This window comes from Canis lupus, chromosome 5 (assembly GCF_011100685.1).
Source record: "Canis lupus familiaris isolate Mischka breed German Shepherd chromosome 5, alternate assembly UU_Cfam_GSD_1.0, whole genome shotgun sequence".
Taxonomy (NCBI): Eukaryota; Metazoa; Chordata; class Mammalia; order Carnivora; family Canidae; genus Canis; species Canis lupus.
The window spans coordinates 690,193-758,183 of record NC_049226.1 but is presented as its reverse complement, the minus strand read 5'-3'; the positions used below and the strand labels follow the sequence as shown (position 1 = coordinate 758,183).

Sequence of the window (67,991 nt, the reverse complement as noted above, 5' to 3'; positions counted from 1 at the left end):
GCGCAGCGTCCGCCTGCAGCGGGACGTCATCCAGCCAGGAGGCAGGGGTCCTGGGCCCTGCCACGACCCGGGGGAGCCAGGGCCACTGTGCCAAGAGGACAGCCACCGTGCCTCACATCACGTGGGGCGTCCACAGCAGCCAGACTCGGACGCAGGGGCACAAGGGCGGCTGCGTGGGGTGGAGGGGGGCGGGGTGCAGAGCGGCCGCCCTGGAGCAGTTCCCGGTCTGCCCAGTTTGCCAGGTGACGCTGCGGAGCCCGACGGCCGCGCGCAGGAGCGAATCGTGCCCAGAGCCCTGGAAGCCGTGGGGCTGGCAAGCTGTACGCCGCGAGCTGTGCCCCAGGGCGCCCACGGCGCTGGTCGTCCCGGGCTGTGGTCACTCGTGCCAGCGACGCACCCCCGACAGCATCCCCCCACAGCGAGGCGGCGATCTGCGGGGCTAGACGCGGCCCTGCCTTAGTCCCAGCAGGGCTGCCACTGCACCTGCCCGGAGGGTCGGCATGGAGCCAGGGGTGAGCGAGAGGAGCCGTGCGCTGAGGCACGCTCGCACAGGGCAGCCCGCTGTGTCGCCTGGCCATGACCGGGGACCGCCGGATGCGGGGCCCCAGAGAGGCGGCCATGAGGGCCAGAGGACGTTAGGACCAGCAGGTGATGGCTCAGGCTAAGAACACTTCGGCCGAGGTTCAGAAACGGATGGAAAAGGACAACCGCACAAGAGGCTCCAGTGGAGCAAGTTAGGGGTCCACTGACTTAACTGAAGTTTCCTATGTGTTTTCAGTGTGCTGCCCGTGGCCTGGGGCCCTGACACCCCCTGGGGTTGGGCCAGAGACAGTTTAGCTTGGTCCTTTGGGCCCATTGTCAGGGGAGGGGACAGGAGCCTTGTCCCAGCCGTGAGGAGGGGGCCTTGGGCCTTGGCGTCAGCCTCTACCCTGCCTGGCTGAGGCCGCTCCTGCTGCCCTGGGGCGCTCGTCGTCCTTCCCCGGGGACAGGTGGGTGGATGGGAAGGAGGAGAGGGAGTGGCGACGCGTACATCATGGTCTAGGACGAGGCCCGACGGTGCCGAGAGACTCGAGGTAAGCCTGGAACCTCTCTGGGCATTCGGTTTCCTTATCTCTGAAAAGATGGAGCAGCCCGGCGTCACTGAATCCATGCGCCGTGCAGAGCCCTGTGGGCAGGCTCCTCGGTGTTCACCCAACAGGCCATGGCGACACGCGGCGAACCCTTGCTCCCCGACCCAGCTCCCCAACGGGTCACGTGGCTCACGGTCCTACTTAGATGAGGAAGGCAAGGTCCTGCGAGGCCCTGTCACCCTAGTCCCGGGTCTCTGTCCCGTCTACCAAGCCCCCTCCCTCCTGGCTCCTCAGGCCGCTGAGCTCCAGCAGCCGTCTCCTGGCTCCTGCCCTGGGGACCGGGTGGGGGGGGCCCAGGCAAGAGCCCCTCAAGCCTGCTCCATCCATGCCCAACAAGATGCCGGAGGCAGCTGGGACCGTGTTCGCCCCTTTTATTTTAAACTTATGGGGGTGGGGGCTTCGGGATGCTTTTCGGTTGCGATAAAAAGAGAATTTAAGTCATATCCACTTCCAGAAACGTGAGCCCCTCTTTGTCGGGACGTGTCACGGGCCAAGGAGGACACAGTCCTCGCCTCACTGCCCCTCGGCAGCCGAGTGGTGCAGGGGTTATTCTCCGGCCACCGTTCCTCCACAGGTGAGGAGCCAGGCACGGGAGCAAGGGCCCGAGCTGATGACCGCCGGCCCAGCCCCTGCAGCGAGCCACGCACAGCTGCTCAGCGTTCAGGTTACATCGAGGAACAGGAATCGGTAGGCAAAGCACTTGGTCCTCACGATGAACTGTACGGACTCATTCTCCCCTTAAACCTCCCGGTATTAGCCCCATCCTAGAGACGAGAAGCCCGAGGCACAGGTCAAGTCCCGTCCCAAGGCCACACAACCACCGAGAAGCAGAGCCGCGTGTGAGCGTAGCCAGGCAGGCTCCAGGGTCTGCGCTCCGAGCCCAAGGCTCAACCAGCGGCAGCGAGTCCAGAACGGCGCTTTAGAAGGACTTGCTGTGGTTCGGGGACACTGACGCTGTGGCCACTACTGCATGTGCAGACTGAGCTCCTGAAAGGTGGAGAGAGCCCGCCCCACATCTCCTGGGCTCTGGGCGATGGTCAAACGGGCAGCCCAGGGTCTTGCTACAGAGACGCACGGCCTCGGAGGCCAGAGCGCCCAGCTGCCTCGTGGGGAAGGAAGCCGCATGGGGAGAAGTGACGGGGCTCAGCCACATGCACCGGTCACAGAGGGTGGCCCCAAGGCGGGGCCGCGTCCCACCCTCCACCTCAGGTGCCCAGAGCCACACTGCCGTGTCTCTGCTCCCGCCAGCCTTCTTCCCCCACAAAGGGATGGCAACGGCTCATAGTTCCCACAAACGAGGAGACAGAAGCCCAGCCCGTGGCCCTAGTACCTGCTGAACCTACACAGCCTCGTGGCAAGCTTTACGCCAACACGAGCCAGCTCCTGGGGATCCGCAGAGACCCTCCACTTTTGGGCCTGTTGGTGGCGAAACCCTAATCCCTGCCAGGCACTTGGCTGGGAGGCTGCCCGCCCTGCTGTCAGCTGGTGTGCACAGCGAGCGCAGACTCATTTTCATATTGGCTGGAGCTGAACCTCATTAGAAAAGTAAATTTGCTGTAGCTGCAAAAAAAAAAAAAAAAAAAAAAAGCAACCCACATAACCCTTTCCAAAGGCTAAATAAAAACTCCTGATTTGGGATTATTTGATGCCTTATGTTCCCAGCACTGGCCCAGAGCCTGGAACACAGTAGGTGCTCAGTCAATGTCTGTGGAAGTGAAAGGAACTTTGAGTGATGTCCGTGTACCTTGCCGTCTTTCAGCGGGGATGACAAGAGGTCACGGAGCTAGAGCTCGCGCGAGTCGCTTTGGTCGCTTCAGGCCGGCACGGGCTGAGGAGCTGGAACGCCTACACTGACCACTGATTAGACGCGGAAACACCGCTGTTGCTGCTGCTCCAAGGAGGCCTGAGCATGTCCTTGCAGCAGGGGCACGGCCAGCTGGGGTGGCGTGGGGGACAGGGGGGCTGTAAGCACCCCAGTGTGATGGCTTCCAGGGACGACACAGAATGGCTACTCCAAATTCTAGAGCCATCCGGATCCTGGAAGATGATGGGGGAAATAAGGACGTAAATGAGCATTCGCTTAGCACGTCCCCTAGAACAGCCAGGTGAGGGGCGGCCTCTTGAGTTTAGGTCGTTAGGAAACCGGAGCCTAGAGGGCTCGGCTTTTCCCAAAGTCCACTCAGCTGGTCCTGCAGGAAACAGAGCTGGGCCCCCAGGCCTGGCTGAGCGCTGGCGCTGTGCACTGCACCACTCCCGTGGCCCCGAGGCTCTTCGGCAGGGTCTCCAAGGAGAGTTCTCTGTTCCTTCTCCCCAGAGTCCACACCCTTCCCCACCCCATGGCATCCCAGGACCAGCAAGGGCCCTGGGGCAGGGGCCAGGAGATGGGGAGGCCCTCAGGACTGGGGTTGGGCAAGAAGGTCCTCCCAAGACCCCTGGCCCACCAGCCAGCCCTCTTTGGCCTTCAGGCCTCCCTCTGAACCCTCCCCCGTATTGCTCAGAGCCAGGGAAGCAGCCTCCCTGAGGAGCCCCTGCCCTGGTGGGTGACTGCCGACCCCGGGGCGCACGGGAGGGCCCTGTGCTGGCCCCACAGCACTGCTGGGCCAGCCTGAGCTGTGCCGCTGCCCCCGCCCCGTCGTCCTGTGGGCTGTGGGCGAGCTCCTCTGTCTTTGTCTACTGTCTCCGGCTGGCTCCCCTGCCGGCCGCGGGCTCTGCCTCGCTTCTCCTCTAAGGTCAGCAGGCGGCGGCCTCAGGCAGCTCTCCCCTTCCTCCCCCTGGGCCAGGCTCAGCCAGCACCCCAGTCCTCCAGCCCTCAACTCCCACTCGCCAGCTGCCTGCACTTCTCATGCCTGCAGGGCTCCGGCCTGCCTCCCCCTGCACCTCGGAGCCAGCACGGCCGGCCTGGCCCCCAGTGCTCGGGGGCTGCGGTGGGGAGCTCTGGGCCAGAGACCTGGGGGTACCTCTGCCCTCATGGTGCCTTCCTGGGGAGCTGGGTGGCTGCTGCACACCCTGGTCCTGTCCCATCCTGGGATTTGCCTGCCCCAGGCTTCAGGTGCACCTGCCCTGCCTGCCCACGTGCAACCTCCCTGCACACAGTCCGGTCCACGCGAGCTTCCAAGCGCCTGAGAACAGAGCGCTGCCCGGCGCCCAGGGTCAGGTACAGAGTGGGCCCCAAGTTCTGTGCCCCTCGTTGAGCCGTGAGCCCTGGCAGGCCTTCCCGCTCCCACCGAGAGGCGCAGGGCAGATGGCATGGTCCCCAGACCCTCTGGGGGTGCTGGGTGTGCCTGGGCAGACGGGACCCTCTCTTACAGGGTCTGGGGGAGGCTCTTTGCTCTGCACGAGGGAAGCGGGCTGTGTGGTTCGGGCCAGGCAGGCCAACCCTGGTCGCCAGTCAGGCAAGCTCAGGGGAGACAGCCCCTGTTGGCAGAGGTGGGGGACATGCAGACCCTAGAAAACCCCGGAGCATCACCCCGTGGAGCTGCGCTCCCCCGCGGCCCCAGGACCTCAGGAAGCCCGAGCTTCCCCTCGCCCCAGCAGCACCGACCTCCCAGCGCTCCGAGCCTCCGAGCGAGGCTGCTCCCCTGGCGCCCACCTGGCTCCCGCGGCGCCTCCCGGACCGGCCCCGGCCCCGCAGGTGGAGCGCCCGGTGCAGGGCCGGCAGGTGCCCGCGGAGGCTCCTTCGGGCCGGGGCTGGAGGTCCTGGGAGCCTCCGCCGCAGCTTCTGCGGGGACTCGTCCCGGGAGTCCTGGGCGCAGGCCTGGCCGGGTGGAGGCCGTGGGGCCCGTCTGTGGCCGCGGCGGGCAGGGGTGTCGGGGGCGGGCGCCCGGCTCCCCGTCACCTCCCTTCTCCGGCCGGGGTCCCGCAGCTCCCCCGTCCTTTGACCCTGCCCCAGCCCCGCACCCCGCCCCTGGCTTCCCTTTCTCAAGTTGTCGGCTGGGCTCAGAGGCCTGAGGCCTCGGGTGCCGCGGGGCTCGGGCCCGGGCCCTGGTCCTGGTGCTCGGGGTCCCGGGGACCCTGTGCGGCCGCGCGGCGGGCAGCCCGGGGAGTTCAGCCGCCTGCGCCCGGCGGGGCGGGGGGCGGGGGGCGGGGGCGCGGGGGCCGGGGCGTGCAGGGGCGCGGGGCGCGGGGCGGGGGGGGCGCGGGGCGCGGGGCGGGGGGGCGCTGCCCCAGGCTCCCCGCGCGCCCGGAACCACCTGCTGAGGCTCGGGGCGGCCGGCAGGTGCGGGGCCAGCTGTCCCCAGGCGGGCGCAGGGCAGGGCCGCGGGGGGTGTTCCGCAGCCGCCCCCGGCCCCGCGCCCGCCCGGGGGACACCCTGGTCACCGCGCGGGCGTGCGGGGGCTTCGCCGGGGTGGCAGGGCTGCAGGGCGCGCGGCGGGGCGGGGCGGGCACTGACCTGCGGCGGCGAGTCCGGAGCGCCCCCGGCGCGGTCCATGGCGCGGCCCCTACGCGCCGGGCCCCGAGCCCCTCGGCTGCTGCCCCGGGCCGCGCGCTCCTCCCCCCCGGGCGCTCTCGGGCTCCGGGCCCCCGGGGCCCCGTCATAGCCCCCGGCCCGGCTCTCCGGGGGCGCGGGGGGCGCGGGGGCGGCGGGCCGGGGGCGCGGGCGCGGGGGGGGGCGCGGGCGCGGGCCACCACAGCGCGGCCGGTCCCTGGGCGCGCGGCGGCGGCTTCTGCGGCTGTCGGGCGTCGGCGTGCGGCGCTCCGTCGCCGTCGCCCGGCGCCCCCCCGCCCCGCCCCCCCCCCCCCCCGCTCGCCCCGCCCCCCCCGCTCCGCTCCCCTCCCCTCCGCTCCCCTCCGCTCCTCCTCCCCTCCCCTCCCCCGCCCCGAGCGCGAGCAGCCGGCGGGACCCGCACGGCCCCGGGCGCTACCAAGCAGGGCGGCGGGGGGGCCCGCGTTGGTCTCGCCCCGGCCCCGGGCCCCGAGGGTTAAAGCGCGGCCCCCCCCCGCCCCGCCCCGCCCCGCCCCGCCCGGCTGCTCCCGGCCCCGCGGCCGCGCTCAAAGGGTGATTGTCTCCGGGCGGGCGGGCGGGGGCGGGGCTCGGCGGCAGGGCGGCCAGCTGGGGCGGGGGCGGGGGCGGGGGCGGCGCCCCGAGGGCCCCCCTCGGCGCCCCGGACGCTCCGAGGACAAAGCCGGGGGGCGGGGGGCGGGGGGCGGGGACGGAGCGGGCCGCGGCCGCGGGGAGCGGGGAGCGGGGCGGGGGCCGGAGTCCTGCGCAGGCACGTGCGCGTGTGCGGGCGGCGGAGCGTGTGCGGAGGCTCCCGGCGCCCGCAGGCCCCGCACCCCCGGCTGGCCCTCGCCCCGGGCACCTGCCGGCAGGGCCCCTCGGGGCTCGGCACAGCCCAGGGAGGCCAGCTCCTGGAGCAGGGCCGGGGGAGGGGGCCTGGGGGAGGAGGGGGGCCTGGGGACAGCAGAGGGGCCTGGAGGAAGTGGGGGTCCCTGAGGAAGTGGGGATCTCAGGGGAAGCAGGGCCAGAGGATGTCATTGTTCTTTAGAAGCTCAAACTGTCCCACAGGGTGTGCAGCCTTCTTCCCTCTTCCCTTTGCTGAATCAATCAAGTACTAGGAGCAGGCACCGTGGCTCTGCGCGCCCAGGGCAGATGCTGAGAGGCACCGTCGGTCGCCTCCCCTAACCCTTCCCTGCCCTGGTCACCACCCAGCCGCGGCCCTGCTCCCTCCTGAACATATGTGGTGCTGCAGGGGCAGGGCCGGGGCCGCAAAACCAGCCACTCTGGTCAGGATCTTGAGTTGAGGAAGGGGCATCATCATCTGCACCATCTCACACATATTTGAAAATATGCTTAGTTCTGCATCTGGGGACAGGTGTCCCTTCCTCTCGCTCCCTCTTCCTTTCCCGTGGTCACTAGGCATCCTTCCCAGCAAGAAGGTTCTTCCAAATCTTTTTTTAAAAACGATTTTATTTATTTATTCATTCATGAGAGACACAGAGAGAGAGAGAGTTATTTATTCATTCATGAGAGACACAGAGAGAGAGAGAGTTATTTATTCATTCATGAGAGACACAGAGAGAGAGAGAGAGAGGCAAAGACACAGGCAGAGGGAGAAGCAGGCTCCATGCAGGGAGCCCGACATGGGACTTGATTCCAGGACCCTAGGATCACACCCTGGACCAAAGGCAGGCGCCAAACCGCTGAGCCACCCAGGGTTCTCAGTTCTTCCAAATCTAACCCGCGTACCTTCTGCTGCAGCACCGGGTCCTGTCCCTGTTCTCCCAGCGAACCCTGGATTGCAGCCATCCGGACTCCTTTTCCGTCCCCTGTTGGAGTCACCCTTGCTCCTTGGACCCTGTGAAGACAGTCTTTCCGGGGACCCGGTTGTCCTTGTCTCCACCTTCTGCGTCCCCTGCGCACCAACTGGAGCAGGAAGGGGCAGGTCACAGGGCACAGAGGAGGGCCCCGGCCGTGAGTTTGCCTGTGGCGCGGGACTGCCTGTCACCCCCACGAAACCAGCGGCCTTGGAGACACAATCCCCAAGTGGCGGGATAGAAGCGCCCTTGTAGACCAACTACTCTCGGCCCCCATTTTACAAGCAAGGGAACCGAACCCCAGGACGATGTCACTGTCAGCAGTGTGTGGGCCATGAGCGTGTTTCCCCCAGTTCCCCAGGACCAGCCGCCTGCGCCTGCGGTCAGCCCAGGCCCAGGCCGTGAAGAGCCTCAGGCCCCTTGCAAAGACACTGCGGGGGTGACCACAGGCGCTCTCCAGTGCTCTCCCTCCCGCTGATGGGAGGCTAATCGGATGGAACAGGATGGGCGACAGGCTTCACCCTTGCTATTCCTATAAGAACAAGAGCGGTAATAAAACTCCTTTCTAGGGACCTGTCTTGCAATTTAGCCCCAGGCTCTATTTACAGAATTTTTAATATTAATTTTTAGAGCCAACTTAAAACAATAATGTGGGATTAAAATTAGCATGATAAGCCTCAGTGAAGAGGGAACAGCCTGCCATTAGTTTCGGTGGGAAGTTTTGGCAACACCCCAAGTGCGTGAACACGTATAAATACACAAACAGCCATATAGACACCAGATGTGCACACAGCGGCCGATGCACACACAGACACCCACAGCTCTCCTAGGCTTCAAGTGCGTGCACGCGGGCATGCGTGAGTGCATGCCCAAGCCCACCCCCACGCACCGCACCCCACAAGGTGGTTGGGGCCGTAACGGTCGTCCTTTCTCGGTTTTCCTGCTTGGCCTCTGCAGGCCTGTGGAAATCCTTCCCTTCCACATCTGGATTCCGTGCATCCCACGAGTCAGCCCTTGCTTCAAACATCTGGAGCAGCCCCTGCAGCTCCCCTTCCCCCTCTTCCCTGCCAGGGGTCAGTGAGCCCCTCTCCTCAGAGGCCCCCCGAAGCCTACCACCAAAATGTTTAGTATGCACGGCCTGGGTCTGTCCTCTGGGACAAGCTGTTATGTGTTTACTGTGCGGTTGAACAGGATGGGAGCCCTGCCCCTGCTCTGGTCCTGGCCCAGCTCCTGCAGCCCACTCCCAGAACGGTTCCATAAAGCCATCATCTGCAATGCAAAACCCAAGAAACATCTGGGAGGGTCTGTAGGTTTTCTCCAAATCACCTGTGCCCTAATTTAATATGAATGACAATTAGTTTGTTCTTATCAGTTAATTGTTCCCCTTGCGGGTTCCCTCTGCCTGTGCTGGGCCCCTCTTCCAGCAGGCGCTGTGGCCTTCCCATTGGTCATGACACTTCCTTTTCTGGCCGCCTTTCCACCCCCGAGAGGTAACAAAGCTGCCCAGCTGCCCTCTGCCTCTCTGGGGTCCAGGGCGGGGCTTGTGGAAGCCCCATCCCTAGGGAGCCGTTCCCTGCCCCGGGATCCGGGATCCGTAGCGCGGATTGTGCCCAGGTGAATGGACAAGTGGTCCAGGAAGACTCCCCAGCAGTGCCCCTGCTGCAGGTGCTCATCCTCCCTCACCAGCCCCTTCCCCGTGGGTGCTGGGAGTTGAGAGGAAGGGCCTCAGGGTGAACTCCCCAAGGCCCCAAAGCACCCGGCAGGCAGGGACAGGCACTGGGCACGTTCCCGTGGGCTCTCACGGAGCCTGTGCCCGCGCTATCGTGGGTGGCCGAGCTCACGGCCCGGAGAGACAACGGAGAGGAAGCCCCTCAGCCCTTCTCTCTCGTCGGGAGGTCTCTGGTCAGAGCTTTGGATTCTGAACGTTGTCGTTTCCCCATAACAAACTGGAGATGGTGCTTTGGTCTCCAGGACTCCCTCCCTCCCCTTCCCTCTCCAGCAGGGCTGCCTTCTTCCTCAGCTGTGGGCAGAGGCTGGCCCTGCCCTCCTCAGGTCCCCGCATCCTCAAGGAGGGGGCAGATGCACGGCTTGGGGACCCCAGAGTGATCTCAGTTTCTCAAATCCCAGTGCCATTAGCACACGGCCTTCTGTTAGTCTCAGGAGCACAATACGTGATCCAACAATTCCCTTCATTGCGGGGTGCTCTTCGTCCCCTTCCCCTTCACCCATCCCTGTCCCACCTGCCCCCTGGCAACCACTTGTTGGCTCTCCACAGTTGAGAGTCTGTGTCTTGCTTTATCTCTTTATCTTCAGCGCAATTACTGGATGACAGGGTAGCTCTACTGTTAAGGCCTCGGGGGACTTTCATCCTGCTCTGCACAGCGGTGGCTGCGTCACTTGCATTCCCCCCAGCAGTGCACGAGGGTTCCCTTTCCTCCAAAGCCTCCGTAGCCTCCCAAACATAAGGTGAACCCATTTTTGTTTTGCTTTGCTTTCCCCGTGGCTGAGGGAGCCATGAGAGGCTCTGGGAGCAGAGCCCCGTGACTCGGGGGTGCCGCTGTCTGGGGGTGTGGCAACAGTCTCTGTCCTCTTTGGGCAGTGCGGGCACCCCAGGTCACCCCTTGACCTCTCCGACCACTCCCTGGGTACTCCCGGGCCCTGCTATTCAGGCCTGCGTGCTCTCGTTTGTTCGGCACACACCATGTGCCCGTCATAAGCTCCTCGGAGGCCGCGCTCTTCCTGGGCACCAAGGTAGAGCAGCAGTGACAGCAGAGAGAGAAGCTGACTTTCGCCGGGCCCTTGACGTGTACCGGGTGGTGCTCATGCTCTTCGTGTGCATCAACAAGTTTCATGACATTGGTTTATGAGGCACGGTTAACAATAAGGTTCTATTATAAATTCCATTTTATAGGTCAGGAATCCAGGGCATAGTATTTAGGTAATTTAATCAAGGTGACATGTTTAGTGAGCGACAGAGTTGGCATTTGATGCAGGCGGTCTAGTTCTAGAGCTTATATGCGAGGGGCATAACGCACCAGCAGACACACTGCGTGAACACGGGTGTTGGATGAGACATAGCTGGACGCCCTGGGGGCTTAGCAGTTGGGCTCCTGCCTTCGACCCAGGGCGTGACCCCGGGGGCCTGGGACTCCATCCTCAGGACTCCATCCTGAGTCGGGCTCCCTGCATGGAGCCTGCTTCTCCCTCTGCCTGGGTCTCTGCCTCTCTCTCATGAATAGATAAATAAATAAAATCTTAAAAAAAAATGAATGAGATATAAGAAGGAAATCACAGGACAAAGAACTTAGGGGGGATCCTGGGAGGATCAAGGAAAGCCTCTGCCAAGGGGTCACAGTGACGCTGTAACCTGCAGGAGGCAGGGCCAGTGGCACGCAGCGTTGCAGGCCCGAGGCCCCGTCCTAGAGAACGGTAGTAGGCGACGCCAGGAGGCAGGAGAAGGCTCGGTGTGTTTGAGAAAAGGAAAACCACAGGGCAGCGCGGCTGGAGCGTGGAGAGCAAGCACATGGCAATGCAAAGTGAGGAGTGCGCTGTGCTTCAGAGCGTGGGGATTGACGTGCACGACCGACCTCCTGCACACGTGTCTTCTCCAGAGGAGCCGCTCAATAAATATGATGGATGTAGTTGCTTAATTTCCTGCCCAGACTCCCCTCCACGGCCGGGGTGACGGGCAGGCACTTTAGACCTCCGATGTTCACAGAGCTTCTGCGTAAGCGACTCCTTCCTCCTGGGCCACTGTCACCTTCTTTTGGAACTTGGAGGACATAAAGAAGGACTAAGGGGACACCTCGGGGCTCAGCGGTTGGGCGCCTGCCTTCAGCCCAGGGCGTGATCCTAGAGACCCGGGATGGAGTCCCGCTTCGGGCTCCCTGCACGGAGCCTGCTCCTCCCTCTGCCTGTGTCTCTGCCTCTCTCTCTCTTTATGTCTCTCATGAATAAATAAATCAAAATCTTTTTAAAAAAGGACTAAGAATCTTTCCTCTTAGGTGCTTTGATTTCATTCATTCATTCATTCGTTCAACCAATTTCTGGGAGGCTGCTCTGTGCTGGGACTTCCACTAGGTGCAGAAAAATAGAGAAATGAAAGATATGGCTCCTGCTCCTCTCACGCCTGGGGTTTCTGTTTCCGTTGGCCATCCGTTTTTCCCCATGTGCCCCACCACTGGATTTTTCTGAAAGAAAGAAGAGGAATGGGTTGTCTGGGGAGCAAGCTGAGACCCGGGCAAGCCTGCTGCCCAGGACATAATGGGCGGGGGGAGGAGGGGCGATGACCTCCAAATTTTTCCTCATCACCCAAGGTGCTTGGTATCATAACTGCTTTTGAGAGGAGATGAAGAATGGGGCCGTGACAGTTACAGGTAAAATCTAGACTTAATTAGTGATTTCTGATCAAGCATATTCTCAAAGAAAAGTTTGGTGTGGGCAGCCCTGGTGGCGCAGCGGTTTAGCGCCGCCTGCAGTCCAGGGCGTGATCTGGAGACCCTGGATCGAGTCCCACATCAGGCTCCCTGCATGGAGTCTGCTTCTCCCTCTGCCTGTGTCTCTGCCTCTCTCTCTGCATCTCTATGAATAAATAAATAAAACCTTAAAAAAAAGAGAATGTCTTAAAAAAAAAGAAAAGTTTGGTGTTAAAAGGTTTGAGAAATCTTTTTTTTTTTTTTTTACTCAGTGTATCAGAAGCAGACCTCTCACAATTCCTTAGGCCTTGCTCTTCTTTTCCTCCCTCCCTCCCTCCTTTCTTTCTTTCTTTCTTTCTTTCTTTCTTTCTTTCTTTCTTTCTTTCTTTCTTTCTTTCTTTCTTTCTTTCTTTCTTTCTTTCTTCCTTTCCCCTGGACCCATGAGAACAGCAGAGTCGAGGAGGGGAAACTCAGCACCAGTGGGCATTGATGCTCTTTGCCCAGCCAGCATGTGGGCTGATCTATGTGTTACAGCAGAAGGAAAATAAATAACTCACACTAAACTCTCTCCGACAGCCTCATTGATCACGCGAGGCTGAGGGGACTGAAGAACACATCCCCTCTGGTTTTGTAAAACAAGCAAGAGCCTGTCAGGATTTCTGGGCAGCAAGGAGAAGTTTTGGACGTGTGAATGGAAAGGGTGCTGAATGTTGAGGATCAGCTTTTCCTCAGACTTTGGGAAGAAATGATGGAGGCAAGGCCACTTATGGAGGCAGAGCCTGGCCAGTCAGTGAGATCCCCAGGATGACATTCTGGAACCTCCAGCTCGGACAATCAGCCCCCAGGCTACGGTGGCTGCTCACCGGGCAGCCCACCCAAGATGCCCGCACCCAGGCCTGTGACTGGGAAGACGGCCTTTCATTTGATCTCTCCTCCCTGGCTGCCCGCACTCAGGGTCTCTGTAAGGGAGCTGGTGATGTGTCCTCACATGGCCTACGGATGGATCACGGGGTGAAGGAGTTAGGGAGAGCTCTAATAGGGCCCCCTGGGTTAGAGCACGCATCCGATAGCTCTAATTCTCCAGCTCCGTTTTCCACAAATGGATGGTCATTTTGGGCTTTGTGGTCTCTAATCCCTCGTTCAGCAGAGCAAACACCCTAAATCCTCAATAATGTAGGTTTTACTGTGTCACACGTCTGTATCTACGTTTCAGCACCGCGGCCAGCGCCTCTCTGTTGCGGCATATGCTCCCGCATCTGAGCCCGAGCGGAATCCGGGCCCTGGAAGCTCAGCCCGGGCTTGGCAGGGGGCCTCCCGGCACGGCAGCCGGGCTAACATCCACACAAAACCCTGTTTCCAGGCCCTGTAGCTGTGTTTCTTTGAAAAAGACGGAATCGGGATCCCTGGGTGGCGCAGCGGTTGGGCGCCTGCCTTTGGCCCAGGGCGCGATCCTGGGGACCCGGGATCGAATCCCATGTCGGGCTCCCGGTGCATGGAGCCTGCTTCTCCCTCTGCCTGTGTCTCTGCCTCTCTCTCTCTCTCTCTCTCTCTCTTTCTCTGACTATCATAAATAAATAAAAAAAATATGAAAAAGACGGAATCTTTAAAATGATGTCCAGGTAAGGGATAGAGTGGGAACCACACAGTCGCGTACTGATTGGGAAAGGTTAAGAGAGCCCGTGTCCCAGCTGAGGAAGCCGACCTAGATCAGGGACAGCAAATCCATTCTCTCTTGCGCGCCGATTTCAGTGAACTGGTTGTGGAGGCGCGAAGTGTTGAGTGAGGTACTCTGAAGCTGCATCTGTGGCGAGCAGGACAGAGCACCATGACCCATTAGTGATCTCACCTTGACGGGGTGGCAGGATAGGGGTGGCCATTTCTGCTAAGTAGGTGGTGACAGCCAAAACCCTTTTGACTTCTAGGATTAAAGGTCTTTAAAAATCTGTATGCATTCTCTTCTTTCAGTTTTTTTTTAATCCACTTATTTGTTCACCTATTTAGCTAATATTTATTGAGGGCCTGCTAGGTGCTTGTTACCAGGCAGTACATTTTACTTACCTTCAGTGAGCTTGCCGTCTAACAATAGGGAAAAGGGACAAATAAGGTGCTCAGCGTAGTGGGTAGAGACGATATTCTATGGAATGAATGACATGTTTTTGATGTAGTGAGGGTATGATGAAGTCCTGGCACAATGGGTCCCTGGATTCAAATTACACTCCTTTCAACACCTTGGTGACCCAATTGGCAGATTTTGAAAGCGGGCTTCCCATGCATGACGTAACTCTGAGGTTGAGAAAAGAGGCCCCAGACCCTGGGTCATCAGTTTGCTGGTAAACCCTTCTTGTTAAGTGGCCTTAGCCTATCGAGGTAGCTAAGGAGTCAGAGTCCTCTCCTAGGCCTCGCCTAGCTGCGGTCACCCACAGGCCCCCACATAGAACTCCACAGTTGCTATTCAAGAAGGCTCAGCATATCTCCAAGTTTGAAACCACCTTTTAAGTTCCTAAATTTTGGGAGGGAGGAGGGTGCTGGAATGTCTCTACTAAGGATTAAGGGAGGGATGGGAGTATCTTGGCGGCGTGAAAGGAATTGGGAAGACCACCAGAGATGCTAGGACAGGCCGTTTCTGATGAACGTTTTCCTTGTTCTCTGGTAAACTACCGTCGTCTTTGTGAGTTTTAGCAAATTCGTTTGCAATAAATCAGGCTTAAGAAGAGTTAAGCAGTGGGAAAGTGGACATCGTAGCTTTACGGCTGGGCACCCTGAGGCCACCTGGGCCTCCTGCATGCCGAGAGAAGGCTGCAGGACCCAGGGCATTGCAATGGTCAGAGGTCCCTCCTGAGACTGAAAGCTAAAACTCAACCCAGTCATCTCAGTGGTGAATGGTGAATCTCTCTGCCTCTCTTGAAAAATCCCACAATTAAACAGGCAGAGAAATGTATTTCATAAAATATGTATATTGTTTGCTTTGTATAAAAGCATTTTAATCTCTCTTAGCTCAACAGCCAAGATGAGCAGGGGAAGGAACAATCTTTCACTGTACATTACAATCAGACACTGGCTAGCCGTATCTTCTGGGGTGAATGCCTGATCATCGTCATCATCCTCACTATCATCACCACCGTCCCTATTTATTAGGTAAATGTATGGTTTCACATGAGTTCCATGGAAGTTCAGACTGTGACTTATTCATTAAATCAGCTATTTTACCTAGCAGTGTTCGGTACACACTAGATGTCTAATGAATATTAGATGTTATAAATGTTTATTAAAAATGAATGAATGAATAAATGAGGTTTCACATAAATTATGTTGTTTGTTCCAAAGTATAGTCCCATGAGGTGGCTGGGTAGGTCTATTACCCTCCGGTTACGTATAAGGAAACTGAGGCACGGATGCGTACCTTGTCTTTATCTGGCTCTGTCTTGGGATCTAACCTCATAGACGTAATTGTCCTGTTGTGCTCAAGTTTTTTTTTTTTTTTTTTCCTTTCGTAGAATCTGATCACTAACCTCCCTATCTCAGCCTCCCCCTTTCTGGCCCTGGCTGGGAGCCTCGGTTGGGGGAAGAAGGCAGCCCTTAACCCATTTGGCTCCTGCATTCTATTTGACTGACCTCACTCCCATGGGTAATGGCTCCCTGTCAGCCCTGGGGCCTGAGGAGCAAATTCTTCATTATTGGATGGAGCTGACGTACAAGAACAATTGGACTAAATTGATTGTATTTTCCAAATCATCACCCAGCTTCTAATTCTATCTATGAGATGGACTAATTTAAACAAGAATTAGCTTCTAAATTGGGAATCCAAGCCCTTGACCAGGGAGGGAGAAAAGGGCCTTATGTAGTTTAGGCAATAAAAAGGGTTTTAGGCTTGTAATAGGCCCAGCAGCCTCCCAAGAAGGGGTCTCCGGGAAGGAAGGAAATAACATACAATCAGGATGGGCCCCCGTCACTCTCCTCTGCCCCATTCTCCTCTCTTCCACCATCACATCTGTATGTAGTAACAGTGTCTCAACTCCAGCTCGTACTCTGGCTCTACGGCCTCCTGCACAGAACCAACGCAATGGGCGGAGGTTGAATGTAAAAGCCTTATACCTCGGACTTTGGAGAAATCACAGACCATGCGTGTAAACCTGTGTAGGATACTCCATTCCCCTGTACAACACCCCAGAGAGGTGTTTTTCCTGTTTCTGTGCTAACCTAATGCTAGAGGCTCCGTTGCCTTTTAAGACATCCCATTCTGTCTTCAGTCTGCCTCCTAAATTAGAAAGTTCCTCCTATTGATGCTTAAATCTGCCTTTTTAAAGACTCTTTGGTCCGTGTTCTTTAGGGCCTCTCAGACTTTCAAGTACGTAGGAATCTCCTGATTCTGACTGGAATCTGATTAAAATAAAGATTCTGATCCAGATGCTGATACTGAAGCCGTGGGTCCACTAAGCTCACCTTGAGTCGCAAAGGCTTGCTCATGGCTGCAAGACAGTATAAAAGTTTGAAGTCGGTGATAAAGTTCATATTTTGATTTTTGATTTCTTTTCACTGAGATAAAAGTCCCTACATTCCGTTAAATTCATGGTAAACACGTTTTGGCTTGTTTACTAAGTTTTTAAACTCATAGAATGTCAAGTGTAGAAGAGACCTCCTCCGAAAGAGATCTTGTCTAATGTTTTCATTTTACAAAGGAGGAAACTGAAGTCCGAGACTTGCTTAAAATCATAATGCTGGCAGAGCCAAGAATAGCTACAATTAAGTTTGTCTGAGCCAAGATAAGCTGAGCTGACTTCAGATAGTAGAGATAAGAGTAGCAGATAAGAGAAGGTGATAAATGTAATGTGTTCCCTGAGCTATTGTGGGAGGCACAGAGGAGGTGGTCTTCTCAGTGGTGCTCCATGGGGGTAAGAATAGTAGGAATGAGTAGCTCCTGCTAGGGAAGAGAGGATGTGACAGGGGAGATCCATGAGGGGAAGGGGGCAAGAGTCACGAGACAGGGGGAGGACACCGCGGAGAGGAGGGACCCGGAGAATGCAGGGCCCTAGGGACTCCTATTGAAGAGGAAGAAATGTTAAAGGTGAAGGGAAGAAATAAAGGATTGGATCCCTTGACACTTATTGGAGAGTGGGTACCCATTCTTCTCATTCCCACAGCGCAGTCCTTTATCCCTGTACAGAACGTGGCCCTCCGTGCAGTGTTTCCTGTTCGTGTAGACATTCCCCGCAGTGTGCAGCAAGCACCTTGGAGGTAAGGACCGTGATCGGTTCACTGTTACTTTCCAAGCACCTGACCCAGGGCCTAGCACACAGTAAGCACTAAATAATATATTTTTAAAAGATTGTATTGATTTGAGAGAGAGAGAGGGAGGGAGCATGAGCTGGGGGAAGGGGCTGAGGGGGAAGCAGGTTCCCCACTGAGCAGGGAGCCCGACATGGGGCTCGATCCCAGGACTCTGGGATGAAGACCTGAGCTGAAGGCAGACACTTAACTGACTGAGCCACCCGGGTGCCCCTAAATATATGCTTTTAAAATATATGAGAGCTGAGATAAAGAACTAGAAGCAAGAAGCCACAATCTAGGACTGTACATCCTAAAAAAAAAATCTGATTACGGCAGACATCTGAAAAATATCCTGATGGGACGATGTGGTAATCAGACCCAGGATGACCAAGAAGACTTGATGCATGGTGAGGGGACCCCGAGGGATTAAGGTTTGTGGATCAGAGAAGTAGGGGAGTACAGGGCGGGGAATCAGAGTTCTTAGGAGACACCAGTTCTGTTTTGGCCGTAGCTTGAGGTATTAGGTACTTCAGGGAAGATTTTGAGTGGTTGGTTAGATACAGCCAGTCTCCCTGGATCCAGAGACTCTGCCAGAAGTTCTAGGGGAGGTCGGAGTCCGTCCGCACCCCTGGTGCTGCAGGAGGGCTCCCCCAGGGCCCCAAGGTGGAAGGAGACAGCCTTGGTGGACGACAGACAGCTTGGCCCGCTCTGGCGGGGACCCTGGTTGGGGTTTGGCAAAGGCCAAGGTAGCTGCAGGGCTGCAGGGGGGGCTTCCGCACGGGTGAGGACCATGGGAACTCAGAAGGCGCGGCCCTGGCTCTCCTGGAGAAGCGGAGGGAACCTGATGCGCTGACTGCAGACCAGGGTAACGGCCGAGAGTAAGCTCAGCATAATGGAAACTTCCTGCAACTAAGACTCCCGTTTCCCAAGTGGAACAGCTCCGGAGCTAGCTGCAGGTAGAAGGCAGCAGGTCCTGAGCGGTAGATCCGTGGTTCAGAAGATGACGGGGAAGAAACGCCTGACACGGGAGGCAAAGAAATGAGGAGCTGGAAATCATGAGGAGGACAGAAGGAGGAGGACAGATTCTGGAGACTTCACATGTAAATCACAGGGGTTCCAGAAGGAGCGCAACCAAGCAGATGGAGAAGGAATACGTTAAAAAATAATACAGAAAAATTGTCTTGGTTTGTCAAATAACTTGAGTCTGGAGACGGGAAAAGCTCCCGGAGTTCCAGGCGAGACTGACAAAGTCTCCCCCCACCCCTTGTCTCCTGGGGACAGTGCCTGCGAGTGTGTTTTCACGTCCGCACCACGCCTCTCGGTTGTAGGGCATGAGTGTCGCTGGGACTCGGAGAGGAGCCCCGGGAGGGACTCACCTGGCCCATCGCTCCTCATCCCCGCAGGGACGAAGGGACAGGGGGTGGATAGGGCCGAGCTCCCGCCGTGACACTCCCCAGTCCACAGACCTGCAGAAGGATCCAAGTCCCAGATGCAGGATGAAGGACGTGGGCCGGGAACCACGTCTGGGTTCAAGGCCAGGCCTGGAGGCCGAGAAGGCGGCAGCGGGTGGTTGGGGGCTGAGCGGGCACAGCAGTTGGCAGCCCTCCCGTTGGCCCTCCCCTTCCCTCCCTCCCCTCCCTCCCCTCCCTCCCCTCCCCTCCCTCCCCTCCCTCCCCTCCCTCTCCTCCCCTCCCTCCCCTCCCCTCTCTCCCCTCCCTCTCCTCCCCTCCCCCCTCTCCTCCGCCTCCTTTCCTCTCCTCCTCCCCCACTCTTCTCCCCTCCCCCTCCTCCCCTCCCTCTCCTCCCCTCCCTTCCTCTCCCTTCTCCCCCCACTCTCCTCCCCTCCCCCTCCTCCCCTCCCCTCCCCTCCTCCTCCTCTCCTCCCCCTCCTCCCCTCCCCTCCTTCTCCTCCCCTCCCCTCCCCCTCTCCCCCCACTTTCCTCCCCTACTCCCCTCCCCTCCTTCTCCTCCCCTCCCCTCCCCCTCTCCCCCCACTTTCCTCCCCTACTCCCTCCCACTCTCCCCCCTCTACTCCCCGCTCCACTCCCCTTCCTCCCCTTTCTGGGCTCCGGCATGGACACATCAGGCTTGTTCACCAGTGTCTGCCTCCTGTCACATGGCACAGCCCCAGCGCCCCTGCCCCAGCCCATCACCTCCCTCTGTGGTTGTCAGGCCCTGTGGACGCAGGGACTGCCACGCACCCGTCTCACAGGCAGGACAGCCGAGAACGGGGCATCCTTCGTAGATGAAGAAAGCAGGAGCCTGCGAGGTGGGCTGGCCCCATTCCTCTGGTCCCCGAGCCCCCACCCTGGGGGTCGTCCTGTGGTTGGCAGGGTGTCGTCTCCTGAGGATCCCTAACTCAATCCAGACGCTGGAAGGGGGCATGTGGTGGCAACCCATTTTGAGGCCTTAGAGGCCTTGTGGAGCCTCGCCTTGTTTGCTTGGCCTTGACTGTGGCTCCGGCTGAGCGCTGGCCCCCGGAAGCCCACGTGGAGCAGGTAACCCCGGCACCTGTGGCCTGCACAGTGGAGCTGAGCCGCCAGCGGGCCCGCCGACCGGTGAGGATCAATGGCCATGTCAGGGCCCTGGGCCTGGTGGGTCCTTCTTCCCCACGTGGATCCACGACAACGGGAGCTGACTGGTGCCCGCAGGGGCATGTTCCTCCGGGCGCCGTCCCCTCCCGTGCACGTGGACTTGGGGGGTGGGGGGTGCCTGGGAGACTCTGACTTGCTCCTGGGCCCGGGGCCGCCCGGCTCCGTGACAGGCAGCTCGCCCGCAGGAAGGTCAGTGACGGCCGAGCCAGGTGGGGGTGCGGCGGGTGGGTGCTTCCCCGGGGGCCTCCTCCGTGGGCCTCGAGCGCCGCGGTTCCCGGCCCGCAGACTGTTCCAGGCACCGGTTAGCGCCGCGCTCTGCTCCCAGCTGCAGCTGCCTGTGGCCCCCCGCCCCCGCACACACACGCACACGCACACGCACGCTCACACGCACATGCAAGATGGCACTTTTCTTTCTGCGAAGATCAAATTGGCCTCCTTGTCGCAGACTCAAAGCAGCTGTTTATTTGTTGTTTTCATGTTTTCAACTGTTGTGATGAGGTTTGCTTCCTTCTCCTTTAACTGAATTACGTGTCATTTAGCTCTTGAGAGCAAGCTGCAGACGGAGCTGGCTGCCTCCGCATGCGGGGCTCCCGATTCCCTAGCCGCCCTGCACCCCGCTTGGGCCCACTTGGCCGTCGGGCACGTGGCCCTGGGGCCCCTCGCATACGTGTGCACACACACAGAGGAGGCTCACAGCGATCCCGGCCAAGCTCCATGCTCGCCTTGCCCCTGGGGGGGCAGCTCTGGCTCAGGGCCCCGGTGGGCAGCGGGGTCGCCCTGGGGAGGGCTTCTCTCTCCTGCACTCGCTGTGCTGCCCACGTTCCGGTCCATGAGCATCCGGGAACGCAGGGACCCAGGTCTCCTCCTGTGTTCACAGGCCCGGGGGCTTGCGAGAGGGCCCGTGAGCACCCAGAGGTGCCCGGGGGCAACACCGTGGACTAAATGCCTGTCATGACCTTCCCGGTATCGCTGGGACCCGAGGTCTATCAATGCTGACCTCGACGGGGCCCCGGAGCTCACCGTTAGCTCAGCGTTTCTTTTCCACTTTCCTGCTCGCGAGCCTTGGCCTCCGGCCCTGCGTCCCGTCCTGCTCCTGCCTCCATGTCCATCTCCGCGGCGTCCAGACGGTTCTCATGCCCTTTATCAGTGACTTGCTGGGCGACGCGGGCAGTCACGTCCCTCTGTGGAGCTGGGGTCTCTCTAGCCTGAACTGCGGCCGTCGGGCTAGGTGAGCTGGGTCTGAGAGCCCTGGTGATCCCAAGTGCCTCTGGGTGCACGGACGGCTGTGTCTAAACCAGTGACTTGTTAGCAATTCTGCGGCGAATTGGTCTGCAGAGTCAGTTTAGCATCGCGGTGATAGAGGACGTCGGTCCTCACGTGCTAACTGAGGCACCTGATGGGTTGACCATATTCAAAAGGAACCGGGCAGACTCTGGAACGCAGCCGCCTAGACCTGAGGGTTTACGGGGCGCAAGAACATCTGGGGATGCTGGCATCAGGGGAGGGGCAGTGCAGGGCAGCCCACAGAGCAGGTTCCAGCAGCAGGGGAGCCAGCCCGATGGTCACGAAGGTCGCGCAAAGTGGAGGTGGGTGGGCGAAGAGCCCGGCAGGCATGGGATCTTGGCACCGCGGAGCCCAGGAGGTCAGGCTAACAGGCCTGCAGGAGGGGACTGTGCAGGGACCGAGGTGGACCCCAGGGTGCCGGGCCTGGGGGAAAGCAAGTGCTGCGCGGGAACCCACCGGGAGGCCCCCGGAGGCTGGGCTTGACCTGCGTTGGGCACTCGGTGCACCGGGTCCGGCACCCCCGCCCCCGCCGGCTCACTGGGCAGGAGAGGCTTTATCTCAGGGACCCCACACACCCCACGGGAGGCGAGGGCTGAAGGGAAGCTGCTGGGCTCGTAGCCCTCCCTGCCCCCCTCTGCACCTGCCACGTCTCGGGGTCCTGGGGCCCAGCTTTGGGGCCCAGCTCGGAGCGGGAGCTGGAGCGGGAGCCGCAGGGCCCAGGAAGCAGGGTTGGCTGCGTGCGGAGCTCTCTCACTACTCCCCGCCCCTCGGGGCCCTCCAGCTCTCCAGCAGCTCCTCACAGCAGGGGGGACGGATGCTTTTAATAACGGTGCAGGAACATGACCTATCTTTTCTTCCCAATTAAGCTTCTGTAAAGAAACTCACCCAAACCAGAATTCTGAACAAAGGAATGCTACGTCTTAAGAGCGTCTTAGGAGCCGCCAGGGTTGTTGCAAGGTTGTTTCCTGGCCTGGGAAGGCGGCCCCCAGTGCGACCCTGCCTCAGGTCAAGCTGTCAGGGACGCATTTTCCTGTGGATTCACAAAAAGGAGACCAAAGGTCAGAGAAGCCAAAGCACAGGTTAGGGCAGCGGCTGCAGGTGGAGGGGATAGGGCCCAAGGCTCTGTGTCCCAGCGGTCTGGCTCCGTGGGGGAGACTTTAGCTCCCATCTGGTCCCCCCACCAGGATAGCACCTCATGGGGTGGGGGGGACCCCTGGCTGTAGCCGAGTGCTGCTCCGTTCTCCAGGCTCCCCGAGGACACGAGGCCTGGAACCAGAGCCGAAGGGTCCTCGGCCCCTCCCGTGCGGCGGCATGCGGACTAGATCTTCACAAACAGAACCGCATGAAACGATCCAGTAATTAAAGCAGGGAGAAAGGCTGCTGCTTGGGCTTCAGGGAGGGGAAGCCTTGTGACCCGGGGAGTGAGGTGGGGTGTGTGCAGGGCTTGGGGAACCCCCCTATGGCCTCTGAGCACCTCTGGGGAGCTCTAGGAGACGCTGCAAACCACTGACTGACCCAATGCACCCATTCTGCAGATTTGGAAACTGGGGCTTCAGGTGATTTGCCCAAAATCACGGAGTATCTGCAGGCTTTGGATAGCACCGATGTTCCTTGGTCCTTCAGGGGGTCAAACTACGGTGTGGGGCCACCTGAGATGGGGTCTGAGGGAGCGTCTTGTCTCTGAAGGGCCATTTCTTCTCCCTGGGCAGCAGGACGCTGAGTGTTTCGCCCTTTGTGATCTCCTGGGAGCCAGAAGCCGCTGCCAGCACGTTAACCTGCGAGGTACTTGACTAGTGCTTGGTGTTGGTGCCGCATCACACCCTCCAGCGTAATGAGGCCAACTCGCCTCCCCCAAGAGGCTTTCCCACAGCTCTAGGTCCGGGGTTTGTGGGTGCTGACTTGTACTGATCGTAGCACTTCAGGACTCTGTCACCATATGCCATTTAATTTTGATCTGGATTTTCTAGGTTTTGGTTTAGAAAATATGGTCGCTGCAGGTAGAACCTACAATTTAGGGGTCTCCTGGCAAAGTGGGCTCTGTGCCCGCTGCGGAGTGGCGTTACCTGGCAGCCCTGTCCTTCTCGGTGTTGGTGACCTTCCCCCGCCCCCGCCCACCTTTAAGGTGACCGTGGGGCGGCCTTGGGTCCTGGGCGCGTGGACCTCGGGAGAATTGGGGTCTGTCTGTGTGAAGCTGCCTTTTGCCGAATGCCTGTTGCGAGCCAGGCACTGGGGACACAGGCAGAGGTAGGGCTGCAGGTGCCCCGGAGAGGGTAGAGTCCTGGGAGGGAGCAGGGACAGGGGAGGTGGAAGCGGAGGTTCTGGGAGCTCCAGGGGTCGAGGAGCCCAGGGAGCAGTGGGGGAGGGGCGTGGGGAGGGCTGGGGAGCGGTGGGGGAAGGGAAGGGGGCAAGGGGGAGGATGGGGAGGGCGGGGGAGGAGCGTGGGGGAGAAGTGAAGGGAGGGGTGGGGGGAGGGGTGGGGAAGCATGGGGGATGGGTGGGGAGGGGGGATGGGGGATGGGGGAGGGGGGATGGCTTGTTCTTTGGGAAAAGTAAGCAGCTAAGACTCTCACTTGATAATATGTATCAAAGGAGACGTGGGTTAATAGGGGAACATCAAACCATATTGAAACTTGAAGAAAATTTGAGTTCATGCTTGCCTCTAAATGAGAACCGGTACCATAGGCATCTAAGTCATGAGGTTAAGTAACAACGGGTTAGATTACACTTGAAAAACTCGGGCAGCCCGGGGCGGGGGGGGGTGTGTGTGGCTCAGCGGTTTGGCACCTGCCTTCTGCCCAGGGCGTGATCCTGGAGACCCGGGTCGAGTCCTGCATCGCGCTCCCTGCGTGGAGCCTGCTTCTCCCTCTGCCTGTGTCTCTGCCTCTCTGTGTCTCTCATGAATAAATAAATAAAATATTTTTTAAAAAAGAAAAACTCTATGCATCCAAAGTGTTTGGCAATGAAAAGGCAAATGTAATGGGAAAAGTCAAAGCCACCAAAAACACAGAAGAGATGATCTGAAGACCCCCGCCTACGTTGGTAGGAAAATACTGAAGCCCCTGCAGGAAGAGGGGCCCGAATCAGGCATGGGCGGGTCAGAACCCCAAAGCCCAGAGGGGTGCTTCGTGGGGACCGCTTGGTGCGTGAAGGGTCTTGGGTCGGCTGTGCCCTGTGCTCTGCTCGTGCATGTTGCACAGAAGGTGCCGTGCACACAGCAGGTGCTCCACGAATATGGAACGCGTACTGATCATGTATTGATGGATTGAGGACCATCGTGTTAGCACCGGTGCTGCCACCCGGTAGACACCCCGAGAATGAGGCAGGGCCCGCTCCCCTCTGGGGCTGCTCCTGAGTGTGGACGGCGGAGACCCCCGTGGTCTGTGAGTGGGACGGCCGGGCGGGGGTGCAGCCCTTGTCTGCGCATGGAGGAGGCCCCCGACAGCCCACCCAAGCCCTGGTCGGTGCTTCCTCAACACACCTGTGCGGGCCTCGGCAGCAGGAGCAGGTGCCCGGGGACAGGCCGGGTAGAGACCAGTGCCTGAGCGCACCCGGAGCCGCGGTGGGGGCACCCGGAGCCTTCTGTGTGCTCTGACGCTCCGTTGTCACCGGCCTGAGCCCGGGCCGCGGCGACCCCGCCACCTTCCTGACCGGCCCCCCAGCCGCTGCGCCCCACCCAGCCCGCCCAGCCCCCCGGGGAGCCGAGGTGTGCTCGGTGGCGCCAGGAAGTGTCTCAGCAAAGGGAGAAGCCGAGGGACACAGACCCCAAGCTCCGCTCCGCAGGGCTGGGCCGCTGGCATCTCTGGCCCTCGCCTTGGCTGCCTGGGTGGAGCCGCTCCTTCGTCCCTGTGCTCTCGGGAGGCCTGGTGCCCCACCGTCATGTCCCCGAGCTGCAGGGGAGGTGAGGCCCTCAGGGAGAGCGGCCATGCCCGTCCTCGCCGGCCCTGCTGGGTGCCCGCCCTCCTGGGTGCTGCCCTTCTGGGTGCCGCCCTCCTGGGTGCTGCCCTTCTGGGTGCCGCCCTCCTGGGTGCTGTCCTCCTGGGTGCCGCCCTCCTGGGTGCTCTCCCTCCTGTGTGCCCGCCCTCCTGGGTGCTGCCCTCCTGGGTGCTGTCCTCCTGGGTGCCCTCCCTCCTGGGTGCCGCCCTCCTGGGTGCCGCCTTGCTGGGTGCCAGCCCTCCTAGGTGCCGCCCTCCTGGGTGCCCGCCCTCTTGGGTGTCCTCCCTCCTGGGCGGCGGGACATTTCCCTCTGACCCATCCCGGTGGCTCTGGGAGGACAGAACACAGCCGGGCCTTCGGTGATGGGGACCAGCTGGGCCGCGGGCTGTGGGCCTGGGAAGGAGCCGCGTCTCCACGGCCTCACCACAGCGGGGTCGGGGGCTTCCCGGCTGTGCTTGGGCTGGGAGCTGCCGGCTCCACGGTCCTGGGATGACCCCGTGAGAGCAGAGCAGCCTCTGAACCCCCAGGTGAGATCCGCTCCCTAACCTCTGCGTACTCCCCGAGGCCCTTGCTGCTCTTTGCCGAGGCCCGAGGCCCAAAGACCCAAGCCCGAAGCCTGAGGCCCGAAGCCCCGAGGCCCGAAGCCCCGAGGCCTGAAGCTGGAGCCCGAAGCTGCCTCCGGCCCCGCCCGGCTCCTCTTCCCCTTGGGTCGGGGCGGTGGGGGGAGGCCCGGCGTTTGGGCACCTCTCGGGGCCGTGGGCTCAGGGGCGCTGGCGCCGCAGGAGGCATCACGGGGTCGCGGGTGCTGGCCCCCCACTACAGTGTTTGGGGCTGCAGAGGCGCTGGTTGGTCCTCGGGGCCTGAGGCTGGGTCCGGAGCTCTGGGGACGGCCCTGACGCCGCAGCCCCTCGTGCCCCGTGTGCACACGCCCGGAGGAGCCCGGGGTCCCACGTGTCGGGCTGCGAGGCCGTGAAGGTGGGGGAGCTCTCCTCACCCTCCTCCCGGGCTCCCTGCCGCCTCTGCCCCCCACGCCTCCTGGTCTCACCCGCCGTGTCCTGGCCTTCCCCGGGTCCCCGCGTCTCCCTTGCCCGGGGCCCCTTGGCACCCCACAGGCTCCCCTGCCCCTGCCCGTGCGTCCTGCCCTCTACCTGTCGGCTCTTCCCTCTTGCCCCCTGCCAGCCTCTTTTCCACCACCGCAGCCCTGGCCCAGGCCGTGTGGCCACCTCGGCCCAGCCGTCACCTGTGCGCGGCTCCCTGCGGGCGGGGGGCAGATTGATGGTCCCAAGGCTCTGCTTTGATGGTATCACGTTTATAGACACATAAAGAGATGCACTCAGGCAGGCAGGCATGCGGCATCTTCACCATCTTTACAGAGCTTTTTAGTGCCGCCCATCAAGCTGTTGCCGGCCTGAAGGTCCCACACTGAGTGTCCCTGATGGCTCCCGCGGCTGGGGGGTGGCGGGGGGACACCCGCAGGACAGGGCGCGCAGTGGCACCGCACAAGGCCATCGCGGGCTCTGAGTGACATCTGGGCCTGTCCCGTCCTGGGCACCCCCGGAGCACCCGAGGGACCAGAGGCCGCCGGCTCCGGGCACTGTCAGCACTCGGCTGCAAAGGGCGACACGCACCAGCCGTTAACCAGGCGCCGGGGCTTGTGTTCCAGGCTCTGGGGGGGAGGCCTGGGGTCCGGGGGCGGTGCTGGGCAGGCAGGTGGGCTGAGCCCCGGCGGCCGCCTGCTGCTAAGGCTGGGATGGCGACACCTGCAGTCGTGGCGAGGACGCACTTCTGAGGGAGTACGGGACCCGGGAGTGAAAGCACCCGCCGGGCTCGGGGGCCAGACGTGCCGCACACGTACTGGCCGTGTGACTTGCCGGTCACTTACCCTCTCCGGGCCTGGGTCCTTCCTCCCGACGCCCGGTGCCTGCTGTCCGCGGGGACTGCGGATCAGGAAGGCCTGGCCCGAGTGGGGCAGCAAGCAGCAGCTGGCCCTGCCCTGTCCGTACGCAGGACCCTCTGCCCCTGGCCTTCCCGAGGTGTGAACGGAATACAGGGGTGTGCGGGGAGCTCGGGGCACGTGCCCTCCAGGCTGGGACTCTGGGTGCCGGCGGCCGGGGTGCAGCAAGGGAGCCCCGAGGGCCTCGGAGGGCAGCCCTGCGGTGCCTGCGCCACTAAGTGACCAAGTCGGTCTCCGAGAAAGGCCTCGGTTGCTTCCGTTGCAGCTCCGAGCTGTGTCCCCGAGGAGAGAGAAGAGAGGGGGCCCAGAGGGGGTGCCCTCGGGAGGGGCGCGTATCCTTCCCACCAGACCCGGACTCCGGCTTCTTCACGGCTCCTGGTTCGCTGGCGGGACGCGTGGGGACCCAGCTTCTTGCTGGGGGCTGGCCATGGACTGACGGCCCCCGACGGGCTGACTTGGGGCCGCAACGGGAGGGGGGGACACCATGGCAGAGCCGCCCTCTGGGCCTCAGGGGGAGGCGTCGGGGCCGAGGACGTGCACAGTCCCCTGTGGTGCTACCATCCTTCCAGGTGGCCAGCGAGCTCGTCTTCTACCCTTGCCTCTGTCATTGGTTTGGTTTGGTGGCTCCCCGCCAGGTGTCCTCCCCCGAGGGCAGAGACCTTCCTCCATCTGCTTCCTGCTGGAACAGAGCCCAGGGCCTCTCCCGCCACGCGAGCCCGTCCCAAGGCCACACGTGGGCGATGCCCTCCCGAGCTCTGTGGCCCCGTGGCCCTGGCCGTAGGAGCTTGGGGGATGGTTCTGAATGGATAGCAGAATCCCGCAGGTGCTTATGGAGTGTCCAGTGAGTTCTGGGGACAATTAGATGCACCGAGGTTGTGGTTAGACCTTGGAGCTCATCAGTGAGGGGATGTGGGCTGTAAACAAGTGAGAAAGGAAGATACGAAGCCTCCAGGAAGGTGATAGGGCAAGGAAGGAAGAGATGAGGGGTGGCAGGTGCCAGGGCAGCGATGGGGAGGGAGGCCATGGCGACGTGGAGGGAGTGGGGAGGAGGCCCTCGCTGCGAAGGCCACAAAGAGGCAAAGACCCGGAGGACAGGGGGTTGCCCTGTGCGTGTGTGAGAGAAGGGCTCCCGGGGGAGGCTCCGAGGTGACGGAGGCCTGGCTGCTGGAGGCATGGCGAGGGGGCTCTGGCGGCGCGAAGCAGCTGAGCAAAGGCGAGTAGCAGACGTCCACTCCCAGAGGTCACCGAGGACCTGGTTGTACAGGCCTTGTCAGCGCCTTAGCTGTTTTTTTTTTTTCCCTTATAACTGGAGGGCCACGGGCTAGTTTTGAGCCTCCGCAGTGGTGGGCAGCACTGGCCCCAGTGATGCTCACGGTCTCATTCCTGGGCCCTTAGAATGTGTGCAGTTGTGATCAGAGAGCAAGGATACGATGCAGGGAGCGGGGTCAGAGGTCACAGAGAGATTTGAGGATGGAGGATGGGGGCTCTCGGGGCTGGAACAGGGCAGGAGGCAGAGTCCGTGGCACCTGTAGGAGGGAGGCCCCGGGTGAGGACGGAGAAGGAGCTGCAGGTGCCTGCAGGCACCCGGGGCCAAGGGCCGGGAGCAGGCAGGTGAACAGACCAGACCCGCCGGGGGTCGCCGGCCTCCACCCCCAGGAAGGGATGCACCTGTGGCGCGGCAGGCGACCTGCCCTGGGAAGATGCGTCCTAAGGCTGCGCCCGGGCTCATTGTCTGAAGGCTTTGCCCTGGTGACAGTACAGGTGACCCAGGGGGAGGCAGGCGGTAGCTGCGGGGGGCGAGACAGGTGGACAGACATCCCAGGTCACTCTGGGCTGACCCCGGGGGCTGGAGGGCTCCCCCAGCGAGGCTGGGAGGAGGAGGGCGGCTCCTCAGGCTCTCTGGCCTCCTGGGCGTCACCCTTCTTACCAGGGCTCACGGGGCCGAGGGTCAGACCGAGCGAGTGTTGAGCGTGCAGAGCGGGTCCTCCCCACTCACCACGAGGACGGGACCTCGGTTCAGCCGCTTACGGCTTCTCCAATACAGGCCTCGCGCTCTTTTCCACGACCCAGCAGACTCTCATCCTCCAAACAGCGTCTTAAGTCCTCCTTCCTTCCGGAAACCTTCCAAAACTGGGCACGTGAGGATCCAGCTTCCCTGGCTCCCCGGCCTGGGAATTCTGAGGGGCGTGTTCTCACAACTCCACTTTCAGTACATTTTCTCCCAGTGTGGTTTTGACATTGAATGTGCCACGTAGGCTGTGGTGGGCTGACTCCCGATGCCCTACTGGAGCTTTCTTCAAATGGATGAACTTTACAGTGTCTTAAACAGAGACTGTGACATGAAAATATTCCTAGGAAGTGTATCCATCTGTCCATCCTTCTGTCCATCCATCCATCCATGCACCCATCCATTCGTCCATCTGTCCATCCATCCGTCCATCTGTCCATCCATCCATCATCCGTCCATCCATCCATTTGTCCGTCTATCCACCCATCCATACATCTGTCCATCCATCCATCCATCATCCATCAACCATCCATCCATCCATTTGTCCACCTGTCTTCCATCCATCTGTCCATCCATCTACCGTCCATCATCCATCCATCCATGCATCCATCCATGCATCCATCCATCGTCCATCTGTCCACCCATCCATCCATCTGTCCATCTATCCATCCATCCATCCATCTGTCCATGCATTTGTCCATCCATCTGTCCATCCATCCATCCATCTGTCCATCTATCCGTCCATCCATCCATCCATCTACCATCCATCCACCCATGCATCTGTCCATCTGTCCATCCAGTACTTGCTGAGTCCTTACATGTGCCCACATTTGTTCTCAGCACCAGGGAAAGAGCTGCTGTCAAGGGGGTTGCATCCCAGTGATGCTGACCCAGCGGTGTGAATCAACATTTAATTCAATCTTTGATGGGCAGCCCGGGTGGCACAGCGGTTTAGCGCCGCCCTCAGCCCAGGGTATGATCCTGCAGTCCGGGGATAGAGTCCCACATCAGGCTCCCTGCATGGAGCCTGCTTCTCCCTCTGCCTGTGTCTCTGCCTTTCTCTCTCTCTCTCTCTGTCATGAATAAATAAATAAAATCTTTAAAAAAAATAATCCAATCTTTGGGATATCGGTTGCCTCAGAAATGGAAAATGTCAAGGCTGGAAGGGACCTTAAAGATCATCTAGTAAAACCCTTTCCCAAATGAGGAACCTGAGGCCAGAGGGACCCAGGGGGCCAGAGGTCCCTAAGACGGTCGGTGGCCCAAGCAGACCTGAACCTGAGTCCACTGCCTGGTGCAGTGATACCCCACACTGTGATTTTCCAGGCCTGGACGTGGTGCCCCGAGTGGATGACGTCTGAGGCCGGTGTGGCGGGTTGCAGTCACAGAACAGGGGATACTGTGACATTTCAGGTGACTGGAGCCCAGGGCGAGGGGACCACCTAACAACGGAGGGGCTTCGTGTGTGTGACGCATGGTGACGTCTCAGGGAGGGATGCTTCCGGGGCATCCCGAGGCGGCCGCGGCCTGCGGGTGTTTACCTGGGGTGGATTGGAACCCCCAGTAGGTGAGCAGCCCCATTCCCTGCACTTGCCCCACCGGGTGGGCTCAGGCCACCTGCAACCGCACCTCGAACCTCCTGGGTGCTGCGTGCTGGTTCCTCGGTGCGCGCTCCTCACGCGGGAGCTTTGCAGGACCATAGCGTGGTGGCCGGCCTGGCCCACGGCGCCCATGCCAGCTGTTACTCATCCTCTTTGGTTTTGTTCCCCAAGCCTCCTGTGTCGTGGCTTCCATAGGAGGTGACGTCTGAGCGGCGCCGGGCAGCCAGGAGGGCGTCTGGTGGCATCTAGGTGGCACGTGGTGACAGCGCTCATTACCTTCTATGTGAGAGCTGATGAGGAATCGTAACATACAGAGTCCTAGAGAGATATATTAGGTGATGAATTTGTGTAAGAATTCTGGAAATCCATAAAAATTTTAAGATGAGAAAATTGAACGGGTTTCCATGAGCATACCTTTTTTTTCTTTCATATATCAGTGTTGGTGCTTAAAATAGCTCCGATTTCTGCCCCGGACTCGCTGATGATTTGTTGGAAGTCTTGATAGGCACCATTGACTGGAGACTTTGTGCACACAAGTAGGCGATAAAGGTTTTAGAACCATTTTCTTACAACCACTTAGAAATTTACAACATTTGAAATTAGACTTAAAGGCTCCAACGGTTCTTCCTTTTCCTTCACTGACTAAAGTAACGTGGGAATCTCTTGCAATAATCTAAATAGACTTCTTATGGGGCTTGTTCATACCCAGTGTTTCCAGATGACGAGTGTGCAGCCAGGGCTGGAGGGCTGCTCAGCGGGAAACCTTTGCCGACGAGCACCTGCCAGGAGCCCACGCTGGGCCTGCCGTGCCCCTGCCGCAGCGGGCGGCTCCTCGGCTGCAGGTGGGGCCGCGGGCCCTCTGGCCAACCGGGCCTGGGGCTGCTGGAGCAGGTGTGCCTGCGACCCCGCACCTCCGCACACATGCACGGAGTGTCACAGCGAGCGAGCAGCGTGGCCTGCGTGCCGTGAGGGCTGGAGCCGCCCTTCGGAGCCCCTCCCCCCCTGCACTGCTTGCAATGCCAGGACCCATCTGGCCCTCGGTCCTCGCAGGCTCCCGGGGCTGGACCCACCGGGGCGCCGGGGCCCAGCTGAGCGCATGGCTTCCGAGGCAGCTCTGCATCCTCCCTCTAGCGCCTCCTCCATCTGTCTCATTTTGAGATGACAGTTTTCTCTTACTCAACTGAGGAAGTTGAGACGATCCAGTGGAAACTCCCATTTCCCTTCTTTTGTATGTCAAGTTCTCCATTCCTCATCCCTCCTCTTTCTTGCCTCTGATTTCATCGTGCACGTATTTGCTCATTGCCCAGTGTCTGCTGAGTACACCGCTGGGTGATGCAGGTGCATAGTGTGGATGCAGAAGCACAGGTGGGCTGGGGGAGGTGGGCAGGAGCTCGGCGGATGCTCCTGGCAGCCCCTCGCCCATCCTGGCCGCGTCTGACGCGCTCCCGACCTTTTCCCCGCAACATCTGTGCTGTTCAGCCTTGCAGCTGGCCACTGTTCCTTCTCGCTGCTGCCGGGTTTACCCCCTCTGCTCCCTCTGGTCCTCCCACCTCACGCGGTCTTCAGCTTCACGCCCTCTGGGCCTGTGTTCTTAAAGGTCACCAAAGACTGTGGCGCTTCCTCAGCCTCCCGTCCCTCAGCCTCTGTGGCATCAGACAGTGATGAGCACCTTTATTCCACGTGACTCCGCATTCTGCTCCCTCCCACCCCCCACTTACTGGTACTGGGGAAACCTGTCTGGAGGGTGAAAAGCGGTAGGAGAGGGGGATGGAGGCCTGAGCGGGAAAGCCAGGGAACCAAATCTTATATGGACTTAGAGTCAAGGGCTTGTACGTGGTGACCTTTGAGTCTTTGGATTTTCCCCTTTGGTTTTTATCTCTTGGCTTAAGAGGGAGGGAGCATCCTCAGTAGCACAAATGTGCTTTGTGTTTTTTTTTTTTAATAGTAGGGAGCAGGTTAGGGTCCAGACCTTGTTTTCCACGTCAGTTATTTGGATGAAATGCAAATCTCCAGAGGGGCCAGACGGCTTGGGCTGTCCCCCCAGCCCCGTAGACGGAGAAGCCACAGCAACCTGTCAGGCACCCAAAGCCCTGGCACGTCTCATGGAAGGTTTATTCTCTGCATCGTCGGGACCGGCACAATCCCTTCCTCTTCTGCCCTATAAATGAGGATTTCTCCCAAAAGTGTGTGTAGAGCCTGTGTCTTCTCCTTTTTCTCTGACAACTCACTTATTCCAATGACACGAGCCCTCTCTTCTCTGAAGTTGAAGTCTAAATTCAGAACACTGTAGTCATTGCCTTGTCTAGGTTTTCCCTGAAATCAGGGCCTGAGGAAAGGGCTTGGGTGCAGACCAGGCCGTCTGTTGGGATGATGATGCCCAGGGACCAGGGCGAGAGGCGGGAGCAAGCGAGCCGGGCAAGGAGGAGGGCTTGTCCCCGGGCGCGTAGCTGAGCCCGCCATCACTTCCAGGCCGGTGGTTGGACCGGCCTGGTTGTTGTGCTGGATTGTTCTAGATCTCTTGATGGAAAGTGGAGACTGGAGCTCTGTGATTCCGCGGTTCAGGATTTTCCAGCGCATCTGAGCCCTATGATGCGCGATCCCATCAGAATTTAGCTCCTGTGCAACCTTGCGGTGAAACCCTAATCGCCCGGACGGTGGAGGCTCTCTGCTTGCCCTCTGCCTAGCCTTGTCCCAGGCACCTGGGAACCTACTAAACGCTGGTGAAGGAGGCTGACGCTAACCGTTTCCCAGCCCTTGGTCCTTAGGTCGAGGAAAGCCTTATCTCGGCCATCAGATGTGGCTTCCAAAGGAGAACAATGACAGTGATGACGGTCGTCCACAGCTTTCAGTGACCGCGGCGGTGGCGGCGGCGGCGGTGACCGCGTCTGTATCACCACAGGAACCGTGGTGAGGGCAAGTCAAGTCTTTACAACGGTCGCTAATACAGGTGATGTGCTTGGGCGCCTTGCTCGGCGCTTAAGCATGGGTTGATTTCGGCTCAGGTCGTGATTTTAGGTCGTGAGGTCCGGTCATGCTCTGAGCTCCGCACCGAGTCCGGAGCCTGCTTACGATTTTCGCTCTCCCTCTCCTTCTCCCTCTGCCCCTCCCCCCTGTTCCTGCGCTCGCTCTCTCTCGCTCTCTGTCTCTGTTTCTCTCTTCTCCAAACCATCACGGGGATAAGGCCGTGGTCACTCCTAATTATCTTGATTTTGTAGATGTGGGAGTTGAAGCTCTGAGAAACTAGTCACCTGCCCAAGATCCCACTTCCAGGAGTCAAGTCCAGGTCTTGCATCTCTTCTCTGGATCATGCAGGAAAGGGCAGGGGTGGGGGACGCAGAGAGGCAGAGACCCAGGCAGAGGGAGAAGCAGGCTCCCTGCAGGGAGCCCGACGTGGGACTCGATCCCGGGACTCCCAGGGTCACGCCCTGTGCTGAAGGTGGCACTAAAGCGTGGAGCCACCCGGGCTGCCCCATATTGTCTGAATTCTTAATTCGGCGTTCCGAAGCTCCAGCCCCTCGACTGCAGGGTCGTGCAGGCTGGTGTCAGGGGCCTAGAGACCACCCAGGGGACAGTGTCGATGGACCTTTCTGAGCTGCGGGGGCCACGCGCTGTAGGGAGCCGTGGGCCAGGCCTGTGCCAGCAGCCTTCCCGAAGCGGGACTCAAGGCCGGTTGGTCTACATAATTGCAAAACCTGTTTAAGAGCTCCCACATCTCTTTTTAGTTCTCATATAGTTTCCTTTAAAACCGTCGCGGCCGCCAAGCTTGGGACCGCACAGATGGGCATCGTGGGGGAAACCTGAACACCACCAGTTCGGAACCAAAAGTGAATCAGGAGCGTTACGTTCTGAATGGGAAGCTGGGAAGCAGTCCTGAGAGTGTCTCACTCAATTTATCTGCTGTTTTTCTTTCTACATATGTAAAAGAGTAACATGTAGCAGCAGACGCAGCCGAGATAAACCCAACCAGCTCCCCGGACAAATATAAAACAAAAACCACGTCAGGAGATCGCATTGTGTCCAGATTTAATCAGCAGTTGCTCCTTTCCTAAGAAATAATATGTAAAAAAAACGAAAAAAAAGGCGATACAGTTGTTGCTGTGTCACATTTAGTGAAACGGAGTACGTGAGCCACAGACGGCTGGGGTTCCCCTAAATAGTTCTCCCGTGACGTGTCGTGTAGTTGCACGAGCTCGTTTGGTTGGCAATGCCCCTTGGTAGGGAGGTGATTTTTGGTGTCCATGAGGTTAGGCCGTGGTGTCCAGTCGTCTAGGTAAGTGTCAGTCTAGGTGTTGCCCTGGAAGTATTTTGTAGACTCAACATTTACCATCGGTTGACCGTGAGAGAGAGAAATAGATTATTTTCCATAATGTGGGAGCTGGGAGAGGCTGGTCCAATCGGTTGAAGGCTTTTAAGTCTCCAAAACCGAGCTTTCCAGGCAGCCCGGGTGGCGCAGCAGTTTAGGGCCGCCTTCGGCCCAGGGCGTGATCCTGGAGTCCCGGGATCGAGTCCCACGTCGGGCTCCCTGCAGGGAGCCTGCGTCTCCCTCTGCCTGGGTCTCTGCCTCTCTCTCTCTCTCTCTCTCTCTGTTTCTCATGAACAAATAAAAATAAAATCTTAAGAAACAGAAAAACAAAAAACGAGCTTTCCTGAGAAGAAAGTAATTTTGCGCCCAGACTGTAGCGTCACCTCCTACCTGGATTTCCAACGTGCTGGCCTGCCCCATTGGTCTAGAACCTGCCAGCCCCGCAAATCACATGAGCCAAGTCCTTAAGAGAAGGCTCTCTCTCCCCCATTGGTTCTCTTGCTCTGGAGCCCAGACTGTCATCTTTGAGCAGGTGTTGGATAGAGTCGAACAGCACGACTAACGTGGAACCGAGGACGGGCGCCTTCTGGGCTCACACGGGGAGAGAACCTTCCTTAATGCACCTGCTTTTGCACCAGCTTGATGGGGGGCAGGTGGACTGTTGTTGGTGACGCTCAGCGTCGACCCCACGGCTTCTCCCCACCACGCACAGACCCTGCCGTCCACCCCAGCTACTTTCCACCTCGCTGGGTCTGCCCCTTTGCCTCGGGCTCTGGTCCTTTAGAGCTCAGCGGACCGTCCTCTGAGGCGCCCCTCGCGTCTGCTGGGACCGCAGGACCCGAAAGGCCTGGGAGCGGGGACCTCTGCGGGCGCTGATGTGCTCCCCGCGGCGGGTGCAGGGAGGCCGCCCCACTGCAGCGCGAGTCTCCAGGGTGCGTGGCTCTGGGCCCTGAGCGCAGGCTGACGCGGGCCGCGGGAGCTGGATTACCCGTCTCCCTGGCATGATCCATCAGCCCCTCAACAATGCGTTTGTGACAGTTCATTAGAGTCCGCACGGCGGAAGGACGGCCCTCGTGCGCAGAATTACAAGCCACTGCTAAACAGCGCGTCAGACGGCCTGTTGTCTGCTGTCACCCGGATGTCGTAGTGCTGGCTCTCCTGGCCTGTTAACACTCTGCAGCCCATACTCTGCCGAATGGTTTCAGGTGTGGCTTGATCACTGAGGGAGGGAGCTGCACCTGTCCCCGGGCGGGGCCCCGGCATAGAGGAGGAGCCAGGATCCTGTCCCTAGGCCTTGTGACGGGCCTGATGATGGGCCGCCGGAAGCAGCAGGAGCCTGAGCCACAAAACGTGAGTCAGAGGGGCCCCGGGGCCGCGGGGTCAGCCCTTCCTCCCTCGGAGGCTTGCGAGGGACCAGCCCGCTGCGCCTCCGCTGCACCTCCCCCTGCCCCGGGCGCCTGGGGAGTGGCTGCCCGGGAGCAGGCTGCTGTCGGGGGTCTGCGATGGCTGAAGGGCCTCGACCTGGGGGCAGCCCCTGCTGGCCGCACCGACAGTCCCGCAGGCCGCCCCCCAGGGCTCTGGCCCTAATGGGCCACAGCTGCTGCCTGACACTGGGCTCTACCCAGTGAAGCGGGACCTTCCTCCTGTTGTCACCTTACGGGTGGCCTGTCCCGCGCCGAGACCAAGGGCCGTGTGTCCGTGGGGCAGGGACCCTGAGGCCCCACTCTGGGAGCGGCCTCGTCGTTCATGGCTCGTGTCGGTGCCCCCGAGAGAGGCGGTCCGTGTTCTTGTTTGGAGGCACAGCCGCCATGGTGCCCGGGGCTCCCAGGCTGGGCCCCCCTGCCCGGGCTGTGCGCTCGCCGAGGTGCGCGGCCTCCCCTACACACAGAGCGCAGGAAACAGTCCTTGCTTAAACCCTAAAAGAGGAGCAATGATGTAATCAGGTAAAGTGCCCGGTAGGTATGTGGACTGTGTGTGGGGGGGGTTGACTGCTGTGCCCGCCCATTCATTCGCGGTGCCCCCAACCTGGGCAGAAAGCTGCGGCAGGGAGGGCCCTTCCCTTGGGCCTGGGGGCCGGGGGGTGGGGGCATATTTTGGGGTCACCCCCGACTCCACCGGGCGCGCTGCTGCAGAAGGACCTGACCTGGCCACTCAAGAGCCGGGTCCACACGGTGGGGGTGTGTGCCGTGGCCTGCGGCCGGGTCCGAGCTCCTGCCCCATGAACACTGACCTCCTGGTGGGGGCATCGGCTTAGAGTCCGCGGACCGGGGGAGGGGAGAGGGGGAGAAGAGAGGGGGAGGGGGGCTCTCACGGGCGGGCGGGGGGTCAAGGGGCGTTGCAGGGGGCTGGGGTGGGCGGGGGACGGGCCTGGCACCGCTGGGAGCTGTGGATACCCAGTAAGTGGAGTTTAGGCTGCTCAGTGGTTGGTGCCCGTGCTGACCCCCCGCCGTCTCATCCCCGTCCACCCCACCTGCCACCCCGCCTCTGCCCCCCACGCCGTCCCCCCCACTGCCATGGCCCCCCCCATGCCACCCTGCCCTACATGCCATCCCCTGGCCCACCTCAGCTCCCCCATCTGTCCCCCTGTCCCCGCCCCCGTCTGTTGGTGGCGCCGTAGGAGGGGACACCTGCCTCCACGGTTACCGGGCACCTGCTGCAGGCGGGACCCCGCGGCGCCCCAGGGGCTCAGTGACCCGCGCCCGGCCCTCCGGGAGCCCCCTGAATGCTGGCAGTGGCCACCTTGGGCAGCGCCTTCCCCACCTGCACCCTCTCTGGTCCAAGGCCAGGCGGCTGTGGGCGGGCATGAGTGTCCGTGCAATGACAGTGCGCTCAGCCACGAGTCACCAGTGGGCACAGCGAGGACAATGGGAGAACCTTGGAAGCGTCCCCTTGCCCCAGCCCTGAGAGCCGGTCAGGGCCTTCGCCTTCCCTGCGGGCGCTGGGCCTCATGTGGGGGCTTGCTGTTCCTCTTCTGCTTTGCGGTGTTGCTGGCCCTGCCCGAGCTCAGGGCCACCGGCTCCGGCTGCTCCCCCCGCCCCCGCCCCCCTGCTGGGCCGGCTCTGCGCTCCCCTCTGTCCTCCAGCCCCCCTCTGTCCTCCAGCCCGGCCGGACAGGAGCCACCTGCACAGGGCTCTGCGCCTCAGCTCCCGCCCGGACGCCGAGGAGGACACAGTGACTTTCCGGAGACGCTGCGCGCCTGGCAGGAGCATCACTGCGTCCCCAATGCGAATCCCCACAGGACAATGGATAGAGGTTCCTTTGTTGTGACCACAGCAGCGTCCTGATCTGCCTGCGGTGATTAAAGTGTAACCGGGCTGCCGTTTAATTTCATTCCGAGCCCTTTCCTAATTGTGCTGTGTAGACATCTTGGTCCAGGAGCACTCCCTGCCGCTCAGGCCCCGTCGGGGGCTCCGTCCTGGGAGCTGGGCTTCTGCTGGGGAGCGAGCTCCGGGGCGGCCTGTGGGTGCCCGTGCGCACGGCCGCCCTCCTCAGGGACTGCTCTTGTTGTGACTCGGGAGGCCTCTTCCATCCTCCCATCTCCTGATGAAGACGCTCCAACTGCATCTTCGGGAAGACGAGCCCCCCCTGCACCCCCTTCACGAAGGCTGGTGATGCACTTGGCCTGCACTGACGTCGGCGCCGACTGAGGAGCAGCTGCCCTGTGTGCAGAGCTCTCCTAAGCACCCCAGACCTGACCCAAGCCAGAGGGAGGGGCCGAGGCCTCAGGTCAGGGGCGGAGTTTGCAGGCGGAGCTGGGGCAGAGGAGGAAGGCGAGGCTTGGGGGGAGGCCAGCAGGGCAGGGTGGGGAGGGGCACCAGGCATGAGTGCAGCTAGGGGGTGGCGGCCGGCAGGCAGGTGGGGTCCCTAGCGGCCTGAGCCCTCTGCTCTCCGTTGGCCACTCGGCCGGAGGCTCGAAGCCCGTCTGCGGGGGGCCCCTCTGGCCAGGCTGCGCCTGCCCTGGAATTGGGAAGGGCCCGACAACAGGTCGTGAGGCCTACTCGACGCCGTCAGCGGAGAACCCCCGTGACTCCGTTCCATCTTCTTGGCCCCAGGAGGACAAATAAGCATGGATATGGCCTGCAGGTCGGAACAAACGCACTGGCCTCTGGGAGATGAAGGGGTGGGGGCGGAGTAGGGGTGGGCTTGAGACCGGCTTCTGTGGCCCTTACAAATCTGGGATCCCTGGAGATTGCAAAATAGGGACAAAGGAGAAAGGGTGCGGAGTCGACAGGAGGTACATGTGTTGAAGTTGTCAGGGAGGACCTACACGCTTGCTGCGTGAGTGTGAGTGTGAGTGTGAGTGTGCACACGCACCGGGTGTGGGCCGCCAGCTGCCGGGATGAGCCGGGGGGAGCAGGGGCTCCCCATATTGTCTGAATTCTTGATTAAAACAGTAAACATACTTAATTTAAAGAACTGTCGGGATCCCTGGGTGGCGCAGCGGTTTGGCGCCTGCCTTTGGCCCAGGGCGCGATCCTGGAGACCCGGGATCGAATCCCACATCGGGCTCCCGGTGCATGGAGCCTGCTTCTCCCTCTGCCTGTGTCTCTGCCTCTCTCTTTCTGTGTGTGTGTGTGACTATCATAAATAAAATAAAAAAAAAAAAAAAAAAAGAACTGTCAGTGGGATCCTGGCTTCTGGTTGAGACTTCTGGAGGGCGTTGTGTTCCCTTTAGAAAAGATTTTTCAAGTCTCAGGTCAAAATCCATTATTTGTTCTAAACTCGGTGTGTAGGTCACAGACAGCATTTAAAAATGAAACGACAAACATTATATGGTTTCATTCATTTGGGGAATATAAAAAATAGTGAAAGGGAATAAAGGGGAAAGGAGGAAAAATGAGTGGGAAATATCAGAGAGGGTGAGAGATCATGAGAGACTCCTGACTCTGGGAAACGAACTAGGGGTGGGGGAAGGGGAGGTGGGCGGGGGGTGGGGGTGACGGGCACTGAGGGGGGCACTTCACAGGATGAGCACTGGGTGTTATGCTATATGTTGGCAAACTGGACTCCAATAAATAAAAATAATAATAAAAAAATAGAAAAAAAATAATAAAAATACAAAATAAAACCGAAACGCACACAAACACAAAGCTGAGCGTTATTTGGTGAAATAAGACAGATTTAATAAGCACGTTGTGCTTTGTGAGGTGAAGGGCCAGCTCTGGGGTCAAACACGGTGCTTTGGGGTGTGGCTGCAGACCTGCTCCTGCTCAGCCGGTTCCTGGGATTCAGACGCTGAGGGACCCCCTGTCCCCCGCCTCCAACTCTCTGGAGCAAAGAGAATAAAGGCCCCAAAGAATCCTTTTTTTTTTTTCTTTTTTCTTAATTTTTTTTTCCTGGTCCGTTGGACCCAAAGCCGCGTTTCTCCCTCTTTTTTCCCAAATGCGCTACGTGCTATGGGTTTGTTGAAAAGGTGCTTCTTACCAGCAGCCTCGGGTGCTATGGAGGCAGTTTTCTCTGCAGAACCGAGAGCTCCCCGAGGGCAGGGCTGCCTCCCCCGCAGAGCTGCGTGCTTGTCCCTCTGCCTGCAACATGGGAACCGGGGATGGAAAGATGCGGGGCCACCTTGTGAGGTCCGTGCAGGAACAGCGTCAGGTTTCCTGTTGACCCAATGCAGCATCGTCAGCAGTGAGCCCCGAGAGCCCACGGGCACAGGCTGCTACTCACAAAACGCTCCATGCGAACGCGCGTGTGACCCGGCGGCAAGCCATCGCGCGGGTCGTCCTGGTCATGTTTCTTCTCTGTACTTTACAGTCTCTGAGGTCCTGGAGCCTGTGACCCGGAGGGACGACCCTGAGTGACAACCGGTTCCTACAGATGGCGAGCGACTCCCTGCGTGGTGTCCTTGAATTCCAGCCAGCAAACCCGGAGCCCTCAGCCCTCCCCGCCTGCTGTTTATCACAAGGTCCCGCAGTGCGAGGACCCTGCCCCACGTCAGCGCAGCGCCGGGTACGGGACCACGAGAGGCTGCCGCTGCAACCTCGGCCTGTTCAGCTGCACACCCTGCTTGCCCGACGTCTCCCAACAACCACAATAAAGGCTTTGTTCTTGTTTTCCTCCTGCCCCTTCTGGCTCCCGACAGACCCTGGTACTCCCCGGGTGGCCCGCTGGGCTGGGGCACACGCCTCCGGCTCGGGGGCGAGACGTTACCGAATGTCCCCTCGGTGGCAGTGGCTGCTGGAGTGTGGGCCTCGCCGTGCCCGATGACAACACACCCCGGGGTCACCCCCCAGCCAGGGTCGCCATGTGAAGTGAGTAGGCACTCAAACCCCCCAGATTACTCCGGATTCGTAAAAGTAGACTCCAGCCATTTGGAGGTGCAGGTCTCCCCCTTGCTAACAGGCCTAGGCCTGCAGGGGACCTGTTCTACGAGCACAGCGGCCCCTTGGACGGTGCTCGGGCTCGGAGTCCGCAGAGCGAAGGCGGCGGTCGGCGTGATCCTAGGGCCTCCTGGGCGAGTCCGCTCCAGACCCGCAGATGGTGGTGGTTTTCGGGGCTGAGCACGTGCAAGGGCATCAGCAAGGTGGGGAGCGACTCTGCAATGGGTCAAGCAGCGGAACAATGCTTTCAGACCTTTTCCAGAAGATTCCGGGGCACGTGTCGGGTGCCGCCCGCAGCAGCAGCTCGCTCTCTCTCACAGAAACGCCGCTCATCCTCCCTGCAGGGGCCAGTGGGAAGCTCCTCGGGCCCGTCCGCTCCAGCGACGGTCACGTTGGAGGCTTCGTGCGGTGAGAACGACTTGGCGGCAGGGAACTGTCATCTCGTTTCTGAAGCTCCGGGAGCTCGCCCGGTGGCCAGGGCTCCTCCCGCGGGTTTGGACACTGTGGCGATCTGTTGGGAGACAGGAATGTCCCGAGACAGCAAGGGAAGCGCCTAACGTCGCAGCGAGCCCGCTGGCCCCAGCTGCCCGTGGGTCTGCGGTGGACCCCAGCAGCTCCCGCCGGGCGTGTCCTGCGAGGCTGTTTCTGAGCTCGCGGCCCGGATGGCCCGACCGCGGGACGGCAACGACACACCGCATATACCCACGTCTGCGAGTGGGCCGCGCTGGGAGCTGGGCGGGCAAACTGATTCCATGCAGAGCCGCCCCTGCTGCTGCTGCTCCGCGTGGCCGGCATCTGTGGCCGGCCCTGTGATGTCATCATCTTTTTTTCTTTAAGATTTTATTTATTCATGAGAGACACAGAGAGAGGCAGAGACACAGGCAGAGAGACACAGACACAGACTGTCCCGACCTGGGGACATGGCTCAGCGCGCCGGGTGACGGGGACACGGGGGCCTTGTCGGGAAGCCGCGCCTCCGTAGCGGGCTGTGGAGGGCACCGAGCTCGCTTTCCTGATGAAAGGCTTCAGGCGGCAGCAGGCCGGTGGCGGGCTGTGCTTGGCCGCAGGTGGCAGGTGCCCAGGCCCCCTGGGCGTGCTGGCTCCTCGGAGGGTGGGGCTGCGCTGGTGCAGGAGGTCCTTGTTGGGGACCCCAGGCTGCAGCCTTGCTGCGGGGGGCGCCTGGACGCGGGAGGCTTGGGGGCGCCGAGGGCCGCGTGGGGTCGCCTGGGGCCACCGCACTCCAGCTTACCTTCCCTGAGGCTCAGCCTCTTCATCCTTATCTCCAAGGATTGTCCTAAAACTTAAATGAGATTAAGCAGGCGAAGCTTTCAAAGTGCTTCCCTCCATCAGGCTCATCAAGGACGCTGCTTAGGAGCAGGTGCCGCATCCCTCCGCCCCCCCTCCCCTCCCAGCTGGTCCCGGGCAGGTTAGAGCCTGATGAGCAGTGCTGACCCACTACTGAGGCAGGAGCCAGGGCGCAGCTCCTGACCCCACAGGTGGGGCCAAGGCACCGTCACGAGCGGCTCCTAATGGTCCAGGAGGGGACGCGAGCGGCTCGAGGGGCAGGTGAAGGGGAGCAGTTGGATTATCCTCTCTCTCCTCCTCTAGAGAAACGTGAGATTTCTGGCCTGGAGGACAAAGTTCCCCCCTCACAAAAAGGAAGACAGTTAAAGCTTCCTTCTGCTGCAGGGTAACAAGGGGAAGATGCCCCTCCCCTCAGGAGGTGGCCGCTGGCTTTCCCCACCCGAGCAGAGCAAGCTTTCCCTCACTGCCGCTGGCTCACTCATCCCGAGCATTCATTTTCTTTCATGAGCAGAATTAATGACTTTAGCCAATTTCTGGTGCTCGTGAAGTGGTGCCTTTCATCACCAAGGTTAACAGCTCCCTGTGGCAGGTCCCTGCTCCGCTGGGACGGATGACGCCCCCCGGGGGCTCAGGGCAGCCCGCACCCGTCCTGCTCCTGGGACACCAGATGTGTCCTCTTCCTTCAACCCACAATCTCTGCCCCTGTTAGTCCTCCAGCTTCAGGCTCGCCTCTCCCAGGAGTCCTCCCCGATTACAACCACCCTGTGATGTCATCATCTTTTTTTCTTTAAGATTTTATTTATTCATGAGAGACACAGAGAGAGGCAGAGACACAGGCAGAGAGAGAAGCAGGCTCCATGCAGGGAACCCGATGTGGGACTCGATCCCGGGACCCCGGGGTCACGCCCTGGGTCAATGGCAGGTGCTCAACTGCTGAGCCCCCCAGGTGTCCCTGATGTCATCTTCTTAAAACACTTGCACGAGCCCGTGATGGGGAGACAGCCAGCCCTGTGGGGCCACGCTGGGGAGCTGCTGACCAAGGCCCCTCACCCAGGGAAGGAGGTGCGTTGAAGCGTGTCGCGGGTCACGGCTGGAGCCAGGGCCTCCCCCCGTCCGCTCGGGGTCTCTTCCTGCAGCGCAGTGCTTACTCCGGGGCCTGGCCCCTCGCAGCCCGCTGGCCCGATGCAGCCCGCTGCCTGCTCCTGTGAATGCGATTTTACTGGCCCGAGCCCTGAGCATCCCCAGTGCACTGGCCGGGCTGCTGCGTGCGATGCCGGCCACGCGGAGCAGCAGCAGCAGGGGCGGCTCTGCATGGAATCAGTTTGCCCGCCCAGCTCCCAGCGCGTTGGCTATTTGCGGTGAACCGTCCTGACGCTCAATCTCCACCAAAACGTTCCCGCCCTCAGAGCCGGGCGGTTGAGTCTCAGGGTAGCCGGTGTCACCGCGCTGAGAATCAGGCCGTCAGGGCACCGTGTTTGGATCCTGGGTCAACCCGGTGGCCAGTGGCTGCACAGCAATAGAATAGTAAGAGCAGCAACGGTTCTATCGGCTCGGCCGTTATCATGTGACAGCCTTGGGGTTGGGCTTGCAAAATACATGATTTCATTCTCACAGAAATATCTGGAATGTGGGTATTTTTATCCTCATTTTACAGATGCTGAAACTGAGGCTCAGAATAAGTGGTGAGCCTAAGGACCATGTTCACCCTCTAGGAAAAGAAGAGGATATAGAAAACCAGTAGCAGGGGTCCCTGGGTGGCTCAGGGTTGAGCGCCCGCCTTCAGCCCAGGGCGTGACCCCGGGGTCCTGGGATCGAGTCTCGCGTCAGGCTCCCTGCATGGAGCCTGCTTCTCCCTCTGCCTCTCTCTCTCTCTCTCTCTCTCTCTCTCTCTCTGTGTCCCCCATGTAAATAAATAAAATCTAAAAAAAAAAAAAAAGAAACAAAACAAAACAACCCAGTAGCCTAAACGGAGCTGAGTGCTCCCCCCACCGTGTAACCGCAGTGCGGAGCTGGAGACGCGAAACATGGTGGGGGGCCCGGAAGCTCCTACCCGGTGTTTGCAGGTCCCCGCTCAGGCTTCCGTCACCACAGGTCCCCAAGGGGCAGGCAGGTGTTTGGCTGGCGCCCCGCTGCCCCCAGGAGAATCGGGACTCAGTGCTGCTGAGGGGCAGAAGGCCCTGGGAAGGCGGGTGCGAGTGTCTGCTGCTTCCCCGCCCGCGGACACGCCGGGCCTCACGGGGCTCACGCTGCATCCACGTCACTCCCACGCGCTCGTCGGGTCCAGTCGCTGCCTCCAGCCCAGGGGCCAGGCCTCCCCCCCCACCCGCCCCCGTCAGTCCCAGACATGGCTGCTTAGAGCCTGGCGACCCATGCACTGGGTGTGGGGCTGCCCCTTCCTAGGCTGCCCAACGCATCCCTGTGGAGGAGGATGCAACAACCACAACGACAAGAAAACCAGCCTTCCAGCCGGGGGAGGGGGCGATTTCAGAGCTGACTGGTGCACGAGGGGGGGTTAGATTCTGAGGGTGGGGACGGCAGGCCTTGCCCCCCGGATGGTGGACCCAGTAGCTTCCTTGGCTGGATGCGCGGCCCCTGCTCTGCGGCTCGTGGGAGCGGCTCCTTGGGCGGCGTGCCCTCGGGTCTGCTTCACGGGGGTCCTCGCTCTCCATCGCCCTCCTGCCCCTTGGAGTCATGGGCGTCCTCGCTCGCCATCACCCTCCTTCCCCTTGGAGCTGGGCATGAGGTAGCTGGTCCTTCCTAGGGATGCCCAATTTCAACGTCTCAATGAGGGGGTGCGGGCCATGGCGGGGGGAACTGCTCTGCGGCCTTTGCAGCTCAAGTTGCTACAGACTGGGCTTCAGGCTGCTCTGGAAACGTCCCCTTAAAACCCAGATTGGCTCCTGGTCTATTTGTCTCTGAGCATTGCGATGTGCAAACGCCCACAACCACGATGTTTTTGTCTAGAATTTTTGTGTCTTTCATGCCCTGGCCCCTTTAGCTCGGTCCCCCCACCCAGCTCGTGACATAAGGGTGAGCGCGCTCATGACCTCCGGGTGCTTCCGGGGCAGAGACTGCATCTTCTACGGGGAGCTCTGTGTAAAGGGACTCGACGAAGGCCTGGGGCCCTACTTCTATTTTCCCTTGCAATTCCCACCTTGAAGCCTCCTCTAGGGCCACTTCCCTCCGGGGTGCAGCACTCTTCCGAGACTTCTTGGCTTTGTGAGGACCTTCCCCGAGCTGCCCGGCAGTGTGGTTCCCACGCGCTCACATGCCCGCCCGGCCTGGGGGATGCCACCTCTCCCGGGGGTACTTGGGGGGGTGAGGGGGGTAGTTGGACCATGCCTGCACCCGATGCCTTCCCTGCCCCTCTGCCCACCTCAGGAGGCCGCAGCCCAGCTGCCCGCGCTCCAGGGGTGCTTCAGCCCCTCACAGAGCTCCGGCAGGTCCACAGTCCGGGTCCGCGCCGTGTGCACCCCGTCCGATCGCAGATTGCCACCGGGGAGGTGTGTGGGGCTTCTCGCGGAGACCTACCCAGTGGCCTGCACGGCCCCCGCCTGGGGTGGCCCCTCAGAACTGCCAAGCCCCATGCGACGGTCCCGGTTGCTCCGTCTGGAAGAGGCTCAGAAGATCATTCTGCTGCATCCTGGGGCCGTTCCAGGAATGAAATGAGATATGGGATAAAGTGTGATGATATTTGAGGTTATCGTTAACCTGCTTTCCCTCCTGGGAAGCCCATTTGCATTTTAAGCAGAACTTGCATCGTCCAGAGCCAGACGGAAAGGACTCATGTTGACGGGGCACAGTCCAGGCACCGCGCCGGCCGGTATTGGAAATGCGGGAGGACAAACGCGGTAACCTCCAGCCCCTTTGCCATCACCCTTTAGAATCCCCTCCCCGCCCGAACCCATCCTTCAGGATGCTGCCACCAGGCTCGCCCGCTGTGCTGGACGCCCCTCCAGGAAGCACCGTTCCGGGGGGCCCGGGCCTGGGGCTAGTAGGCTTTCCCCGGGCGCCGCCCCCCAGGAGCACCGTGGCCGCCGGAGCCCCTCTGCATGCGGGACGGAGGGCGGGGGGCGGCCCGGGCATGCACGGCCTCCCTGCCCGGTGCTGGCTGGCTCGGCGGGCTGCGGGGAGAACCAAACACCCGGGGGGACACCGTGAGGGTGCCACTGGCAGACGTGGAGGGCTGCGCTCTGCGTGCGGGAAAGGAGGCCGAGCATGCGGCGAAGCGGCAGGAAAGCCCCGTCTCCCTGGGCCTCTCCGACCGAGGTGGGATCCGTCCTCGGGCCCAGGCCTGGGAGCCCCTCTGGGTGCCAGAAGTCAGGCCGACCTGTAACAAGCTCCGTTTAGGAAGGACATGGGGCCATTTTCTGCATAAAGTGGCCCTTTGCCCAAGTGATTCTATAATACAATGACAAAAGGTACAAATACGGAAATGAAATTCCCCGAATCCTATCACGGCGAGTGGTGTTGGCGGGTGTCTGTGGCCTTCCTGACCTCTCTCCACGGACACCCACAGAACGACAGGGAAGTCACCTCTCAGACGTGGAGTCATACTCTTTATGGCATGTACCCCCCGTCTCCCCCTTAGTTTTTGTGGGGCATGTCTACCTTTGGCAGCTGGGACACCCGTGTGAATCTTCAGCTCTAGAAACTTCTACTTTTGTAAAGAATTCTTTTGCAAGGCAATGGGGGTTGTTAAGCTATGAGCGGAGGCCTGAGCTTTGTCCGGTCGGAAAGGTTCCCGTGGGGCATCCTCCTCTGTCCTGAGGGCTCCGGGCCCCACACCTGCCGGTGTCCTGTGTGCGAACCCAGGAGCCCTGCTGTGCGGGCCAGTGAGCACCCACTGGGGGCTGGAGGGGGTGGGAGTCTGCACAGGTGACGCCGGGCTCCCTTCCAGTGCCCACCTGTCGACGGGCAGAGGAAGTGCTTACCGAAAAAAAAAAAAAAAAAAAAAAAGGAAGTGCTCACCGGCACTGTGGGGGCTCCACCTGAGGGGTCCCCATGTTCGGTCGGCAGGGGTCACCGAACCTGGGCCAGAGGCTGTGGACCTGGGGCCGGAAGCCAGAGGTCCGGGTCCATTTTCCTTTGATGCCCTCGGCCCAGGCCCCGGTGTCTCAACAATTCACCCTCCTGTTGCCAAAGGACTGTGGCTGAAAGGAAGCGCGGACGTGGTCGCCTCCTCGCCTACGGTCTTCAGCAATTCCCCGTGTTCCGAAGGGAGGTGTGTGGGGCCTGTGGGGCCCGGTTCCAGAACCTTCTCTACCCGTAGCCCCCAGGGAGCCGTGTGCGGCTAGGAGGAACTTCTGCAGGCGACCAGTTCTCCCCTGCAGGCCCTTCGTCCCTTTGGGGGGCCCGCACGGCCCCTCTGGCCACGTCCCAGCCCTTCTGACGGCCAGGCTGAGATGCTCGCTCTGGGGCCTGTCGGGCCCTGCCTCCTGGCCCGAGCTGGGGATCACCTGGGGCCCTGGGCTCCAAGGCCCGGACTCCGCTGGACTCATGCAGTCGTCCCAGTATTGTGGAATGGGGTTCACTGGGGTCATTATCTCCTCTCAGTGCTGGCTTGGTGGGGGACCCATGTGCTCCCTGAGGAGAGTGGGGAGCAGGGACGGCTCCGGTGACCAGGTCGGGCTGGGCGGAATGAACTTGACCACCCCATGCCGGGTGGCTGGGACCTGGGGGTGGCTGTGAGGGGCCGTCGGGGTGCCTGGAGCCTGGCTGGGGGGCAGGTGGTGGCTGTGAGGGGCCGTCGAGGTGCGTGGAGCCAGGATGGAGGTAGGGGGAGGCTGTGATGGGCTGTTGGGGTACATGGAGCTCGGCTGGGGGGCAGGGGGTCTGTGAGGGACCTCAGGTCGTGGAGCCCAGCTGGGGCCTGGGGGCAGCTGTGAGGGGCTGTCGGGGTGCGTGGAGCCAGGATGGGGGGCAGGTGGTGGTTATGAGGGGACATCGGGGTGCGTGGAGCCCGGCTGGGGCCTGGGGCGGCTATGTGGGGCCGTCGGGGTGCGTGAAGCCAGGATGGAGGTAGGGGGCGGCTGTGATGGGCTGTCGGGGTGCGTGGAACCCTTGGCGCCCTGGTCACGGCCCAGCGCTCTTCCCCGTGGTCTGCAGACCCAGACTCTGGCACCATGTGCAGCGGGCCCCGTGACCTTGGGGGAATCGCTTTGGTTTCTGGGCCTCCGGCTTCCCGGATGTGCAAGCAGCAGTGAGGCGAGTGCACCGGGTCATGGCACCCACGCCCTGCGTCTAAGGGGCCGACCCAACAGTGCCTGGGAACTTGGCTGAGGAGCTTCGGCTCCTCAAGGGCAAGGCCTCCAAGCGCGCACTGAGCGACCAGGTCTTAGCAGGTCAAGGAAGTCTATGCCTTGACACCATCCACGCTGCCAGCCTGGGGCCCCGGGCTCCCCGCGTCTGCAGAGCTGCCTTCTAGGACGCAGAGGCCTGGGGAGGGAAAGGAGAAGGGGGCAAGGAAGGCAGTGCCTGCGCCCCACGGAACTTTGGGGGAACCAGGGCCTTTTAGTCACCGGTCAGGGCCTCCCCTGGGGCTCACAGGAAAGCCAGAGTGACAATTGCACAAGCCAAGGCTCCTTAGCTGCGTCTGTCACAGCCCCTCCCCCTGGGGGACAGAGCAAGGGAGTCAGGCTCCTGGCCTCCGGGCCTTACCCCACCTCTGCCCTCTCTCCATCCCTCCCCCCCACCTGCACAGCCAAGTCTCCCGGGTAAGGGGTGCAGCCTACTGGGTGGGCCTCCACCAGGGGGGTTTCCCAACCTCTTCAGGACATCTACAACCATGAGAATCCTGGAATCTCTGGTTGATATTCCACAAAGCCTAATAAAAAATTGAGTTTCGATTGGCGTTAAGGCTGTAAAGGGTAGCTGACGTGCCAAGGGCTTCAATACGAGCTTGAGTTGTGGGAACTTGGTGCGCTTATGTCATGCCTAATGGCGACCCCGATGAGCACTCGTAACATCCACTGAGTTGTTTTTTTTTTTAAAAAAGGAGACGGAGCAATTAAAGATGATCCAGTAAACAATTCTTTGCAACATCAGACAGACGGAATGCAATATTAAAGGTCTGGAATGATGGGGAGGAGAGGCCTGGAAGCCACAGGCTCCTTCCTCCCTCATCTGGGAAGTGAGGAACCTACACACAGGACGGGTCAGCACAGGCCAGGGGGGTGGGACCTCCGGGCCTCTGGTTTTTCCTCGACTGTGTAGGACACGTTCTAGTGCCCGAGCACGTGACGCCTGTGCTTTTTGGGGCTACAGAGACTCCAATGAGCAGCGCAATCAAGGTTGGGCCTGACTCTCGGGCCGCAAGGGCACTTCCATGCCATTGCCAAGGTCCAGTCATTCCCCAAGTGCCCTGGTGCCTTTTTGGGGAGTGTGCTCCGATGAAAACGTCATTCTGCGAGAGGGTTCTACTCTGCTAACGCCCTGAGCTCTCGCTGCAGAGGTTCCAGAGTGCGGTTTCCCCAAGTTGGGTGTGAGAGGAGGACTGGCGGCCCCGAACCCTGCCGAGGGGGGAAAGACGCCCGCTACCGAACGTATGGACGTCCCGGATGCCAGGGAGCGGATGGCCGAGAAGTGTATTCTACCCCGTATGATGGGGTCTGATGAGCGGTGAGGGCATGGGGGTGAACAAGGTGCCAGGGGCCGCTGGGCGCCCAGGGGTATGTGCGCGATTAAAATAGCAACAAGCACAGGGCCCTGGGTGGCTCCGTTGGTTAAGCGGCTGCCTTCAGCTCAGGTCGTGATCCCCGGGTCCTGGGATGGAGCCCCCGGCTGGGCTCCCCGCTCAGGGGGCCTGCCTCTCCCTCTGCCCCCCGCCCCTCCTGTTGTCTTGCTTTCTCCCTCAGATAAATACAGTCTTTAAAAAAGTAAAATAAAATCATAGCAGGCACACAGTAAATATTTAGAAAACATTTTTGGAGGAGTAAGATGTAGAGACAATGAATGTTGTATTTGCTGCATAAACAGCAATATTAGCCTGTGGAGGAAGGTGCCATCATCATTGCTCATTTGGGAATCAAAGAAGAGCCAGGAAGTCATGAATTCAACATCTCAGGGGATAATAAACCTGAGAAGGCCTGCAGGCTGAGGGCAGGGCCTGGCAGAGACAGCCTGCAGGGGGAGGGGAGAGGGGGGTGGAGATACAGCCTGCAGGGAGAGGGGAAAGGGGGGGTGGAAACAGAGCCTGCAGGGGGAGGGGAAAGGAGGGTGGAGACACAGCCTGCAGGGAGAGGGGAGAGGGGGGTGGAGACACAGCCTGCAGGGGGAGGGGGAGCAAGGCAGAGACAGCCTGCAAGGGGAGGGGAGAAGGGGGTGGAGACCCAGCCTGCAGGGAGAGGGGAAAGGGGGGGTGGAGACCCAGCCTGCAGGGGGAGGGGACAGCAGGGGGGAGACCCAGCATCCAGGGGGAGATTGGAGGGGGGTGGAGACACAGCCTGCAGGAGGAGGGGGAGCAGGGCAGAGACAGCCTGCAGGGGGAGAGGAGAGAGGGGCAGAGACACAGCCTGCAGGGGGAGAGGAGAGAGGGGCAGAGACACAGCCTGCAGGGGGAGAGGAGAGAGGGGCAGAGACACAGTCTGCAGGGGGAGGGGACAGCGGGGTGCACCCAGAGCGAGGTGGTGCAGTCCACAGTGTGCCTGGAGGCGGCTGGTCAGGTGAGGAGGCTGAGGCAGGGCTGCCCGCAGGGAGGGGTGTCGTGTCCCTGCTGGGAGGACCCGCCGGTCCCTAACCCCGCTGGCCTGGAGGGTGGAGGGCCCTGCCCCCGGCAGCCCGCGTCCTCGCCTGGTCCCTCGTGTGGCTGCCCGCAGACCCCGCCGGGCAGGTGTGCCGTGGGCTGGAGGGAGCCGTCCGTGGCCTCACCGAGGGAGGATCCCTGGTGGGAGGGCGCGGAGCTGTGTCCCCCTGGGTCATGGGTCGGGAAGGCGGCCACGAGGCTCCTGGGCGTGCAGCCCATGCTGGTGGCGGGAGCAGCCGGGGCGCAGCATCTGCAGCTGGCCGCACCGCTGGCACCGTGTGGCCCAGGGCCCACTCCCACCCGGGACCGGACCCCTGTGGGGCGGCTGTATGCTTTCCACGGCCTGACAGACTGTGACGTCTGCCCTGGGCTCACAGCCTCCAGGGACACCTCGTTGCGGGGTCAGGAGGCCAAGGTGCAGGGTTTGAACCCAGTCCCCTGCTGCACCTGCTCTGTTTGTTCCCCTCCATGTGGGGGACACGCTGGCGAGACCCGGCCCAGGCCTGGTGAACCCCCGCGGGCTGGGACGTGGGCTTGTCGGGTCACCACCCAGGGGGCCGCCGGCCGCCGACGCTGTTTCCCTCCCTGCCGCCCCGCAGCCACCCCGCACGCACCCCACAGGCGCCCCGCAGGCCACCGGCGCTCCTGTGCCTGGACTCCGCGGGGCCCAGGAGCGGCTGCCGGCGGGACTCGGGGACCAACGCAGGTGGGAGGACGTGCCCAAGCTGGGCTGGGCTTTGGGGCTCCATGCTGCGCGTGGATCCAGCTGGGAACCCGCTTGCCCACAGTGCCGGGGCCACCGCTCCCGCGGAGCTGCAGGTCCTCCGCAGCGGGGGGCTGGGTGCAGCCAGGGTGACTGCGGGGGCCGCCGGCGCGGGCAGCTCCTCCCAGAGACCCTGCTCCCGGTGCCCCAGCGCCAGGGGGCAGCCCGTGTGCACGCAGCTCACTGGCCTCCTGGGGCCCTGAACGCGCGTGGATGGAGTGGGTCCCAGCGACACTGTGCCCTGCAGGGCGCTCCGGGGCTGGGACTGCACGGCGGTGCGGGATGTGCCCGAGGTGCGGAGGGCAGGGCAGAGGCAGGGAGGCCTGCAGGGAGGCTGGTGGCCGTGCATCCCCAGGAGGGTCCCACCTGCCAGGGGCTCCACTGAGCCGCGTGGCCGCTTGGGGCCTCAGCTTCCGCGTCTATACACAGCGGGCCTTGAGTATTGGCGGATGCCGGCGGTTCCGAGTGCGGTGTCCCGCAGCCTTCCAGGGAAGGGCTCTTCCCTCCGTGATGTCGTCACACTTGCTGCTTCATCTTCTCGGTCCGGAGACCCTGGAGGTAGAGACGAGCTAGCCCAGTGACAACGCTGAAAGGTCGGTGGGAAAGTGAGTTAAATGGATCCTCTGAGATTCTATGGGACAGATGTGGGGGGGGGTTACCTCACGGTGGTGACCGGGGTCTCCCCTGGGCGTGGAGATGTTCGAGGACTGATGGCGCCAGTGACCCACGCGGCCAGGGGGCAGGGATGGCTCCCGGGGCCACGGGGAACAAGTCCCACGGGGGATTTCGTCCTTCCCTGGGGCACCAGCACGTGCCAGGGGCACAGGACGAGACCAGAGAACAGCGGCCTTGTCCGGAGAGGTTTCCGCTCGGCCAAGGACGTTGGGGGAACACTGGCCGCCCCCCGATGCCTGGCCGTCGGAACAGGAGGTCGGGAGGACAGAGGACCGTGAGCTGTAGGCCCGAGTGGCTGCCGCGTGGTGGCCTGTTGGGGGGATTTCCAGCAGAAGGGACGCCGAGCAGGCCCACGTGCTCCTCGGGCGCCGCTCCCAGCTGGGGGTGCGGACTCTGCGGGAGCAGAGCTGAATTACGGGGAGGCAGGCCCCAGAGCGGGGAGGGGAGGAAGGCACGTCACACCGGGACGGGAGGGAGCCCCCAGGAGCAGCGCTCCCAGCAGGGCCCTGAGCCCACACAGCTACCCCAAGTTTGGGGAGCCTGAGCCAGGAGGGGCCCTGACGACGTGCTGAGCCCCTCCCTCCTCCCGGTGGCCTTCCTGGTGCCCTGGCCACTTCTCCCGCGCTGTGAACGTCACGGCCCGGGACCCGGAGGCCGACGGGAGGACGCGGGGTGTCGCCCTGCGGGGGCCGTCGGCTGCCCCAGGGACAGCGCCTGCGCCGTCCGTGCCGTCGGGGTGGCCTCCTGCGTGTCCCCTGGCCTCTGCGGGGGGCCTCCCTGCAGCGCCCTGTGCCCCGACCGTTCCTGCCTGAGCTCGCACACCAGCGGCCGCCCCACTCAAGGCTCGCCTGCTCGGTTCTCCACTCGGTTGTGTGGACGTGGCCTGTTTTCTTCCGTCTCGGCGCCCGCCACGGCAGGCCTCCACCCGGACAGCTGCCTTCTCCCCCCCGCACCCCGCTGACTGCTCTGGGAGGAGGGTTTGGGGCTTCGACGGGATGTGGCTCAGCACCCCAGCAGCAGACCATACAAGGCTGCTCCCGTGCCCGCGGTTCCCTCGCCCACGAGGACTCCCGCGGCCCCCCACCTAGACGCAGAGGGAAGCACGGGGGCGGGAGGGAGGGCGTCTCCAGCGACTCTCCGGGTGACACGAAGGCATTTTACAGCAGCAGCGGCTCCTGGGCCTGCTTGCTCCTGTTTCCACCTGCTGTCCTGGCCCTGGCCCCGTGCGGTGGGGGTCAGCTCCCTCCCGTTGAAATGCACGAACCAGGACCTCCCATAGCGAGACGGGCCGGGGGTTACGGCCTCTTAGACGGTCCAGAGTGTCAAGAGTTGGTTTCTGCGAGTGCATTTTACTGGGGAGGGGCCCCCCCCGAGACCCAGGTGCAGAGGGATGCCCGACGTATCTGGAATGGATTAAACGGATACAGGCTGAAGGTACTGGGGGCTGGAGCCCTAATGGCCAGGTGACCCCGAAACCTCTGATTCCATGACATCTCCGTCTCTGGCTGAGGACCCGTGGCCGCCCCAGCCTCCGCGCCGCCCTGGAGACCCGGACTATCTTCTCCTTTTCCCTGAAACAGAAGGGAAACCTCCACTATGAACACCAATTGGTATGACTTGAAGCTGGATGCAATTAAAAACTAAACGAGGCAGGCTCCTGGAATCTGACCTCCCAGTTTGACACGCTTGATTCTGGAACGGGCTGCTCAGATTCCAGCTGAGGGGTGCTGCGGGGAGCCGGGCGGGGCGCGCGTCGCTGTTCGGCGTGGGAAGGCCTGTCGTTCTCTCCAAGGTGGGCTTTGTGGCCACCCGGCCCAGGGCTGCTCAGTCCCCTGCTGAGTCCCCTGCAGCGTGGGCGCGGGGGAGCCACGCAGGCCACACAGGGAAGGAGAGGCCTGGCCACGCCCACGGCACACCTAGCGGTGGTGTCCCCGCCAAGTCCGGAGCTCCCGCCCCCTTCCCGTTGGCCGTCACTGCCCCGCCGCAGCCAGCGGTGTTCGCTCAGTCGTGTAATTGAGAGCCTGCCAGGTTCCTCTGTGCCCCCAGGCTGCAGAGTCCCCACCCTCTGCCTGGGTCTGCGGGGGCAGGCTGACGCCCGTCCTGCTTGCTCCCTGGCCCGGTGGCCTCGGCGCCCCCCAGTGCACCACGTGATCGCGCTGCTTGTTAGATCCCATCTGGACCCGGCAGCCGTCAGGCCCCAGCTGGCGTACGGGCCACTTGTCAAAGTGTTCCGACCCCTAGTGTCCCCTCCAGACTTGGGACAAGACCCAGGAGGAGGAGTCACTGCAAAGGGGGGACAGAGGCAGAGAGGACAGACAGACAGGTGGCGGGGAGCGTTGGAGGGAGGGGGTGATGACAGAGACTAGCTCAAGGATGGCGACAGCAGTCGTGACAGTGATGGGAAGAGGGTTGCACCGGTGTTCTCCGTGCTTCCAGAGCGCTGCCTGGAGCCTCAGGATACCCCGGGGCCTGCGGGTCAGCATGATGGTGAACACGCGACAGGGATGACGCAGCTATCCTGCTTTTGAGTCATTACTTTGTACCGTCGGTTTACTAATTGTTTTCGCCACCGTGTTTGGTCCTTGCAACGGCCCGTGCAGGGAGGACTGTTCCTGTTCCCCTTACAGACTGGGAGACTGAGACGCAGAAGGGCTCGGTGGGTTCGGTGGGGTCGTGGAGCTACTGGGCCACGGGTCGTGCAGCTCGCGGGCACCGGGACATGGGGCTCATGGGCACCGGGGTCATGGGGCTCGTGGGCGCAAGAGCACGGCTGTGGTGCAGGTCTGTCCTCCAAGCTGAGCTCCCAGCCTGCCCGACAGGGGCCCGGGCCTGAGCCCTGCTTGGTGGCAGTGGGCAGTCGCCGGTCCCAGCGGAGCCGCAGCCGCAGAAGTGCCAGGGGCCACATGGCCGTCAGGATGCAGACAGGACTCCGTCAGCAGGACTCCACCGTGCCCTGCCTGATGGCCCTCGGTGCATTTCGCTGATGGTGAAACATGTGGGGCTGTTGGTGGTACCTCATGGGCGCGGAGACCCGGGGACCCACGTGAGTGGAGGCTTCCACCCGCATGCCCGCCCCCCTGCCACCCCACTGCCTGCCCGGGGCCCATCAGCCGCCCTGTGCCCCCCGCGTGCCCACCTGCCCACCTGGGGATTTTCTTTCTCCTTTTTCTCTCTTGTGACCTTCTCCGGGGCACTAGCCTTTCTCCAAAATTCAACATTTACTTGCTCACCAACCCCGTGATCGGAGTGGGGTGTCAGGGAGGGCGGGACCTACTGTGTCCCGGCCGGAGCCCGGAGCACCATGTGGCAGGGGCCGGGCCCTGTGTATGGCACATACATTAGGGAATGAACTGTGTCCCCTCAAAATTCGCACGTCGGAACCCTGACCCCTCACGTGACTACGTGGAGGGAGAGGACTTTTAGGGACGTGATTAAAGCTAAGAGTGGGGCCTTGACCCAAGGGCCTGGTGTTCCTCACCGAGGAACCATCTGTGGGGACTTGACCAAAGACGGCAGCCGTGAGCCGGGAGGGGGGCCTCCCCGAGAGGCGGCCCCGCTGCACCTCCATCTTGGGCTTGCAGCCCACACACCCGGGAGAGGGAGTTAGGGATTCAGGCAGTCGGGCTCGGGTGTCTCGGGTGGCGGCCCCAGGAGGAGGGTGGGGAACACCGCCAGTGCCGCGAGCGGCTCCTGGGGCTGGAGAAGGCCTCGAGCTGAGTCCCGCGGCCAAGGAGCAGCCTGGAGCTGGTGCCGGGCTGGCTGCAGTGCCAGGGCCCGAGCAGCGCTGCCTCCCGGCGTGGCCCAGGCCTGAGTGTGGTGCTGGGGGGAGAGGCGGCCGCCACGCTTTGTCTCGCGTCCGCTTCCCGGGTTGGGACGCAGGCGGTGAAAGCCCTGGCTGTTCCAAGCCGCCGTGGGCTCCAACCCAGGAGCAGTTGTGTTCAGGCCTCCGTCGTTGAGAGGCTTGGGGGCCTCGGGGGAAGCCCACCCCCTGCCCCGGGGCCCACGCACACTCTGTTGTCCCAGGGCAGTGCCCCCCTGCCATCGGGGGCCCAGCTGTCACGTCACCGCTGGCTCTCGGCCCTACGGATCACCCCCATGGCTCAGCCCAGGTGGTGCAGGTGCAAACAGCAAAGCCCTCAGGGAAATGCTTTCCCCGCCTAGGATGGTCCCTTCCTGCAGGGGTGGAGCAGGCCGTGACCGCGTGCACGGCTGTGTGTGCTTGTACACGCGCGCCTCTGCTCATTCAGCCAGTGCCCATTGAAGACCTACTGTGTGCGAGGAGCTGCCGGGACCAGGGAGCAGCCCCGAGGCTTTCTTTGCTCTCAGGGCCCTTTCCGTCCAGTGGGGGAGATGGAGGTGAACTGAGCAACACAACCCTGTGTGTAAACGTGTAGCGGCCAGGCGTGGGTTCTCACGTATCACGGGGGCACCTGGGTACCCAGGGGGAGCTTGCGGCGGCTGGTGCTCTTGCATGTACCCCTGCGCGACGCCAGCGCTGGCGGGCACCTTGTGTGCAGAGGGGGCTGCGGAGGGGAGGGACACGGCTGTCCACGGTGACAGGCCGTAGGAGACGGGGAAACCACGGCCCAGCTCACCCTCAGGAGCCACAGCTCAGGTGTGTGGCCTGGGGTCACCATCGCTGTGTCCCCAACCAGGCTGCTCACGTCGTCCTCCCGGACGCGGCTTCCCCATCTGTAAGGTCAGGCGCACGGACTAAGGGGAGCCTGAGCCCCTCCAGCCTCAGAGTTGGAGTCCAGGTACGAGCCTGCTCGGGGCGGCGGGTGGAAGACAGAGCCGAGAGATTCCTGGGCATACGGCCGCACGCACACATGCACCGTCGCACATGCATGCACAGGCATGCATACACACAGCCCATGTGCACACACGCACGCACACACGCGCACACAAATGCATGCACACACACGCACATGCACAGCCACATGTGTGCACACATTCATGCACGCACATGCATGCACACGCACAGCCACACGTGCACACACATGCACATGCACAGCCACACGTGCACACACGCATGCACTCACACATACGCACATGCACAGCCACACGTGCGCACACACATGCATGCACGCACATGCACCACCACATGTGCACACACATGCATGCACATGCACAGCCACACGTGCACACACATGCATGCACTCACATGCACACACATGCACAGCCACACGTGCGCACACACATGCATGCATGCACACACACAGCCACAGCACACACATGCGTGTACACACGCGCACACAGCATATGCACAGGGATGCGCACATGTGTGCACGCGTGGGTGGACGTGGCCAGCCAGGGGCTGGTCAGGAGACCCGCGGCCCCTCTGGGGCAGTCCACAGGCCCTTGGGGGCTGAGGTGCCAAGTCAGGCGGGTGTGTGTGGGGGGGGCAGAGAGGTGGCTGGAGAAGGCCGAGGTGCGGGCTGCGCTGCGGGGGACTGTGGGGCAGGGCTTCCCCATGTGCAGGCTGCCGCCCTGGGTGTCCGTGGGGTCAGGGCTGTGGCAGCCCCCAGCGGGGCTCACCCCACAGGTGCGTCCTCTGGGCTCTGAAGCTCTGTCCTGGGCGGGCGGCCCCGCAGCCTTCCGTCTCCTCCTCCCGTGACACCCGCCACAAGGGGCTGTGGGGCCCGCTCAGGGGCCAGTACCTTGGCCGCTGCCTGAAGGTCCTCCGTCCGGGTCCCGTCACCTTCGGGGACGCGGGGAGTGTCAGGGACACAGCGTGGCCGTGGCGGCAGCGGGCAGCCCTGGGCTCCAAGGCCACCGACGGGAGGGGCGGCTTCACCGCGGTCTGGGGCCTCCCGCGGGGACATGGACAGGGAGGACCCAGGCCACTCGGACCCTGCCCGGGGGTTCCCGGAGCCTGTGTCACATGAGGCAGGGCCCGCGGGTCAGAGTGCCCCAGGACAGGTGAGGGCGGGAAGAGGGCGGGCCTGGAGGAGCCCCGTGGCCCTGCCACGCTCCATCTGCTCGAGGACAGTGGAGTCCCTGCGGGCCCGCGTGAGTGAGGCCCCCCTCCCCGTGTTGGGTCGGCTCCGTCCTCGGGCAGCAGGAGCGCGGGCCGCGCGTGGGGAGACTGGCCCAGGCCCAGGTGCGCGTGCACAGGGTGGCTCCCCGCGGGTGGGCGCTCAGGGGACGCGGCGGAGCCCTGCCGTGACCCTCCCGTGCCCCGCAGGGCGGAGCCGGTGCAGCACGCGGAGCACTGAGCCTTGGGGCGACCCCAGGGCGCACGTGCGGAGCTGTCCCACGCCCCCAGCCAGCGAGACCTAACAGCTCGGGGCATGAAGCCACTCCCTCGAGGGGCCACCTGAGCAGCTCCCCTCCCGGGACTGTCACCTTCGGGGCCCCCACCAGCGTCCCCTGGGGCACGTCCCTTCCAGCCACAGAGGATGGAGGGCACAGTGCAGTTGGGCACGCACAGGCTCCCGAGGGTGCAGAGGGTGTCACCATGGGCCTGGCCTGGGGACCCCACGCCCCGGTGCCGGGCAGATGTGCCGCATGTCGTCTGAGGCCCAGGCCTTGCCCACCCCGCGCAGCCAAGTCCCAATCCCCGCTGTGTTGCTGCCTACGTGTACAGACGCCTCTGTTTGCGGTGTCAGGTGGGGACGACATTAGCACCTACCCTGGGAGGTGGCCGCGAGGGTCATGGCCCAGGACATGCAGGGCACCCGCACCTCGGGCCGCTCGGGAGTGAAAGGGGGGCGCCCTGGTTCCCGCGGGCATCCCCCTGCTACCAGGTCTTCCCCTTGGCCAGTTCCTGCTGCTGTCGCTGTCGACGTCCCGTCGGGTCTGTTTCTGCCAACTGGACCACCCAACCCTTGGTGCTGCTTGGCGGGGGGGACCACGAAGGCCCTGCTCCCTGAGGCCTCCCCGGGCTCGCCCTGGACCCGAGACCAGCTCCCAAGGCTCTTTTCAGAAGGAAAGACGCCTCGGGGCCCCTGCTGCCCGCCCCCCACTCCCCTCAAAGGAAACAGGAGGGAGAAATGAAGCTGTTTTAAATATAAATGGCGGGGGCACAGTAGGACCTTATTAAAATACAGAGAGATTAACAAGGTCTCATTCCCTTCAATTATTAACAACGTACTTGTTCTTTAGAAAAGTACCCATGAAAATTTAAAACAGATGAAAATGGTTGTTCACTTAAAACTGCCCGGTTGATCTGTGAGTAATGTTTTATTCAGCGCAAGGAATGAACGGGGAGGGTGGGCACCTGCTGGGCCCTCCCCTGGGCACCGGGCCTGGGGATGGAGGCAGGGAGGCCCCGCCCAGGGCCAAACGGGAGGGACCTTCTTCCCAGTTGGTTCTCCGTCCTGAGTAATGGGTGTCCAGGGAGCAGCAGGCCAGGTTCTGGGGCAGCACCGGGCGGGGAGTGGGCTCCTGCAGGGGGAGGTGGGAAGCGGGTCCAGGCTGTTCCCCGCTCCCACGGTAGCACCACCCTGGCTCCTGCGGCAGCTCTCCTGAGGTCCTCACGATGGTGGGAGTGGGAGAGTCGGGACTGCCCACGCCAGGCTCAGGCGACATGGGGAGGGGACAGTGGCCGGCTGCGGTGGACACTCGGGAGGGCCGGGGAGGGGGGCTCGGCCTGCGGTGGGGCTGCAGGTGACACAGGGCCGGGCCGCACAGCCCGATGGCCGGTCCTGGGAAGAGGCCCTGCTGGGTAGGGGGGCACTGGCCACGCTTCCTCGTGCTTGAAGCTGGGCTGTCCCTGCTCCTCACTTGGCCTGAGCTGCTTCGGCAGGTGGAGCACCTGTATCTGTGCAGTGAATTAGCCACTGAACATGTAAATGGACGAGGAGGTAGGGCAGGGCGGGGCTCCCCAGGAGCGCACAGGGGCCGCGCCCCGGGGGACCCGCACCCGCCCTCCGCACAGCGCCTGGCTGAGCCAGCCCGGGCTCCCACCGCGGAGGCAGCTCCGCTTGCCGCAGCGCCATTCGCTCAGCCTGTGTCGTTTTCCTCCAAATATCCTTGGAAACGGGGCTGCAGGATGCATCTGGACGCCAGGCTCGGGGCGCCCGGACTGGGCCTGGGGAGGCGTTGGGAGGGTCGGTGCCCCGGCAGCCTCGGCATCGGGCTGCGTGCCCACGCGCGCACCGACGGGGTGTTGGGGCGCACGAGGACGCCCGGCCGGGGCGCTGCGGAGCCGGGCACCTCCTCCCGTGGCTGTGGGCGAGGCTGCAAGCGGGGGCGGAGGGAGCGGACGAAGGAGAGGAGGGGACCTGGGTGCGGCCCCACCTACGGGAGGGAGGGAGGCTCGGCCTCGGCGCAGCGGGCGCGCTCACCGGGACACCTGCCCTGGGTGAGCCCACGCGCTGGGGGGAGGCAGCGGCAGGCCAACCGCGGGAACCGATCTCGGTAACGGCAAGGTCCAGGCGGGAGCATGAAGCAGAGGAGGAGCCGAGAGAGGCCGCGGGGACAGCCGCGGGGACACCTGCGTGGAAAACCAGACAAAGCGAGCACGCGCCAGAGGGCCACGCACCTGCCGGGAGGGCGGAGGGGCAGGCGGTGCGGGGGAGAGCAGAGCCGGAGCCCCGGTGGTGCCGGGCCGCAGCGTCAACGGAGGAAGAGGCCGGGCCGCACGAGGCCGGGAGGCTTGGACTTGGTGCTGCGCCACGGGAAGGCCACGGGCCACCCGGCGCACCTGAGAAGGGGCCCCTACGTGTGTTCCACGCCGGGCGGCGAGGGGACCTGGAGTCCCGGAGGAGGCGCAGGTGCAGGGCTGACCCGATGGGCGGGCTCCAGCGCAGGCGCAGGGCTGACCCGATGCGCGGGCTCCAGCGCAGGCGCAGTGCTGACCCGATGGGCGGGCTCCAGCGCAGGCGCAGTGCTGACCCGATGGGCGGGCTTCAGCGCAGGCGCAGTGCTGACCCGATGGGCGGGCTCCAGCGCAGGCGCAGGGCTGACCCGATGCGCGGGCTCCAGCGCAGGCGCAGTGCTGACCCGATGGGCGGGCTCCAGCGCAGATGCAGGGCTGACCCGATGGGCGGGCTCCAGCGCAGGCGCAGTGCTGACCCGATGGGCGGGCTCCAGCGCAGGTGCAGTGCAGACCCGATGCGCGGGCTCCAGCGCAGGCGCAGTGCTGACCCGATGCGCGGGCTCCAGCGCAGGTGCAGGGCTGACCCGATGGGCGGGCTCCAGCGCAGGCGCAGTGCTGACCCGATGCGCGGGCTCCAGCTCAGGCGTGCGAAGCGGCCGGTTGCGGGCAGGCCGGGCATGGACCGCGGGTTAGCGGAAGGCGTGGGAAACGGGTGGTGGAGATGGTTCCCAGGTGGTTTTCCGCAGTGGAGCTCCGGGAGCGCAGGTGCCATGTAGACGAGGGGCCTGCGCTTGGTGCTCCGGGCGCGTCCCGGCGGGGGTGCACGTGCGCTGCGGGAGCAGGTGTGAGGCCGTCGGGGCTCAGCCAGGTGTGTGCAGCCCCGTGACCACCACCGGGCCCGCCGGGATAGCGACCAGGCGAGGTAGAGACCGTTTCCGTCACCGCCCGGCGTTCCCTCGGCCCCTGGGAACGACCTTCACGGCCTGTGGTTTCTCCAGGGTCACCCGAGTGGAAGCGGACGGAGCCGCGCGTGTCGTGCCGGCGGGTGGCGGCCTCCTGCAGCGCCGGGCAGCGTCGGGAACCTCCCGCCGAGCGCGGCCCTCCGGGGACGTCCCGCCGCGCTTCTCCGCCAGGGATGCAGCCCGCCCGCCCCGCGCGCCCACGCAGCCCCGCGCAGGCCTCGCGCACACGTCTTCCTGCTGCTGCGCTCGGAGGCCCCAAGGTGCGGGTTTCCCTACGAGAAACCGAGGGGCGCTGGCCAAGTGGCCCCCGTGGGCGGTCCCCGCTGCCCCAGGCAGGTGAGCCCGGCGAGGCTGGCCCTCCCTGCAGGTGCAGGGGCTGCGCGTTGCACTGCGAGGCTCCCTCGGCTCGCACAGCCACGGGGGTGCGTGGACTCCGTGGGGAGCCAGGACGGGAGGCCTGGGCAGCCGGGGGGCCCGGAGGAGATCAAGGAGCGCGGTCCGCACTGCAGCACCGGGCACCTCGAAGAGGGAGCGATGCGGCTGACATGGTGAACGGCCGCGTGGGCGCAACACGCAGGAGAAGCCGACTCTTGGACCTGGAACCACTGTCGTTGACCTGGACGGGAGCAGCGGGAAGGGTGCGCAGGCGGCGAGCAGAGGACCAAGGCCCGGGTGGCACAGGCTGTGGGCTGCCCCAACGCTTTCCTCCTTTATTCTCGTTAAAAGAGATCTCACTTTATTCGCGGCGCACGTGAGCGGGAAGACGATGCTTCCCAGTGCCCTGCAGAAACCACCCTTCAGACGGGCTGGTGATGCTTGTTGGTGCACGAGCCGGAGCGCTCCTGCCAAGCGGGAGGTGCCCGTGCCACCTTCACCACCCTCCTGCCCCCTTCCAGCCCCAGCTGCCACCTGCTGCCTCAGGTGCAGCCGACCTCGAAGGGAGCTGGCCGCGGGGAGGGCAGAGGAGGAAGGCGCAAGCCCTTAGGTCCTGGGGGTCCCCAGGGCTGCCGGGTTAGCCCCCACTGCGACCTCCGGGTGGCTCTTCCTGGAACCCCGACGTCTGAAGGAGATGCATCTAAGTCAATTAGCAGCTGTGTGTATTTCCTAAATGATTTAGATCGTGGACCTCGGATGAATTCAATTCTGCCCAATTAATCTATAAATTTAATGTGATCCCCAAATGAACAGCAACATGATTTGTTCTGGAATTAGACAAGCTGATGCTAAAACTCACACAGGAAAAGAAAGCAGCAGAAACAGCTCAGGAAACTCCCAAACAGACGTGCGCACGGGGAGGTGACGAGGGCTGGAGCGACCGACTGAAACTAGCAGACACAACATGTGGTGGTGGTTCCTGGACGGTTAGCGAGGCCAGTGGGACAGGAGGCAGAGTCCAGGAATGGGGCCGGGTGGGTAAGGACGTTCAGAGCACGGGGCGCAGGCTTCCGCACAGGCTTCCGTTCTTAAACTACTGGGAAAGCAGGTGGGCCGTTCAGTAGCTTGGAACAATGACGTCAACCCAGAGAAAATTACTGTTAACTCCAGACATGGGACATCAGCAGGCATCTCAAATTAGGGCATGTTCCATGTGGGTCAGGAATCTAGACGTGGACGAAAAACGATCCGTGTAGTAACTGGGAGAATCATCGACGGTCTCAGAGTCGGAGAGGCTTTTCTAGGAAAAAAAAAACAAAAAAACAGAAACACAAAAAAGCCATGCCAAGAAATCATGAAATAAAATCTGGATAAGCCGGGCTACATAAAAAATAGTTAAAAATGCCGCACAACCAAACCCACCACAAGTAAAGCCAAACAACTAACAACTGACCTCAGAGCAAGGTCAGTTTCTCTACCAAGAGCTCCTACAAAATAAGTAAGACCAAGGGCCCCAAAGAACGGGCGACCCGTGAAGACAGACACGCGGCTCTTCCCCGGGAACAGACGGGCCTTCGCTGGAGCGACAACAGCTGCAGACTGAGTCCCTGTCACCCAGGGGCAGAGTCGGAGGCCCGGGCTGGGAGGGCCGCTGGGGACCCTTTCTCCTCCCCTGGTGGTCCCGCCGGTGCAAGGGCCTCCCCGCCTTCTCCACCCGGGCTGCGTTTTCGAGGCCCTGTTGTGTGGAGGCTCCTTGCTGGTCTTCCCCGAGGGGCCAAGGCCGAGCTGCAGCGCCTCCCGGTGATGGGGTGAGCTAGGGACCCGCCCAGGCCCTGAGCCACCACAAGTGCTGCGCGGGGGGCCACCGTCCTTCTCCCCTCTGTCTTCTCCCCTCCCTTCCCTCCCTCCATCCCCTCTCCCCCTCCCCCCCCTTCTCCCCTCCTCCTCCCTCCCCCCCTTCTCCCCTCCTCCTCCCTCCCCTCTACCTGCCTTCCCACCTCCATTCTTTTCTCTCTCTCTCTTTTTAAAAAATTTTATTTATTTGTTTATTCATGAGAGACACACACAGAGAGGCAGAGACCCAGGCAGAGGGAGAAGCAGGCTCCATGCAGGGAGCCTGATGCGGGACTCGATCCTGGGTCTCCAGGATCATGCCCTGGGCCGCAGGTGGCGCTGATCCGCTGGGCCATCCGGGCTGCCCTCCCGCCCCCTTCTGCACTGAGAGCCTGGTCTGTGCAGGGAGGGGAGGCTCAGCCCCTGGCCGCAGGCCCCTTGGGGTCTCACCCCAGGGCAGACGGTGCGCCTCTGATGGGGGAGGATGGCAGAGGTGCTGGCGTGGTCTTTCTTTGGGAATCTGGGACCCGTGCTGCTGTGGCGCCCCTCACCACAGCCTGTTCCCGGTGCTGGTCCGTCCCTGCCCTCACCTGGGACCCCCTCCCCCCCGGGTGGGGGCCCTGGCCTGGCGGGGATGGCACACAGGCCTCAGCACTGCCCCATGTTGCACGGCCTGCATCTCTTTTCCAGGGGCCTGCAGCTCGCACAGTGCACGTGCTCAGGTGTCGCGGGCGCGACGCCTCTCCCTGCTGGGTGCCCCAGTGACCAGCCAGAGGCGCGGCCAGGGACCCCAGGATGGGAGGGTGGGGAGCTGGGGCTCATGGTGGAAGGAGCCTCCTGGTGGTCTGGAGCAAGAGCCCCCTGACGCACACCTCCCCTCCCGCCCTGGGCCCTGGTGGGTGACCGCATTCTCAGGTCCCGGGCCAGCAGATTGTCATTTCTCCCGTGAGAACTGCATCCTGTCAGCGTCTGTCTTCCTGAATGGACCAGCATCGGCTCTGGCTCGGTGTCACGGAGTCTCGTGGAAACACCCGCCCTCCTCCCGAGGCCTCTGTGCAGGAACATCCAAGGTGAGAGGCCCTCGGGCTGCAGGGCTGACCCCTTGTCCTGTCCCAACGGCGGGTGGGCCCGTGGCCCGTCTGCTCTGACCCCGACCCCGTGTCTGTGCAGGAGGCTCCCTCGCCCCCCCACATGCAGTTCTTCCAGCCCAGGCCCCGTTCCCGTTCCCCTGTGGGGCAGCTGGCAGTGGGGCAGGTGACATCTGCGGGCGGCTGAGAGACCGGCTTCCAGGGCTCCCTGAGCCCACACGGGAAGAGTCTTGGCTCGCTCGGCGCCCTGACGACAGACGGGCGTCTCACTGCAGCTTCCCGGAGCGACCAGAGTCCCCAGGAAAGCAGTCGTTGACAACCGGTGAGCCAGGAGCCCGCCAAGCATACGGCGCCTCCTCCACCCCTTCTGGCGTCACCCCCCCCTCCCGGCGGCTGCACAGACGGCCCCCAGCCCTGTGTCTGCAGCCTGCCCTCCTCCCCCTTGCATGGAGCCCGGGCCCTGCGGGCGAGCGAGCAGGGCCCAGGGGCACAAAGGAGGGACGGGTCAGCTCCTCTCCGCCCTTCCCCTCGACAAGTCGGGGCTGCGTCCCTGCACGTGCTGCTGGGGATGAGGGGTGCTCCGTGGGGGGGCTCCAAGTGGCGAGGATGCTGCCCAGCGCCCCTGTCGTTCCCCCCCTCAGCCGCCGCCAGCCCGGCCCTGCCTGCCCCACGACCCCAGCTTCAGATGTCCCCCAGGCCCTCAGGAGCCCGGGAACGATGGTGTGGGGGGTGGTGGGGTGCAGTCCTGTTGGAACGACAGTCAGTGGCTTCTAGGAACCCAATGGTTTCGTGACAGGTGCCCTGGAGGCACAGCACCCCGGGTGTGTGGGCCGCGGGACGGAGGGCTCCCTGAGCCGGGCCGGAGCCCCGGGTGGGACCCCGGGTGGGACCCACCTGGCAGCGGTGCAGCTCGGGGAGACTGAGCAGTGGAACGGACGGCGGCAGCAGCAGATTCTGGGTCTTTCCTCCCCTCCTACTTCTGGATTGTGCGCTCCGGAAAAGGGCCCCCGTGCTGGGAGGCGGAGGGGGTGCTGAGCATCCTGGGAGGGGGCAGGGGGGTGCTGAGCATCCCGGGGCAGGGTCGGGGGTGGGGTTGGGAGCCTCAGGTGCTGTCGTCCAGCACCCGCCTGGGGCTCGATGCCAGCCCCCTGCCTGGTATCGGCCGGTGAGCATGGGCCTGCCTCAGGCATCCCGAGATGTGGGCCTCGGACCCCACCCACCTCTGGGGTGGGCCGGCCCGAGTTGGCACCTGCGGCCAATCGCTGTGGGCCATGAGCGAGACGCGGAATGACAGCGCTGTGCCAGAGGCTGGACAGGGGTCCACTTGAGACCCTGCCTGCTGCTGCTGCTGTGACATGGGGCCGGTCCCTTTGCCTGTCTGTGCTTGTGTCCCTGTTCCTGAACACACAGCCAAGGATGGGACCCGTGTCATCAGCCGGTGGTGACGATGGGCGGGCCGATGCCGGTGGAGGCTTTGGACGGTGCAGGGCTGTGGGGGGGAGATCCATCACCGTTGGCCTTGTGGGGGAGGGCCTGGGGAGTGCGGAGAGGGGTGGCTGTTGTGAGCGTCGGGTTGGTGCAGTCGGGGCCTCCATCTGGAATGGGGGATGGCGACCATCAGTCTTTTCCCCTCAGGCCCGAGGGTGTGTGCGTGCTCTTGGAGGACAGGGCCCCCGACATGCAGGACCGTGCCAGCAGCATACACCTGCCCGCCCCACAAATTAACCGCGAGTCTCTGAAACAAATAAGGACTTTCCTTCGGCCTCCCCCAGGGGAGTGCAGAGTGGGAGTGAGGCCGCCGTCCTGCTGAGCACCCCCATCTCCAAGGGCCCGAGAGAAGGAAAGGTGAAGGCGCGGCCAGCACAGGGCACAGCACAGCACAGCACCCTCTGGCCGAGCTCGGGGACTGCCCAGCCACCGTGTCACCGTCTCCCCACGTGGCATGGTGGCTCCTGGGGAGGGCGGCCAGACCGTGCCCCATGACCCCCGCCCCCTCCGCCGTCCCGGGCCACCCCACGGAGCCGCGTTGGGAGCTCCCGGGCTAGTGTGGTTCCCGAGCCACAGCACCAGCACCACGTGGGGGCTCGTGGCACATGCACTTGCTCCTGCCCCCCCCTCCGGCGGCCTGCTGCAGGGGAACCTCCTGGGGGACTGGCAAGCTGCCGAGTACCCCGAGGCCCACTGGCGTCTGGGCACCTTTGGCCAAGCCAAGAACGCTCACGAAAGCCTCTGGACTTGTTCGAGGGGACACGGCCACCGTGCGGCCTCCCAGGGACAGAGGGCTAGCGTTGTGTCCTGGGCGCCTACCTGCCCTGAGAGCCCTCGGGGGGTCAAAAGCCACACGTAGGACAGGTCGGCCTGCGGGGTCACCTGTGCGGGCCCGTCTTCCCACGCGCACCCCCCCCCCCAGGCTGGTGACCGCTGTGGACTGGACGCCGGTGCGCCCTGGGTCACACGGGGCAGCCTGAGCCCTGGATGGGGGCCTTTGACGGTGGTGGGGCCGCCGGGGCGGGGCTCACCGTGGAAGTGGCGTCCGGAGGGGGAGACGCGAGGGGCGGCCTGCGTGTCCGCGTGGGCCGCGCGGCCGTCCCTGACCCCTGCCCGCCGCCCGGTCCCCACGCGCGGCCTCCGCGCGGCAAG

General features: G+C 62.3%; 1 protein-coding gene and 3 long non-coding RNA genes across 7 annotated transcripts; 2 read left to right on the top strand and 2 right to left on the bottom strand.

Annotated features, from left to right (window-relative positions):
* The first annotated feature begins 38,529 nt into the window (after positions 1-38,529).
* On the top strand, positions 38,530-40,795 carry LOC111095764. The gene is made up of 2 exons (XR_005359008.1): positions 38,530-38,825; positions 40,497-40,795. It is a non-coding gene; the product is annotated as an uncharacterized LOC111095764 (long non-coding RNA).
* LOC119871770 lies at positions 39,844-40,902 on the bottom strand. Its single transcript, XR_005359007.1, has 2 exons — positions 40,167-40,902; positions 39,844-40,010 (listed from the first exon to the last, which is right to left on the bottom strand). It is a non-coding gene; the product is annotated as an uncharacterized LOC119871770 (long non-coding RNA).
* Positions 40,903-59,718: 18,816 nt separating this feature from the next.
* On the bottom strand, positions 59,719-61,383 carry LOC100687391 (extensin-like). The gene is made up of 4 exons (XM_038535486.1): positions 61,217-61,383; positions 60,840-60,988; positions 60,460-60,583; positions 59,719-60,313 (listed from the first exon to the last, which is right to left on the bottom strand). Exons 2-4 carry the CDS (start codon positions 60,937-60,939, stop codon positions 59,734-59,736), a joined length of 804 nt encoding a protein of 267 aa, XP_038391414.1. The 5' UTR covers positions 60,940-60,988; positions 61,217-61,383; the 3' UTR covers positions 59,719-59,733.
* A 788-nt stretch (positions 61,384-62,171) lies between these two features.
* Positions 62,172-66,195, top strand: LOC119871769. Of its 4 annotated transcripts, XR_005359005.1 has the most exons (4): positions 62,407-64,238; positions 65,179-65,333; positions 65,434-65,673; positions 66,148-66,195. It is a non-coding gene; the product is annotated as an uncharacterized LOC119871769 (long non-coding RNA). The 4 variants fall into 4 exon arrangements; XR_005359003.1 differs by lacking the exons at positions 62,407-64,238; positions 66,148-66,195 and adding an exon at positions 62,172-62,391 and having other exon boundaries at positions 65,434-65,991; XR_005359006.1 differs by lacking the exon at positions 66,148-66,195 and having other exon boundaries at positions 62,408-63,894; positions 65,434-65,990.
* Positions 66,196-67,991: the final 1,796 nt, after the last annotated feature.

What these genes read in the sequence shown, in the direction of transcription:
- LOC100687391 (XM_038535486.1), bottom strand. Translation starts at nt 60,939, where the DNA reads ATGCTCCCGCCTGGACCTTGCCGTTACCGAGATCGGTTCCCGCGGTTG. An exon ending in CACCCAGGGCAGGTGTCCCG is followed by an intron (nt 60,584 to 60,839) that starts GTGAGCGCGCCC and finishes ACGCCTCCCCAG; the next exon opens with GCCCAGTCCGGGCGCCCCGA. An exon ending in CAAGCGGAGCTGCCTCCGCG is followed by an intron (nt 60,314 to 60,459) that starts GTGGGAGCCCGG and finishes TTCACTGCACAG; the next exon opens with ATACAGGTGCTCCACCTGCC.